The sequence below is a fragment of the Pholcus phalangioides genome, unplaced genomic scaffold, assembly GCF_987345545.1.
Source record: "Pholcus phalangioides strain wild (caught in Gottingen) unplaced genomic scaffold, Ppha-v1.0 ptg000012l_1, whole genome shotgun sequence".
Classification (NCBI taxonomy): Eukaryota; Metazoa; Arthropoda; class Arachnida; order Araneae; family Pholcidae; genus Pholcus; species Pholcus phalangioides.
The window spans coordinates 22,725,361-22,781,941 of record NW_028301605.1 but is presented as its reverse complement, the minus strand read 5'-3'; the positions used below and the strand labels follow the sequence as shown (position 1 = coordinate 22,781,941).

Below are 56,581 nucleotides of genomic sequence, written 5' to 3'. Positions count from 1 at the left end.
CAACAACAATTTAACTTTAAGAATTACAACAGATAGTTTTGTTTTAATTCACTAGATGGCAGCAGAGGCCCTAAGTTAACCCGTTTTCTCGTATTTCATAGAAAGGTATAAAAGTGAAATATAATCAGTTAGAAAGAGGTCAGGGAAAGTTTCTCCCCTTAAATATTTTTTCTTTCACCGATTCACCATTCGCCCCCCGTCCCTTTGTGCCGGTTTGCGAAAATTTTCACTTAATTTCAGCGGTCTGCAATGAGAAAAAAAGGTCTAAGAACAAAAACTAAGCCGTACAAGGTCCAGGCTTTTAGTGCTAATAGGTAACTTAAACCATTGCCTTACAATTCGACACTATGCCCTCCGAAATGTCCCGATTTTAATCAGTGAATTCCCGTTGTGTCTCCGTTTCTCAGTCCTATCCTAGGACCGCACTATCCTAGGACCGTGCCTGCCCAAAGTTCGGTCCCATACCGTAAATCGGCTCTGATTCTACAAGAGAGAGATTTTCCGGGCATGTAATATATTGATTCGGGCATCTGCTATTTTTAGCTGCGTGCCCGATCGAGCATGCAAATTTTTTGAAATTTGTACAGTCCTGGTCTGGGGATAATGTTTTTGTTTTTTGTTTTCTTCTTGTGGGCCCCCCCCCCACTCGTGGCCTGCTGGCGGTGTGCGTTTGTGCACCTGCCTTATGCATTCGCACCCATTTTGTGTACGATGGTTCGATTTCTACTCGTCGAGTACGGTTAGTGTTCTTCCACCTTGACCCCACGCTCTTGTGTGGCAAACCAGCTTATTTACCCCATGGGGACAGAGTGGGGAGGTCAAGATTGGTCCGGTGGGTGGTGGTGGCCTAGGGATAAGCGAACATACTACGCATTTCTAGCGATACACAAGCCTCTCACATATTTCTAGGCATACTCAAACCTCCTACGAATCCCTAGTACTACGGAAGCCTCTTCCGCATTTCTAGGTATTGTACACCCACGCTGAGTTGGCCTCTGGCTGCGTCACGATGGGCGATTCCATTTTTTTCCAGTAAAAAGGTCGCAGGCAAAAGAAGCAGGTTGGTATTTTCCGTTGGCGTCTTTTGCTCTATTTTAGCTAGTTTCCCTCCCCCTTTCCCCCCCCCCCCCTTGAAAATTGAACTCTCCCTTCACGCGTCAAAATCAGAGACCAGCTCAGTATGGGCATACAATACTGGATACGCAGGTCTCTCTCTCTTATGTGGGTTTCAAATATACTTTCCTTCTTTATTCTGCAGCCTACACATTTCTAGGTATAAGCTGGGATACTATTATCACATTCTAAAGGCGGGCTACTTATGTCCAAACGCTGGAGAACATTTCTAGAGACACGCGAGCTTCCTACGTGTTTCGAAGAGTACGCATACACCTACCGAGCATTCTCCTAGTCATTTTCTAGGAGATACGCATGCGCAGGGCATTCTTAACAACGCCATGGGTCCCCGGTCAACGTGATGTTCTGGGATCCCTACCTAACTGGAACAACCTCCCAATCGACTCACATACATACAATAGAAACTCATTATAACGGACTAATAGGGGGCTGAAGGTCGTCGGTTTCAATGAAAATCCAGTTAATAACTGTGGTCCAACAAAGAAAAAAACTGTGGTCAACCTTTTGGGGAGCGAGGGCGCGACTTAATTAGTTTGGAGACATGTCGCGGGCCCCTTGAGTTATCTGGAAATGCGCTTCGAGTCACTTAAATGATCCGGAAATTTGCTAAGAGCCAGTAAAATGATCTATAAAAATGCCGCGGGGCTTAAGTGAACTGCACATGTGGTACTAAAGTGATCTGTAAATGTGTCGCGTAGCACTTAAGTGATCTGTAAATGTGGTGGGAGCCACTAAAGTAATCTGGAAGCGTACCGCGGGCGACTCGAACGATCTGGAAATTTGTCGCGGGTCACTTGCCTCAGTGATATGATGATATTTTGTGGGCCACTTGAGTGGATTAATTATTTGTCGCTGGCCACGGCAGATGACTCTGAGGGGCCATATTTGACCTGAGGGTCATAGGTTGAGAATGTATGGCGTACATCAATGAAATTACATCGTTAGCTATATTCTTTATTTACATTATTCATCAAATAAAAAACAGCGTTCAATGTAGCCGCTGTGGTGGCCGCGTGGTCACATCGACAGACTCGCATCACGAGCACCCGGGTTCGAACCCCACAGTGGTGGTCGGCCAAAGTTCGTTATCTGTGGGTTTTCAACTTCGAGGCGTGAATGAGTCGATCTCCCCGTTGAAAAGTCTCGCAACAGAGAGCAACGGGCCTACAACGATACAAATAATCAATCCTATCATTACATTTCACTCATAGATGGCAGCAGTGAAAATTCAAACACGACACTAGACCGTTAGGTAGCTATACATACTTCCGGCACAACTCAATCGGTACTAAATTGCCCATGGGGATATACTAGAGTGGTGCTCGTGGTTTGAATGAATGAGCCTTCAATGTAGGTTGACTTTGAAAAAGATGTATACGCATACCAGGGCCGGAACTAGATGGAGTAGGGGGCAGCTGTTCCGGGCGGTAAAAACCCCAGTTACGGCCCTGACGTATATACTGCATTAATCTTAATTTTTTTGGCTGGCAAGCCGCTATAATCACATGCAACGCATCCGTAACACTCGTCGAGCACCCTGTATTATTATTATTACAATTTTCTCAACTGTCTGCTATAAGCGGCGTTCGTTGTAATACGGTACGTTATAATGAGTTTCCACAGTAGTTTCGAAAAAATCATAGCACCAAATCTCATTATCACGAGGCTTGGGTAGGCCCATGCCTTAAAGGCAGCACTACGCATGTCTCCTACGCATTTCAAGGGAGTACGGAATGAGCAATCATCGTGGGACAATGCCAGGATTACGCTATAAAAATTATATAAAAATTCTTTTACAAAACTGGAAAAATGCAACCAATGAGATCATCAGTTGCCTTTTATCGAATGTAACCGATATGGTTATTGGTTGGATTTCTCAAGTTTTATAAAAGAGCTTTTATATCAAACTTTCATAGTGTAATCCCGGGCTAAAAGCAAATAGGTATCGTACGCATGTCTAGTGATAAATCGGTTCCTACGCATTTCTATTGATGCACTACTGCGCATTTTTAGGGACACAGTCTTAAGGCCGCTACACACTACGCTTACGTGACGTCAGATTCAAGTCGAATTATGATTCGTGGAAATCACGTGGACATGTCATTCCAACGTCACAGAATTATCACAAATCAGATTTTGACGTCAATATGACGTGTTGTGGGACCACGTCACGTCAGCGTAGTGTGTAGCGGCCTTTACGGATTTCTAGGAATATGCAAGGGCCTTGGAAATGATATTTCATTATATTCCACCTTATATTCTTTATAGTTTCTCGAAGTCTTAGATCCAACTTCACTTAATGAATAGGTTCGGCATTGGTGTCCATTAATGACTCTTCCGCACGTAAGTTCGGATCATACCCGACATGGATCCCGCTGGTCGAATTAATCCGTGAAGGACGTGAGTGGGAAAAACTCCGATGCCCTTGACCACACGTCACGGGAAAGTGAAATAAGAAACCTTGATGTCTTTGAACTCACGGTGCCAGGGAGCGAGCGCTGCTCATTGTCTTGTAGGCTTTTAGCCATCGTGTGTGCTTTTTTCCATGAGTCCAGTATCGATTGGAAATTTCTTGGAAAAATAACGAAAGCTATAGATTCTGAACTCGTGGCGTGTCTGACTCCTTTCTTTTTGCCATCGCCATCACTCTCATAAGCACGAATAGAAATCTATCTTTGACTCTTTTTCCGCGAAATTTCCGGTCGATAATGGGATGGACACGGGAACGCACACACACACACACACACGAATAACGTCACACGCACTCACACATTCTCGTATGTCCGATGATGATGATGTGTCTCCGGGGGGACCTGGAAGAGGTTAGGAACGATGAAACTCGTCTCGCTGAGAGAAAAAATATTGATACAGTCAGGTCCAAAAGTATTGAAACACACACAGCAGTGGTTCCACCTAGGCACCATTTTTGTGACATCTTCTTTCAATCCTCTCTCTCTCTACCTAGAAGAGGGAATGTCTCACTTGAACCCAGTCATGGAAATTTAGATATAGCATGATTCATGATTCTTTTTAGCATTTAGAAACATTGGGCATCCCTATGCTGGTGGTTTCCACCGCGTGACGTTTAGGCACTTTTTTGCCGACGCGGGGTCTACATTTAAAGAAATCTCTCCACAGATAGCAACGGAATCCCTCCCCCAAAAACCTATACAAATTTTCTGTCGTTGCATTTAACTCCCAATTTAAAATATAGATGGCGACACCAATTTTACACACAATACTAGATATGCACGGACACTGTTAGGTACACACTTTCACCTTGAATTTGAGGACGGTTTCATGGGCGAGTCAGTTGTGCAGGGATTGTGTTTATGTGCGAAGAAAGTGCTTTCACACACATGTATACAGGGTGTTCTGTTAATGGACCGACAAACTCAGAGGGATGTTAGTACTCATCAAAAGGAACAAAAATTGCAATTGAACATGGCGTCGCAAACCACGTGGAGTGGGTGAAAATCGCGAAATGCAGGCTCTGAGTCCAGAGGAGACGAAAGGTGGATGTCAGGTGATAGCTGAATGCGTTCGTGGGTTCGCTCACCATATCTGACATAAGCAGCATCGCGAAACGCATGCTCTGGGGACTACTACTACTACTATACTACTCACTCACTAGGTCACTAATTATATCACTCACTCACTACTTCACTCATTATATCACTCACTCACTACTTCACTCATTATATCACTCACTCACTCACTAGGCCACTCATTATATCACTCACTCATTAGGCCACTCATTATATCACTCACTCACTAGGCCGCTCATTATATCACTCACTCATCACTAGGTTTTAGGTCACTTTAGGTCACTCACTTACTCCCTCGGTCCCTCACTTAATTCCTAGGTCACTCACTAACTCACTGGGTTGCTCACTAACTCACTAGGTCGCTCACTTTGTCATCAACTCACCAGGTCACTCATTCTACCATCAACTCACCAGGTCACTCATTCTATCATCAACTCACCAGGTCACTCATTCTATTATCAACTCATTAGGTTGATCACTCTGTAGCACACTTAATCACATGGCCACTCACTCTGTTATTCGCTCACTCACTAGTTTGCTCACCCCCCCCCCAACACTAATCACTCAGTCACTCACTATAACTACTGTATCATTTACTGACTCACTCACTCGGTCATTCCTCGCTCATTTGCTGGCTCACTGACTCGTGTCGAACTGTTGGCGGTGAATTTTCCGTAAGCCAGCGCTGACTCACCTTAACATGGGTTGCCGATCGAAATCAGTAGGCATAATGAAATGCTACGATCTACACTGCTGGCCACCCAAATTGCAACACCAAGAAAGACAAGAGATATCGCAACAATATTTATTTTGTAGATAACATGTTGGTTGACCAAGCATCAAATGATTAAATTTATAGACTTCTGTGAAGTTTGGTTCCTGCCAAAATCAGTAGCCAGAGTAGCCGCCATTGTTGGAAATCACCGCTGCCACACGCCTCGGCATTGATTCAAAGAGACTTTGGATGTGTTCTTGGGGTACAGCAGACCAAGCAGCTTCCACGCGTTTCCAAAGTTGATCTGGTGTGGCAGCTGGGGATGTAATCTGGGTCAATCGTTGAGCAACCATGGACCACATGTTTTCTATCGGCGAATTCAATCTGGCGATTGACGAAGAACCTTTGGACAATGCGTGCCACGTGTGGTCGCGCATTATCCTGTTGAAATATGGCTGTGGGCAAGCCCTGAAGGTAAGGAAGGACAATTGGCTCCAACACCTCGGAGATGTAGCGCTGGCTTTTTAAAGTACCGGCAATGCGTACTAGAGGAGTGCGAGAGTGATATACAATACCGCCCCATACCATAATACCCGGTGCAGGACCAGTGTGGCGGTGCATAACGCAGCTGTTCAGCATCCTCTCTCCACGGTGTCTCCAGACTCGAATCCGACCATCGTGGTGTTGCAGACAGAAGCGTGACTCGTCAGTAAAGACAATTTCATTCCATTGTGCCGTCCACATCCTTCTTTCATCGCACCATTGGCGGCGGCGACGTCTGTGGTTCTGCGTCAAGGGTAGACGAAGCAATGGACGTCTTGCGGACAGACCACTCTGCTGTAAATGGCGTCGAATGGTACGCGCAGACACTGGATGATGCGGTACAGACTAAATGTGCTGTGCTATGGTTCGTGATGTGGCTGAGCGATCCGTCACTGCCATACGCACAATACGCCTGTCATCACGTGAAGTGGTGCACTGAGGTGGATGCGATCGAACACGTCGGTCCGTCGTACCCTCCTGCATCCAACGATCACATATCCGCATTACAGTTGTTTGGTTTCGTCCAACACGACTACCGATTTCCCTGAAAGATAATCCACAATCTCGGTAGGCCACTATCCTTCCTCTGTCGAACTCGGATACTTGATCAAAAGATGATCGCTGTTTTCTACGAGGCATAATTGATCGCTTTTTTGAAAAAACCACAAGAAAAACACAATTGCCGTACTTCAAATCGTCGAAATCTCCAAGCCTTAAATAGCGCTTTGAAGTGGCGCCACAGGCGCGCGTGATGTGCGTCTGCGCTGAAATTCTAATCATTTGCATATCTCACCTCCGCTAATGCATGTTGTAAATTTCATATTATTTGCATGCTTCCTTCAGGGTGTTGCATTTACGGTGGCCAGCAGTGTATTATACTCCTGTGTCGTGACTTATTCAAAACGGGTTCGAGTTTTCGCTCTCGAAGACAAGATGGCGTGATGCCAGATATGATGGATCTTTCATGTAATGAGGGGAATTGTTTTCACATGTTTTCCTCTCAAATCTAATCACTGCTATCGTCCATTTTACCGTCAAACTCATGCGTGTTCAGAATTACAAAAAAAAACCTTCTTCAGTTTAATCTGAATCGTAACAGCGTACTCTGTCCCAGAACCGGGATCTCCAACTTAAAGTTTCCCACGGAACCCTTCGTAGTTACAAGGCTGTTCCGCGGAACCCCTTAATGATAACGAGGCTGTTCTACGGAACTAACTCACAAAATTTTTTGAATAGCTATCCCAAGAAAGGGTTGTTACTGCCGTCTCAAAAGCATCATAGCTCCAGGGCAAATGAAAGAGGAATATACGTATTTACAGTCATAAATCGTTGAGCCAAATTTTAGCGTGGAAGCCCCTACGCAACCGAGGGATCACCGCATGCTCCAGTCTGGGGCACCCGAGATGATTATCTTTTTTTTTAACACTATAAATTCATAACAGAGGGGCCAGTGAACAGACTGACCTGGGGATCGCCAAACATCCCAGCCTAGGGAGTCCTACTTGAATGACATCTGATGTAGTTTTAGAGCACTTAAGTGGCTCCCAGTGTGGTTCTACATCACTGAAGTTACCCGCGGCACATTCTCAGATTATTTAAGTCATCCGTGGCATATAATTACGGATCACTTGAGTGATGAGTGGCACAGTTCCAGAGCACTTAAGCGGCACGAACACATTTCCAGACCACTTGGATCCGCGAAACGTTTAGAGATCACTAAAGTGGCTCTGCCGGGCACTTATCAATAGGAGGGAATGTTACTTCATGTGCCCACAAACGATCGAAAGGTTTTTCTCTTTTTTGACGCACCAAGTAATATGCCATTAAAAATATTTCATATTTTCAAAAAGGGTGGTTGATGACGTAAGCATCATCCAAACCCCCCTCCCTTGTCATCAAAAGTCAGCAAATCAGAAACCCCCTCCCTCCCATCGATGCTGACGTAATACTTGAATGACCCCCCTATTAAATTCGCTACAGAGGAGGAGCACCAAATATCTCGGTCAAGGGAGTGTGGCTTCAGGTTGTGGGGCCCATGGGTGAGCACCGAGGTGCTCGCGGGGAAAGGAAAATTTTTATTTCTGGATGATACAAAAAAATACTGGTCATTACAAAAGCTTGTGCGAGTTGTTTATTATTTTACGGCAGATAGAGTGAGAAATCCTCATTTTTTTCTTATTATTTCTGAGCTAATTTACGCCGTATGATCTTCCTGGGCCGGATATGCTACCAATTATAACGTGAAACAAATTATTACCGTTGTGTTGACGCTTTCTACTTTTCTTGCAGGTCTGTATAATCAAATATTTCGTAATTATCCACGGGCTGTAGCAGTTCCAATTTGAGGAGAGAGTCGTCCACATTATTTCGTTTATTTACTTCAACCTGTTGTTGATATCCTGTTTCTTGTCAAGACAATTTCGGTTTTTTTTTATCCGTGCGTAGGTTGTGAGCCATGACCCCAACATCAAGCAGCAGGAGCCCCTGGACTGGGATCTTTAATAGGCCCCCCAGGCCAGGCTTTCTCACGGGATCTATAGTGTCTGTCATAATGAGGCTAATTGAATCAAAAATGAGCATTACTCTTTCGAGAACCAGATTTTTAAAACTTTGCCTTCATGTCTTCGTGATAATCCTCAGACTTTTTCGGCTCGTCGCTTTCGATGAAACCAATATTACTTCATCCCAACAAGCTGCTCAAGCAGAAGTGCGAATTCTTTGGAAATGCGTATATTCACCACGAACGATAAGTGACCCCCCCCCCCCATCCGTGTCCAAAGTAGATCAAAGCGTGTGGGTGAGAAAAGAAAATCTTGTTGACATCAACTTTGTTTATAGGAGTTCAGAGCAGCTGCAAAGAAATGAATTTTCAAATGGCTCTGCCAAACAAGATACACACGCATATTTCATTTTATTAATATCATACACAATTAATTTTCTCCATGCGACACATTACTCAAAAGTCGGTCATCAATTGCAATGGAAAAATCACGACAGTTGTATGTTTTATTATTTGATAGATGACAGCAGCAGTTGTTCCAGTTCAATAATGTTTGCACATGTAATATAATATACGGGGTGATTATAAAGAAACTATCCCGACGTATGGACCCCCTAACTATCATGCCATTCACAGAAACTGAATGAAATTTTGGCATAAGGTATTTTGAGGTATGCGCTCAAGAATGATATGGAAAACAACAGTGTCACTCTAACAGTTACGGTTACAGTGAGAAAATATCAAATAGCAACACCAAGTTTTTTGTATTGGAATGCGATCTCCATACTGAAAAACACTAAATAGTGTTGGAATGGCACCTGTAGCACGAAAATCCCCGGAGCTAGGCAAGGAAAAAGTAAAAAGGACTTTGCCGTGCACCAGAGCATTAATGTTCGTTTCATTCGTCACACCGTTTCTTCGGCTGAGATCCCAGCCTGATTAGTCCTCCACAAGGTCATGTGGAAACACAATAAAATGCTTTATTTTATGCTGCTTCTCTGTCCTTATTGGTTGTCCTCACTTTTAGCCTATCTACCGCCGGTGATTTTCATGCTACAGTTGCCGTTCGAACGCTATTTAGGGTTTTTCACAATGGAGATCACATTCCGATACAAAAAACTTGGTGTTGCCATTTGATATTTTCGAAATTTTCTCACTGTAACCGTAACTGTTAGAGTGACACTGTTCTTTTCCATATCATTCTTGAGCGCATACATCAAAATACCTTATGCCAAAATTTCATTCAGTTTCTGTGAATGGTATGATAGTTAGGGGCCCATATGTCGGGATAGTTTTTTTATAATCACCCTGTATACTGTAATGTATATACAGGGTGGGCAAAAAGTCCGTAGAAACTTCAAAAACTCATAAAAACCGGAAAAATAACCGAAAAAAAATCAGTTTGCAGGATTAGCATCGTTAGGTCACGGGAATTTTTTTAATGCAGGAAAAAAAAGCCGATAGGTGGCACTGACGTGCGCAAGTCAAAGAAAAGACAGATGCCTCCGAATCGTTTATTACAGTAGTATGTGTTCCGCATGACCACCACCACGGGGATAACACATCGCAGGCGAGTCACAAATCCAGAACCGGCAGAGTGCAGCAGGTCCACCATATACACGGTTTACAACGGTGAAGTGGTTGTGGATTAGGAGCGCAATTTCTTATAACCGGCTCATTTGCATACTTCCACCGAAACTACTCGTGCCAACACCACCTATCGGCTGTTTTTTTAGTTTTTTCCTGTCTTAAAAAAATTCCCGTGACCTAGCAATGCTAACCGTTTATTTGTTGTGGACCACAAGTAATAAAGAAAGGTATTATGTTGTTCATGGTGAATAAGTTTCCAAAATATGGCCGTTTAGAGTCTGCGCATGCTTCCTTCCCAGAGTCTTGCTGAGCAGAGAAAATTCTCCTATACTGTATAAGGTGACGTCACAAATATCGAAATTCTGTGTGAAGAGAAACAACAGGTGAAATATAAGAAAATGGTTCCTCTTATAGCACCGTTTGTTTTACACCACCGAAATATAAAAATCTTTGTTCGGCTCAGCCGGATTTTTAAGCAGGATTAGTATTCTTTTATATTTCATAGATGGCAGTAGGGGTTCCAATGTAAAACCATATTATTCATTATTTACTTACTCAATATGCGAGTGAAAACGTTGAAGTGGCTTTACGAGATATATTCCCGAAAAGAAATAATCTGAAAATAGGTGCAAGCCTCCAATAATTTAACGGTGAGTGCGTTGGCCTCCCGAAGCGCGGGACCCGGTGCGACCGCACCTGGCTCACAACCCCAAGGGCGACTCTGTCAGAGACCAATGATCAAGACGTAACTGCATTTCCTACAGTCATTGCCAATTTTTCATTTCCAATCGGGACTGCAGATGGCGGCACTAACTGTGAACTGTCAATATATATACAGTAGATATTATTAGGTTTTTCTCCTCTGACTAGGGTGACCATACGTCCCATTTTTCCCGGGACAGTACCGGTATTTTCTGTTTTTTTGGCTGTCCCGACTTTTTAGCACGACTTTTTTTCCCGTATTTTGCACGAAGCCTACTTGAATTTTTATTCTTTATTGAAGTCAAAGATTGAAATTATTTTCAACTTATTAATTATTTTATGATAATTACGACTATAAATGAGATTAATCTCCCACATTTGTCTTGGTGAACGTTTTTATTCGTGGAATTCATTTCAATCCACTGCAATTTGCAGTAATACTTCATTTCCCGCCATTGTGATCTTTCCGTAATTTCAGCAATATTTGGCAACTTTGGCGTCACTTTTGGCGATGTCCTGTATTTCCCCGTATGTGGAATCCCAATTTCCCGTATTTCTCTCGCGACAATATGGTCAGCCCATGACGAACACATCTTGCCAGGAGCAAAAAACGGTATGAAAAATAGTTTCAATGAGGACGGACAAGTCGTAAGCATCTGAGAAAAAGAAAGTGATTTTTTTTTTTTCCTTCCCCGCCATCTTTTCCTCAATAACCATTATAAGATCTCTTTCAGAGGTTTAATGTTGTCGGTACCAAATCCATAGACAAAAGATTGTTACCGATTATGATGGTGACGATGAATAATCACATCGACGTGAGGTGAAAATCAGACTAATCTGGTGATGGCCTACCTTGAACTCCCCCAGTTACGTGATTAAGCATATTATACGCACAACACAGACACGCAGAGAGAACTACCCCCCAATGGCCGTCCGTGTATGGCCTTGAGGAACAGGAAAATAAGATTGATTAGGCGAATGCGATTACATGAGAGCAGAACAAAAAAAAAACGGGAACATTTGTAAGCTTTTTTGGAGAGGAATTGTTTCGCGTTGGCCATTATACTGGTCAGTTGTGTACAGTGATTCAGGGTCACGGATTCCCTTCGGAGACTTGGCACTCTTTCTCTATTAGCCAAAGTATTGGCGATACCAGGGCTGCTGTAATGGCGATTATATATATATAAGATTAAATTCTCCGTAAAAATCTCCACCCAAATTAATGTATGAAAACACTTTAATATTTTCTTGATTTGAATGAAATATCGATCTCCATTGCTCATAAAGACATGCGCGGCTGAAAGTTACTTTGATCAAGTAATTCGAAGGTTTCCGGTTGACCATACGAAACTTTTTCCCGAGACTGTTTTTATATCCCCTTGAATTGAAATTACCATACGTCCCGTAGTTCCCGGGACCTAACGCGGATACACTCACTAGAGCAAAGGGAGCCATTGAAGAGCATGTGAGTGATCTAAAGAGAAAGCTACCAGGTTAGCGAGTCATCAATAGAGCGATCTAAAGAGTTAACAATCTTGTGAGTGACCAAAAGGGCGAATTATAGAGCGTGGGACAAGGTCAGTGAGTGATCGTGAGAGGGACCTGAAGCGTCTACAAGCATATGATTGACGAAAACAGTGTGCAAGCATGTGAATGACCAAAAAAAAACCAGTGTGCAAACATCATCGATCAAAAATGACCTACTGAGCAATGGACCAAGTCAGTGAACGAAACGACCAAATTATTTGTCGTTATACACCTATTTAATAGGTGACCTTCAGAGTCTGTTAAGCATAGGAGCGACCTAGAGGGCGAAGCACCAGGTGAGTGAACGGGCAAAAGATTGACCAAGAAATTATGCAAGCATATGAGTGACGAAAACACTGACTTCGAGACAGATGCGTATTTACAGAGGCAGAGGGGGGGAGGATGGGGGGGGCAAGCTTTGGAGTGACAAATTCGAGAACTGAGTGGTCAAGAAAATTAGACAAGACTAGAAGGGCGGCTAAATTTGAGTAGCCTACAGGTGTCAAAGCCTCTGTCAAATTTGCCTCTGCCCGTATATCGATATCCCAATTTATATACGAAATAGATACACGGAAGAAGGGAAAAATCTTATGCATTAGATTGTCATATTGCAAAGCATATAAAGTGTCTGAAAGTGATAGAAATTCTACAATTGATTCTAAAATTGCAAGAAACATTTATGCCACATTTCTCTTCGGCCGGGATTGCACTATAAAAGTTTTATGAAAGTCCTTTTATAAAACATGAAAAATTCAACCAATAAGCAACTTTTATAGTGTAATACCGGCCTTCTACACAAAAATATAGGTAAAAAATATCCATCGCCAAATTTGGGGCTTCTGCTGCCACCTATCAAATAAAATCTAAACTATCTGTCATAATCTTTTAAGTAAAGTTAGTTGTTGGTTTTTAAACCGGTATGCGCAGAATGAAAACGAACGAAATATTAATGATGCCAAAAATATTATTTGCTTTTAATGCCACATAGCGGTATAAATTTTATGCGCCAAAATACATATATATATATGTATGCATTGTATGGGGGGGGGGTCACTAAACAAAAGGAAGAACAGGGAAGAAAAAATATGATGACTTCCTTTCATAGAGTTACAATGAAGCTTCGCGATTATGAGAAAAGAAGTGAGAAGAAACAGGGATAGCTGGAATGTGTATTTCTTCTATTTGCGTCGGGACGAGATATCTATTTTTCATCAATGATCGTTGTGGGAGTTGAACCATTGCGACTTTCAGTAGAAACCATTGGCGATTTCCACGTAAAACCATTGGCGATTATTCAGCAATTTGAGTGAGAGTTGGCAAATGGACAAATTTTTTGACAGTAAATTGGCAAATAACCTTTGACAACTTTTTTGACAGTAATTAGCAATTTATCTTTGGCAATTTTCTGACGATAACGGATCTTTCTTATGGATCCCGATTTCCCGTATTGTTATCAAAGAAAATATGGTCGGCATTATACTACTGATATTTTTCTACCGGCATACCTTACGCAGGCCAGATGGAACCCCCTTGGCGGGCCACAATTGGTCCGCGGCCAGAGGTTGCGCACCCCTCGCTCCCCCCCCCCCTTCACCAATATCCCTTCTATTTAGACTTATTCTGACCATAATTTCTGAATCACCCTGTATACGTACATTAACAATATCATTGTATTGCATGGCATGTAATAACATGAGTTTGTAATTGCATCTTTCTTTTACAGATATATTAGATGCACCACCGCCGTGGATCATAATTTTGATATATAGCATCAATTTGGCATCCAAGGACGACTACATTCCCATCGAATCTCAATGACTGGAACCGGGTAATTCCTATATACACGATCCGTCCGCATTATAGGAGGTAAAGAGGGCCCTCCACTTCTCAACCTAATCATTACCATAATTCATATCAATGTGATTCTTTCAAAATTCATGTGATCATCCACTTTATTCACGTAAGTAGAAAAAATAAAATAAAATGGTAAAACAATAATAGATACGTTTCTCCTCGTGGAGTTCGCGGTAGCCACTGGCCAGCCAACCGGTCGTTTTTCGGGCAATGGTCACTCAGGAAGAGAAGGACCTGCTGGAACCAATAGGGTTTATATCTATTCAAGTTGGCATGAAAATACTGTTATTACACGGGCTGATGGATGTTTTTAATGCTTTGTATTTATGACGGGTTGAAGAGAACAAGTAGTTTTTTTTATCTACGGTCACGGTCTGGTAGAAGGAATACCGAAATGGTAGAAAATGTGTCTTATTCTGAGAGGATGGGGGGAAAAAAAACAACTTTTGACACTTTTGTCGTCATCCCCGACATTTCGGACAATAAGACATTTTCCCCTCTTTATTTTTCACGTCAACGAGGTGATGGATAAAATGTAGTTTTTCGGGGCTGTCCAGACCAGAATGACAAACTTCAGAAGGGAAAAAATTCAGCAACTTTCTTACGAAAATCCGGCAATTAACTTAAGAATCTGGAAACCGTACCTGTGAACGTTTAAAATTTCTTATGGGCTTAATAAGAATCAAATACACGGCGGGCGAAAAGTCCGTGGAAACTTTAAAAAGTCGCAAAAACCGGAAAAATTACTGAAATAAAAAACGGTTTGCAGGGTTAGCGCATCGCTAGGTCACGAGAATTTTTTTAAGACGGGGGAAAAAATAACTAAAAAAACAGCCGATAGGTAGCGCTGAAATATTTTTTCATCCTTTTCCTAGTTCTTTGATTGATTTCTTTGAAATAAACTATGACTTCTATTTTGCAATGTAAAACTTTGCTTTTGGACATTTTTCACAAAAAAAAAAAAAAAAAAATACACTACATGGGAAAGGAAAAATTACGATAATAATCCTCACACTCAAACACATGGAGCTACGAATGACTATTTTTCTTCCCTCCATAGAGTCTTCTTGCATTTACTTTCCGTTATCTCTCATTTTTGTATTCATTTTGTCAAGGTTTCCCCCTTTTAAATCCCTCGTTAACCCTTACACCGGCAATGGCGAGGTATCTCATCTAACTTGACGCCTTTCATTTCGGCAATCCCCTAACCCAGCTAACACTGTACATAGAGCTTTGCCTGGTAACATGTTTTTCTTCCCCCCCCCCCCACCCTTTCCTATCACGCAACTGCCAGTGGGTGGAGAGAGAGAATTAGCTTTATCCTAAGTCGGATAACAAGACAGAGATTGTGTATTTATCCCATCTTTTCGGAATAGTACAGGAATATGCGAATTATTTATCTTTCTTGCTTTTTTTATCATTATTATTCTCGGTGTCGGGGGGATTTACCACTGCAGAAGATCTGGGGGGGGGGGAGGATTCCTGAAAATAGGTGGCAATTTCTAGGTTTAGTGATTTCCACTGTCGAAATTATAATGTGGATCAGGGAAATTTAAAAAAAAAGCTCTTAAAAAGTTAAGGCAACGCCATCTGTAGCAGAAGGCCTCCACACGAAGCTCGTGACGTCACTGAAAAAGGCCCTCTCACTTATAGCCCTTGGATATACTGTAGCAGGCCGACGAATGCGCCCTCTTTACCCTTTTTTGCTGTGTAACAAATGGCTATAGGTGAGATGACCTTCTTCAGTGACGTCACGAGCTTCGTACGGGAGCCATCTGTTATAGATGGTGTGTTGGGTATAAGGACATATTATTTGTAATATGAGCTACCGTAAAAAAGGCACCGGCTCGCTAAAAGCGACTAAATCGCAGTACAATTAGCATTGCACCAAACCAAATGCTTTAATTTGCTCGTTAAACCCAGACCCTGGATAAAAGTGGGCTCGTTATAAGCGGGGTCCGTCTGAGGTCGTCTGGCAGCAATACTCCCCTCCACTTCCGATTCTGGTGTAAATCCCCCGTGTCGTCGTGACCAAAAGAGTGACCTAGATCCCCGTGCTCTACGTCACTCTTGATCATTCACATGCTTGCATACACTTTAGATCACTCTTCTTGTCAGTTCCATGCTCATACACTCTCTAGTTCACTTACTGACCTGGCCCTGTCACGTTCGTGGCATGACTGGATATTACTAGAATCCGCAATCTAGTTGCGGCCCTGCAGAGGCATATTCACGCACGCCCCCCCCCTCCTGTAAATTAGCCAGTCTCAAAGTCACTCTTTTGGTCGGTCAATCACATGATTGCGCACTATTCTCGGCACTCTCATGTTTGCACACGCTCTCTAGGTCATTCTTTTGATTCATTCTTCATTCACATGCTTGCACACGCTTTGGGTGAATTTTAGAGGCATTAACGCTCTAGATCACTCTTTTTGGCCATTCACATACTTGCACACAGTCTAAGTCACTCTTTTTGGTCAGTTCCGTGCTCATACTCTCTAGGTCACTCACTGACCTGGTCCATCGCTTTGTGAGTCACTCTTTCGATCATTCACACGCTGTTGGTCACTCTTTTGCTGCAATTTCTACTACCCGTACATAACACACGCATCGCAATTTCTTCCGTTTTTGTCCACTAATTTTCAAATCCTAGTAAATTCAAATTGAATGAACACAAATGAAAATAACTTTTAGAAAATTTGAATCAATAATTTCATCTAGAAATTGCGGAAAAAAAGGATAATCTCTCGGAAACTGAAACGAGAGCCATTTAAATACGATGACATTGATTGACGGGTCATTCTAATTTCCTAAACATGGCTGATCGCATCAAGGATTTCTCCTCTCCCGTGGTGACCAATTTTCATAATTGCATCCTACAAAACGCTTCCTATACTAAATACCTCCCTCCCCCCGGGGGAAACCTAAATTTCCACAAAAAAACCCGTTGCCACATACCGTGTACGAGGCGTTAAAACTGCGAAAACGGGAGTCCGGATGAAAAAAAGTGGGCGGACGTCATCCTTTTCCAGCCATCATTCACGAACCCGACGGCTGGAACGAGTTTGAACACGCGGCATCACAAAGTTCTCGATTTAGTGGAAAATTTCTGTGGTAACACGTCGTCTCTCGGCCGCTATCCACGCCTGTAAGTTGAATATTTGATGGTTTACATCCTCATAAAGCTGAAAATCTACCGCTTTTCAAGAAAATATACGTGTGTACATAAAAAATACACACAATACAGGGCGAGCCGAACGTGGATGGATACTTTTTGACACCGTGTTGTCCATACATCATATAATGATGGCATCAAGTCTGCAAGAATTGACGCGTGTTTAAGCGAGTATCGTAGACCTTTTTTCAGACCGTGAAGATCTTACGCTCGAATTTAGTTGATCGTGAATGGCAAGTTTCATCACATCAGAGTGGCCTTTCTCTGGAGAATTGTACGACAAATCAACAGACGGAGATCAGGGCAGAGGCACAGGGCCACAACTGGGGGGGGGGGGGGGGGTGCAAATTTCACCTATCCTTCAACATTACGAGGGGCACCAAAACGCGTGCGTGCCCCAGCTGACCAAGCATCCAGTTGCGGCCCTGCATATCCCCCCCCCCCCGCTCTTGTAAATGTGCCAGTCTCAAAGTCACGCTTTTGGTCAATCACATGATTGCACACTATTTTCGTCACTCACATGCTTGCACACGCTCTAGGTCAATTTTAAAAACATTCACGCTCTAGATCACTCTTTTTGTCATTCACATGCTGACACACGCTATAGGTCATTCTTTCGGCCATTCACATGCTTTCACACGCAATAGGTAACTCTTGTGACCTTTCATTCACATGATTGCACATGCTCTATAGGTCACTCTTTTGCTCACACTTAAGTGTTTGTACACACTTTTTTGCTCATTTACATGCTTGCAAATGCTCTAATGCACTTATTGACTTAGTCCCTCGCTCAACAGTGTGCCAACAACCCCAAACAATATGCACGCAAGCAGATGACCAAAAAGAGTGAACTAAAGAGCGAAGGACCAGGTCAGTGAATGACAAAAGAGTGACCTAGAGTTTATAAGCATCAAGTAACCAAAAAAAGATGACCTAGAGAGTAATGGACCTAGTCGATGAATGACCATAAGAATGCGACCAAGAAAATCTGCAAGTTTGCGAGTGACCTATAGAGCAAAATGGCAAGGACAAGGAGCGATAAAAAAGTGACGTAAGAGTTTTTGAGAATATGAGTGACCTAGAGTTCTTAAGAATATGAGTGGTCTAGAGTTCTTAAGAATGTGAGTGACCCAGAATTTTCGAGAATGTGTGACCTAGACAATGAGTGAGCATGGGAGTGACCAAAAGAGTACCCAGTGAGGGAAGCACTCTTCTGATCAAAGCTCAGTGATCAAAAGTGTGACAAACAAAATGTGCAAGCATGTGAGCGACCAAAAGAGTGACCTAGAGAGTTGCAAGAATATAAGTGACCTAGAGAGTTGCAAGAATATAAGTGACCTAGAGTGTTTGTAAGCGTGTGGATAACCAAACAGTGTGCAAGTATGCGGATGACGAAAAGAGTGACCTAGAGAGTAACGAACCAGGTCGAACGACCAGGTTTTAACGATAAAAAGGGTAACCAAGAAAGTGTGCAAGCATGTGAGTTGCCAAAAGAGTAACATAAAGACAGAGGCAAATTCACTGGGGTAGGGGGCGGTTAACAGGGCTATAGCCGTGCCGCTGTGCCGTCACTCACATAGTGACGGACTCGCATCGTGAGGACCCGGGTTCGAACCCCACCGTTGCCTCAGTAGTGCTCGGATGAAGTTGGTTTTCCGTGGTTCAACTTCGAGGCGAGAATGCGAGCCGATCTCCCGGTTGAAAAGTCTTACTCATAGACAGAAACAGACCTACAACGATACAACTATTCAATCATTACATAGTTGGAAAAATCGAAGGCAGGTGGCAGCACTACGCAAAAACAGACTTCACGTTATTTTCACAACACATGCACGCACAGCTTCCAGCATGGCCTATGTCAGAGGTCTTCCTACTTTTTTCTAGTCGCGAGCACTGCCTGCACCCATCATCATAAGAAGAGCACCCTCACGGCAAGTGTGGCATACCAATGCGTGAAATCAGGATGATTTCAATCCGTCAATGCGATTTGTACAAGGTGGTTTACTTGGGACGTTGATCAAGTGCTCGCGAGCACAAAATCGGACACTAGCATCGAGCACTCTGGGTGCTCGCGAGCAACGGGTTGAAGAAGCCTGGTCTAGGTCTTCTTCGATCACCTGCTAAAATCTCTTCATTGAGACAGAGCTGCGGGCCATGATGCGGTTAGGAGGAGAGTTATAGCCCTGGGCGGGAAATTTAAGGAACGAGTTGTCAAGAAAATTAGACTAGAAATGGGAAAAAGCGACAAAATTTGTGTAGCTTACGGGCGCCAAAACCATAAAGCTGACTCTGGGTTAGGGTTGGAATTAAACCGTCTCGATCACTACCTGTACCGCACATGCGCGTACCGCCATTGGCGGATGTGATGCACAGAGGGATACCATATGATTGAAGTCACCGCTATATTCAAGGATCTTTACTCTATGCTCGCATCCTCGGTATATGCACAGTCTAAGAGGATTCGCCATATCCCTCCATACTCTTTAGCAGGACAATGCACAGCGTCACCAGAGGCAGATTCAAGGTTTTGCCGCCTGTGAGCTACACAAATTTGGCCGCTCTTCTTCTACTCCATAAATTTTTTTGACCACTCGTTCCTCAAATTTCCTGCCCCTCCAAACTTGCTCTGTGAGTCACTCTTTTTTGGCCCCCTCGCTGACCGTGTCCCTTGTTCTCTAGGTCACTCACATGCTTGCACACTTTCTTGGTCACTTTTTAATCCCTCCTTAGGCCGTTCACTAACCTGTTTCTTCAGGTTCACTGACCTGATCCTCACCCTTTAGGTCGCTCTTTTGTTCATTCACATGTTTGCACACGCTCTATGTCACTCTTGTGATCTTTAGCTCTCTAGGTCACTCACTGACCTGGTACCTGGCTCTCTGTGTCACGCTTTTGGCATTTCTTGTGCCTGCAAACTCTGTAGGTTATCCGTTTGTTCATGCGCTAACTTAGTCCCTCACTCTTCAGGCAGAGGTGGATTTATGGTGTTACTTCCTTTCTTCCATTCTACTAATCGATTGCCGCCCTGGGCTATAGCCAGTTAAGACGCCCCCGTAAATAGCTTCTGAGCATAACTGTCCCCACCGTGCATTCAATCTGTGATATTTACCATCGTCCAGACCTGCAACATTGGAATTGGAGAGTTGCGTGCAGTTGCACACGCTTTTTTGGCCAACTCTGTTAGGTTTACCGGAATAGCTCTTTAAAAAAAAAAAATCACGTTTTTTTTCTTTTTAAATTTCAAATTTTAAAATTCTGGATAGAAAACTGGGAAAAAAAGCCTTTTAATTTTCGAATTCCTCGCTACATTTTGCTGAGTAATAGACATTAAACCAAAATGCATTATAATCACGTGGCTTTCATGATAAAAATTTTGCGGCAACCAAAAAAACAGAGCGTACAAAAAGTCTCTACCGGAAGCTGGAGTCGGTTCATGTTGTCTCAAGTTGAGATTTCTTTTTTACCAATGCCACAACTTGCATACCAACGTCAATGTATGCTTTTGGTGCGAGTCGTAGCATTAAACCTCGGGAAAAGATAATGCATAGTGACTGATCGAGAGTGAATTTCTCTTGTAAAGCTTTACTCAAAAGAAATGTGAAATTTTTAGTTGTTTTTGATTGTAAATGTCATGCTCGAAAAGGCTTTGCGACGACGTAGATCTTCTTGAGGTGTTTCAGGTTCGATCTTAACTGTGAAGATTTCGCATGTACAGAGTTTCTTTAACAAAGGGGATCCTTTACTGAATCACCAAAGTACTCCTCTATGGAAATGTTATGATATTCACATAAGCATGCTTTCTCCTCTGATATGGATATTTCTGTGGTGTCTTAAGCGAGATCTTGCCGTAAATTTTTCATCACAAACATTAGATACGGTTTCTCACCAGTGTGAATTGTTTCGTGACTGTTTAAGTTACTCTTCTGAGAAAATCTTTTGTCGCAATATTCACATCCATATGGTTTTTCGCCAGTATGAATCCTTTTATGAATTTTCAGGCCATATCTAGATGACAATTTTTTTGCGCAAATGTCGCAATCGAAAAGTTTTTTGTCAGTGTGAATTGTTCTGTGCCTTTTCAAACTACTCTTCCGTGAGGTTTCCTTGCAAATGTTACGTCCGTACGGTTTTTCACCTTCGTGAATTTTTTCATGAATTCGAAGGAGATACAGATGCAAAAGTTTTTACGCAACCGTTGCATTCGTATGTTTTTTTACGAGTGTGAATAATTGTGTGGCTGTTCAAGTTGTTTCTATGGGAAAATGTTTTGTCACATAATTCGCATGCATAGGGTTTTTCACCGGTATGAATTCTTTTGTGTCTCATCAGGTTACATCTATGGGAAAACTTTCTGTCACATAATTCACATCCGTATGGTTTTTCACCAGTGTGAATTCTTTTGTGACTGTTTACGGTAGTCTTCCGAGAAAATCTTTTGTTGCAATATTCACATTCATAGGGTTTTTCGCCAGTGTGAATTATCTGGTGATTATTCAAACAACTTTTTTGTGAAAATGTTTTATTACAATGTCCACATTCATATGGTTTTTCGCCAGTGTGAATCCTTTCATGAATTCTCAGGCTAGATCTAGATGCCAATGTTTTTGCACAAATTTTGCATTCAAAAGATTTTTCACAAGAATGAATTTTTTTGTGACTGTTTAATTCACTTTTACAGGAAAATGTTTTATTGCAATATTCACATTCATAGAGTTTTTCAGCAGCAGTGTGAACTGTTTTATGACTATTTAAAGTACTCTTCTGTGAAAATGTTTTTCCACAAAATTCACAATCGTAAGGCTTTTCTCCAGTGTGAATCCTTCTGTGGCGGATCAAGTTACTCTTTGTTGAAAATGCTTTGTTGCAACATTCACATTCATAGGGTTTTTCGCCAGTGTGAATTTTCTGGTGATTATTCAAACAACTTTTTTCGCCAGTGTGAATCCTTTTATGAATTTTCAGGTTATATTTAGATGAAAATTTTGTTGTGCAAATGTCGCACTCAAAAAGTTCTTTGGCAGTGTGATTTGTTCTGTGTTCGTTCAAGCTACTCTCCCACGAGAAGCTTTTCTTGCAAATGTCACATCCGTACGGTTTTTCCCCTGTGTGAATCCTTTTATGAATTCCCATGCTGTATCCAGATGCGAATTTTTCCATACAAACGCTACATTTGAAAGGTTTTCCACTCGTATGAATTGTTTTGTGGCTATTCAAAAAACTTTTCTGTAAAAATGTCTGCTTACAAACTTTACACCCGAACCGTATTTTACGACAGTGATTTATTTTGTGACTGTTCCAGGCACTTTTTTGAAAAAATGTTTTATTACAATGTTCACATTCATAAGATTTTTTGCCAGTGTGAATCCTTGCATGATTTCCCAGGTTAGATTCAGATGCGAATGTTTTTGCATAAATGTTGCGTTCAAAAGATTTATCATCACTGTAAAGTGTTCTGGGACGGCTCAAAATACTCTTCTGTGAGATTTTCTTGTAAATTTGACATCCGTACGGCTTTTCACCTGTGTGAATCCTTTTATGAATCCCCTTATGAATCCCCAGGAGAGATTTAGATGCAAATGTTCTGGCACAAACGTTGCATCTATATGTTTTTTTAAGAGTGTTAATAAATTCGTGGCTGATCAAGTTATTTCTCTGGGAAAATTTTTTGTCACATAATTCGCATCCATAGGGTTTTTCACCGGTATGAACTCTTTTGTGTCTCCTGAAGTTACCGCTATGGCAAATTTTTCTGTCACATAATCTACGTCCGTACGGTTTTTCACCAGTGTGAATTCTTTTGTGACTGATCAAGGCGCTTTTCTGAGAGAAGTTATTGCCGCAAAATTCGCGTTTGTAAAGTTTTCGTCCTCTGTGAATTCTTTCGTGGATGATCAATTCATTCATCTGCGAAAACTTTTTGTTGCAAAATCCACATCCATACGATTTTTCACCGGTGTGAATGCTTTTATGAATCCATAGGCAAGATCTAGACGCAAATGTTTTGTCACAAAATTCAGACCCAAAGGGTTCTTCACTAATGCAAATTGCTTTGTGTTTGTTTAAAGCATCCTTCCGCGAAAATCTTTTGTTGCATAATTCACATTCATATCGTTTTTCGCCAGTGTGGATTGCTTCATGACGGTTCAAGCCACTCCTATCTGAAAATGCTTTGTTGCAAAATGAACATCCGTAAGGTTTTTCCCCGGTGTGAACCCTTCTGTGGATGACCAAGCCACTCTGTGAAAATGTTTTGCCGCATAATTCGCATTCGTAGGACTTTTTCCTCCCGTGAGTCCTTTTATGATTTTTCAGGTGGAATTCAAATGCAAAGGTTTTAGAGCAAACGTCACATTCAAATATGTTTTCCCCAGTGTGAACTCTTTCGTGATTGACGAAGTTATTCTTCCGTGAAAACAGTTTGTTGCAAAAATCGCATTTGAACTGTTTCCGACCCGTGTGCACACTTCTGCGATGGGAAAGAGATGATTCAACGCCAAAAGTTTTAGAGGAGACTTCACTCTCGCATTTATTTCTCTCGGTGTGGACTCTCGAGTGTTGCTTCAGAGAAAACTTGTAATAAAATGCCTCACGGCAAACAGCACATTTATAGGGCTTTCCTTTAGTGTACATAGAACTTTTACTTCCGGTTGATTTCAGATGTTTTGAGTTGCCCTTCTCCATTCGTATTTCCTGAGTTTTCTCTATAATAAAGGGTTCACTCTCTACGCCTCGCTCATCCGGTAGGCTATTCATATCTGATTCGCTGGAAGACCATAAAAATCACTCGCGTCCAAACAAGTCGGAAGAACGGTTTCCATCGTGTTGAGAGGTTTGTTCAGTTTTCGCATTAGCGCGGAACAGTCAATTCAATTTTTTAGAATTAACGGGACTTCTCAAAAAGTCGGGATGGAAAAAGTTCAATTTTGAAACTTTCTGATCGCTATTCTTTCGTTCCTTCTGTATGCAGCTGGATCGTCTTCTTACGGGCAGTCTAAATGAAATACCTGCGAAAATGAAAAGAAAACATTCATAAACCAAATAATATTTGTGTGGAATGTGCGTGTACGTGTAGTGAAACCTGACGTGAAGTTTTTTGTTTCTCTGTAATGCTTGTTATGTGTAGTGCTGCCATCTGCCACCAGTTTTTCTAACTATGAGTGAAGTGTTATGATTGAATGATTTATCGTTGTAGGAACTGTTGTCCTCTGTGGCGAGACTTTTTAACGGGGAGATCGGCTCGCATTAGCGCCTTGAAGTTGGGAACCACAGAAAACCAACTTCAGCCGACCACCACTGTGGGGTTCGAACCCGGATCCTCGTATCGCGAGTCCGTCACTATAACCACTCGACCACCACAGCGGCAAATATATATAGATATAACTAAAGATACGTCGTATATCCTTATAGACTAAAGATACTACTATTATTACTCTATGGATTTTCTCCTGTTCCCCCTCCCCGTCCCCCACATCATCAGTACCACAAGTGGACCATAATTCCCATGATTAAGGAACACTGAGCCACGCGGAATGGAATCAGTGAAGACATTGATATAGTACTCTGCTGGCCTCGTTTTTACTCTTCCAAATGTCATTCGAAGAGCGAAAATACTCCTTCAAATTTTAAGTTTTTCTTTCAATATAGAGTTACTTCTCTTTTTTTCCTTTTTAAACAAATGTCCTTTTTTCAAGCAGAACTGCCCCCTTGAAATTTTAGAGAAGAGTGAAATTATTCTTCAAAATTATTTTAGTGTAATATAATATAACATGTGAGAAACATCATTGGAGCTTCTGCTGCCACCTATCATATAAAAATACAAGTGTTACAATACCTCGATTGAAATCACCGACCGGTTTTTTATTAATGTTGTTGCGTAAGAAAACAATATGGTGCGGATACGTGTCAAGAAAACAGTTATCGGATATTGACCAGGGTCATAACTAGGATTTTTTCGGGGGGGGGCAGCAAAATTACGTTCCCTTTTAATGGTTTTCTTTGTTTTCTCTAAAATTTGCCATCGTTTCGCCCCCATCCAAAATTGTCACCCGTGGCAACTACCCCTACCCCGTCTAGTTCCGGACCTGTTCTTGACCACCTGATCCCCGCAAGATGCCTGTACAACAGATAACTCGGGATATCTAGTCACCCTAACAAACAATTCCAACATGGCAATTCACAGCTAGGCAAATTCACCGACAAAATGATATAGCAAGTAAAAAGAGTAAGTGAGGGAGTTAATGAGTGAGCAGGTGAGCAAACCATTGAGTGAAGTGAGCAGGTGGGTGAATCACTTACGTGGTCAGTTACTCAATCGCTTACTCACTCTGTCATTCACCGGTTCACTCATATGGTCACTCACTCGCTCTTCATGCTGTCACTCATTCACTCACTCGGTCATTCATACGATTATTCACTCACATCCACGACCACTCACTTGGTCACTCGCTATGTCACTCATCCACTTAGTTGGTCATTCATATGGTCACTCAATTGCTCAAGCACCGATCACTCACCCATTCACCGATTCATTCATACGTTAAATTAATTTTCTCATCCACTCATTCGGTCAGATCATTGACTCGGTAATTTCCCCACTCGATCACTCACGCGGTTATTCAATTTCTCTCATCCACTCATTCAATCACTCAATTATGGAGCTCTTGGCAGATACTCCACTTCACCCCAGGGGCGTACGCAGGATCGATCTTTAAAGACGACACCCCGGGTGTTGAGGGTTTTGGGGAGCACAAGGGATCTCTTAAAAAGGAATTTCTTGGTCACTAAAACAACCTCAAAGGTGCTTTTTATCGATGCCTTCCTTTTTTAAATTAAAATATTCAAAAATATTTTCAATTTTAGGTCTTCTTGGGAGGGGCAATGGGAGCCCATGCCCCCCCCCCCTGCGTAAGCCCCTGACTATTCCCCCCCTTCCCATGTAAAAATCAAAGCCTGGGCGACAGGAGAAGAACCAGTGATTCGTTGTACATGTATATAATGAAATTCAGCCGTGCTAATTGTCGTACAGTAGAACCTCCCATAACGGCACTCTCCCGTTTGCGGTCACCTCTCGTTCAATGGACACTTTTGAAATCAGTGGAGCTGAGTTTCAAAGCATTTCGCTGTATTATCAAGACACTCCTCGTTAGCGGACAAAACTTTCGATTCCATGCGAATCCGTTATCGAGAGGTTCCACTGTATTTGAAGAAACTTGCTTATTCTTCCCCGGTTTAGTTTTCATCTAAATCACATCACCCTCGCAAAACAAATAAGGAAGTATCTGGAGCTTCCACGTATTTCAAATCAAAAACGAAGTGTGACCTACCATAACGGACAATCCCCGTTAGTGAACACCTCCTCTCTCTTAACGGTCACTTTTCAACGTGGATCTGGGCTTCAATGTGTGTGAATAGTATTTCACTTACTATCAGAATACTTTCAGTTAGTGGGCAAAATTTCCCGTTCCCTCGACTGTTCCGTTATCAAGAGGTTTCACTGTACTTGGAGTGGATTGGGTAGTCGAAGTAAGAGTGAGAGTTGCTCATACGGTCACTCACTCGGTAATTTGCTCAGTCGCTCGGTCTCATTATTACTGTCACTCACTCACTCATACGGTCACTGACTCGATCACTCATACCATCACTGGCTAGCTCACTCACTCACTTGGTCACTTACTTGGTCATTATTTACCCAATCATTTGATCACTCACTCAATTGCTCACTCGCTCGGTCACTCATACAGTTACTCACTCACCCACTAACGTTTTCGCTAGCTCATTCACGAACTCATTCGGTCACTCCCTCACTGGTGAAGAACTGCTGTCGGTGCATTTTTCGCGAATCTCATGTAATAGGGCTTTGAAATGCAATGTATCACTATCGATGGTAACTATCCGTTAGCGAATAAAATTTCGGGATCCCGTGGTATCCGTTATTGAGAGGTTCCGCTGTTTCATATTCGGTTTCGTTTCGATTTCCATCACGTTACCCACGCGTAAGAGATTCACAAATATTAGAAACTTACATGCAACATTATAAACGCTGCTCAGCAACCCCTCATAACGGGCAATCCCCCCATTAACGGACGAATCCTCTCCCTCAACGGTTACTTAACAATGTGGATCTGGGCTTTTCGACGTACTGTATTTCACCAACAGACGCTCCCTGGGGATCCGGAACTTTCGCCCCCGACATCTCGCCCCGGAACGTTTCGTCCCCGTTACATTTATCCCCCGTAAATTTCGCCCCGGTACATTTGACCCCTGGTGCGTTTGGCCCCCGAAAAATTCGCACCTGACATTTCATTAGCCCTGAACGTATGAGTGATTCACTGTATAAGTGACCGTGTGAGTGATCGAGTGACCAAGTGAGTGTGAAATGGACTGTAGGAGTGCGTTAGTGACCGTACAAATGACTAAGCGAGTGGCAGAATGACTCACCACGTGAGTGACCGTATCAACTAGTGTGCAATTGACTTTATGAGTGAATGGCCGTATGAGTGACCACGTGACTGAACGAATGGCCGTATGAGTGACCGCATGAGCGACCAAGTGATTAACTGTATGAGCGATCAAGTGAGTGATCGAGGGATTGACCATGTGAGTGACCAATAGCGATGAAACGTTTGAGTGAATGATCGATTAAATCTTGTGTAATTTTCCAAGTGAGTGAATGAGTGATTGAGTATATGAGTGACCAAAGGAGAGACTGAGTAATTAACCGTATGAGTGACAGAGTGACTGACTGAATGGATGTATGCGTGACCAAGTGAATGACCGCATGAGTGACCAAGTGAGTGACCGAGTGGTGAACTGTATGAGTGACCGAGTGGTGAACTGTACGAGTGACCGAGTGATGAACTGTACGAGTGACCAAGTGAGTGACTGTATATGTGACCAGGTGAGTGACGGTACGAGTGTCCAAGTGAGTGATCAAGGGACTGACCGTGTAAGTGACCAAGGGAGTTACTGAGTAATGGAACGCATAAATGAATGTGTGACCAAGTGAGTGACCAATTGAGTGGCTGCATGGGTGACCGAAAGATTGATAAAGTGAATGACCGTATGATTGACCCAGTGAGTGATTGACAAAGTGAGCGATTGAGTAATTGACAAAGTGCGAGGGTGGAGTGTCTGCAAAGATGATCCTCCTCATCCCCCCCCCTTTTTATATGTGGTTACGTAGCACTGAATGACCAAGTGACCGCTTGCACTTGGTCACTCAGTGCTACGTAACTGAATGACCAAGTGACTCACACTTTAATGGATCCTAAGAATTTAGAATTTCCAGTTGAAGTATAAGAAGAGGCACTACCGTCCTGTAAATGCCCCAAGGTACCTTTTCCCTCCCCTCCCGGTTCCTGGATAAGATGGGTTCAAATAAAAACCTTCATACTTAGTTAGGTTCACCATGCATCATCGAGGAGAATGCGGGAAATTGCAATGCTGAATACGGCTTATCACTAAATTTTGCAAAAAATTGCAATTTACTGCACTTATTTGATCACTCGCTGGGTCAGGGCAGGTGAAATGTCCTTGGGGGGGGGGGGGTAAATTTTCATTAAATTTATTTAATTTCATTTCTTAACTCGATCAATCATGTGGTCACTCACTTGGTCACTTGTACCATCATTCATATGTTCACTCATATGGTCACGCGTACGGTTAAGGTAGGCAAAATGACAGGGGGGTCAATTTCCAATTCACTTGATTACTGACTGGGTCACTCACTTGGTCACTCGTACCATCATTCATATGGTCACGCGTACGATCAGGGCAGGCGAAATGTCAGGGGGTAAATTTCTGATTCACTTGATTACTGACTGTGTCACTCATATGGTCACTCACTTGGTCACTCGTACCATCATTCGTACGTTCACTCATAACGTCACGCGTACGGTAAGGGCAGGTTAAATGTCTGGGGGTAAATTTCTATTTACTTGATTACTCATTGAGTCACTCATATGTTCACTCACTGAGTTCCTCATACGGTCACTCACTGGGTCACAGATATGGTCAGGGCAGGCGAAATGTCAGGGCAAAATTTCCGGCGGCCAAATGTAAATCCGACGAAACGTCGGAGGCGAAATATCGGGGGCAAAGGTTCCGTGAACCCGCTCCCTGTTAGTGGACAGAGTTTCTGGTGCCGTGGGTGTCCGTTATCGAGAGGTTCCACTCACTGGAAATCGACTGACTATTCGTACTGGTTTCGTTCCATCCCACCAAACAAAAAACAAACTCACAAATACTTGGAACTTCAACGAATATAATTAACGTCATAAACACAGTGGAACCTCCCATAATGGACACTACCCATTAGCGCGGACACCTTCCCGTTTACGGTCACTTTTTGAATCCCGTGAAATAGGACAACAAAAAAATGCAATGTACAGTAAAAGAACCTCTTTTGCGGTCACCGTCAGGACAAAAAATAAAAATTGTTCGTAAAAGAGGGGTGGCCGTTAATCAGGGGTTTGAAATGGATACGTTTATTATACAGGGGAAAATTATTTGGCCGCATCCGACGGGTGCCCGTTAAAAGGGATTTTTAGTGTATTATTATTCTCGGACACTCCCCGTTAGCGAATAAAATTTTAGGTTATCGTTAGGGTGACCGCTATCGAGAGGTTCCACTGCAAATTAACAATTTCAGTTTCATAATCGGTTCATCTTCGGTTTCATTTAAATCAGGTCGCTCACACACGGAACTTTCACACGTGCATGTAACATTACATAAGCAGTGGCACCTCCCATAACGGCCACCCTCCCCTTAACGGTCAATTTCGAATCCCGTGGATCAGTGCCTCAATGTGCACTATTTCACTTACTAAGAGCCACGTTCCCCTTAGCGGACAAGTTTTTCGGTCCCAAGAGTGTCCGTTATCGAGAGATTCCGCTGTAGTTGGCCATTTTTTTTTTCATACCGGTTTCATTTAAATCAGTTTCCCCAACCCTTTTTGTCCCATCGCCCCCTTCTTCAAAATTTTTTTCTCCCATCGCCCCCAACGCAATCCAACCCATAGCATCCTATGTTATAACCGTAGCTTCTACCGCCCCCACGGGGGCGTTAACGCCCACGTTGGGAATCAATCACTGATTTAAATCGTCACCCAGACACAATACATATCAAGTACCATCATAAACGCAGTTTGACCTCCCATAACGGACACTACCTATTAACGGTCGCAAATAGGTCTTCGGAAAAAAATGTAACGAATTATTATCTACGGACACCCCCCCCCCCGCGCCGTTAGCGAATAAAATTATAAGATGTCGTGAGTGTCCGTTATCGAGAGGTTCCGCTGTAGAGCACGTAGCTGTTTAATATTATTCATATATAAACTGGGAAAAAATACATCATTAATTCCGATTTAAAAATGGAAACCACATTCAAGGACAAGCCCTATTTTGTTACTTGGGCCCCAATAATTGTTTTTTGAGCACTGAATCTAGGGGCCCTTTTTTGACCCGTGGGGGGGCCCCGTTAAAACGCATGTAAATAACGGTCGTTTAAAATGTTTCGATTTCAATACACAGTTCTTGAGACGATCATTTTGACAAATACGGGAAAAATACAAAATTTGACACATATTTTAATTTTTTTTAATGCAATCACTTGTCAAAATATATATATATATTTTCCCGCGTAAAACGGACAATTTCGAAATACACAAGCATAATCACGTTTCATATCTCAACTCACCTAAAGAGCCTTTGAAACGCACGAAGCTTACCCAATCCGGAAACGATTATTAATTAATTAATTAATTAAGAACTTCGCGGGAGACATAATAACGCGCAAACACATAAATAACGGGAGAGAGACACCAAAGGAGTGTCCTGGACACGATGCCACCGCCAAAATTCGCAAATAGCGAGGCCATCCTCGTATTAGTAGTGGTTGTTTCGGAAAAGTGCCATCGAGCTTATATTACTGGAGGGAGTATGACGTCAGTGGTCTTCGCCTTAAGCCGGGTTTTCCTAGGAATAGGTTTGTTGCGCAGCGTGAACCGAATTAGACTATTTCGCGCTGACAGAAACGAGTTACATAATCACGCAACGCGTTTGTGTTTTCCTAGCGAGGCGCATCAGATCAGGGTGGCTATATAAAGTATATGGCTTTGGCATCAGCTACTCTGTCGTCTGCATGCTCCGGTTTGAAGGGAAGGGAAATAAAATACGCAAGAGTGAAGAGAATATCGGCAAAACCGCGGCGCACGACGCATTTGACTCCTCCAGAAGCAGTCGGCCAATCACACTCGACGTAAAGCGCTGCCGTGAGGCGTATTGCGCTCTGTAGGAAAACAGTCGTGCTTCTTTTCTTATTGGTGAGTGGACGGCGTGTCGCGCTGGGTGAATCACGTTGCACGCGGCAAACGAAACCTGCTCCTAGGAAAACCCGGCTTTAGCAGTGCTGAGAGAACGTTGTCGGCAACATCATTCGTCAGGAGATTACGTGACTCGGTGAATTATCTCGGCGCGATCCCCGTTAGTTTTTTATGGCAAAGATAGAAGTTTAAAACAATAAATGTGAAGGCAATAATTTCAGCATCGATGAGATAATTCCAGCATTAATGAACAATAACTCAAAATTAATAATAGCGCTAATTCCAGCATTAATAAAAGAGATAATTTCAGCATTAATGAAAGAGATAATTTCATTATTAATGAAAGAGATAATTTCATTATTAATGAAAGAGATAATTTCATTATTAATGAAAGAGATAATGTCAGCATTAATGAGAGATAATGTCAGCATTAATGAAAGATATTGCAGAATTAGGGAAAGAGATAATTCATAAATTAAGAAAAGAGATAATTCATAAATTAAGAAAAGATATAATTCATAAATTAAGAAAAGAGATAATTCATAAATTAAGAAAAGAGATAATTCATAAATTAAGAAAAGAGATAATTCTTAAATTAAGAGAAGAGATAATTCCAAAATTTATGAAAGAGATAATTTCGGCATTGGTGAAGACAATTACAGCATTCACGAAAGGCAATTCCAGCATTCATGAAAGATAATTCCAAAATTAAGGAAAGAGATGATTCCAAAATTAAGGAAAGAGATGATTCCAAAATTAGTGATAATTCCAAAATTAAGGAAAAAGTTAATTCCAAAATTAGTGATAATTCCAAAATTAAGGAAAAAGTTAATTCCAAAATTAGTGATAATTCCAAAATTAAGGAAAAAGTTAATTCCAAAATTAGTGATAATTCCAAAATTAAGGAAAAAGTTAATTCCAAAATTAGTGATAATTCCAAAATTAAGGAAAAAGTTAATTCCAAGATTAGTGAAAAGGACAATTCCAGCATTAACGAAAGATAATTCCAGAATTAATGAATGAGATAATTCAGCATTGATGAAAGTGAGTGTATTTTTGAAATATATGACATCCATATTTTTATGGGCATCTTTTTCTCAGCCACCTGGTTGGGCATTTTGCCTGTTGTGGCCTTGTATTTGTATTTGTATAAGTCCAAAATAAATGAAAGTGATAATTCCAGCATTAATGAAAGTGATAATTCCAGCATTAATGAAAGTGATAATTCCAGCATTAATGAAAGTGATAATTCCAGCATTAATGAAAGTGATAATTCCAGCATTAATGAAAGTGATAATTCCAGCATTAATGAAAGTGATAATTCCAGCATTAATGAAAGTGATAATTCCAGCATTAATGAAAGTGATAATTCCAGCATTAATGAAAGTGATAATTCCAGCATTAATGAAAGTGATAATTCCAGCATTAATGAAAGTGATAATTCCAGCATTAATGAAAGTGATAATTCCAGCATTAATGAAAGATAATTCTGGAGTTAATGAAAGATAATTCCAGAATCAATGAAAGAAATAATTCCAGCATTAATAAAAGAAATAATAATTAATATAGGAAATAATTCCAGAATTATTGAAAGAAATAATTCCAGAATTATTGAAAGAAATAATTCCAGAATTGATGAAAGAAATAATTCCAGAATTATTGAAATAAATAATTTAATCTTTTTTTACCTTTAGATGAGTTCTCTGTCCTTTTTTTTAATCTTTAAAACGCAATTTTTAGAGACCGAACTGTACATTTCAATGGGCAAATTGTCAGGCGGGAACTTTGTTTTCACGGAGTCACGTGATTTCCTTGCATTTCATGGCGCTGCCGTCGCGCCGGATGGATGCTCCCTCCAGTAATATAAGCTTGACGAATATCTCTGTCGTCTGCTTCTCTCCAGCTGGTTACTTGTTTTGGACTTCTCCTTGTGTCCTGAAAAAATAACCGAACTGGGAGTTCGAACTTCCAGTTCTGTTTGTGAGCTTATCTTGTAGGGAACTGAACAAACCGTCTGTCGTCTGCTCATTAAGAGGTGCTTTGTTTTGGACGTCTCCTTATGCTTAAATAAAATAACCGAACTTTCAGTTTGAATTCCCAGTTCAGTTTATGAGCTTTGTTTATAAGGAACTGAGCGGAATGAAGAATATATTTTTTTTTACTTTAAACTTCATCATCACCACATGAGTCACTTTTAAATTTGAGATCAGATGGCAGCACATTACTATAAAGTGGAATGTGGAAAAATTCACTTGTTACAATACCTGGCGTTTGCTGTTGTGGAAAGTTGTTTTTCCTTTGTTTTGGATGTCTCCTTGGGTCTTGAAAAAATTACTGAACTGGAAGTTTGATGTTTCAGGCCAGTTTATAAAGAACAAAGCTGAATGAGAAGAATTTAGTTTTTTATACATGAGCTTCGTCATCACCACATAAGGCCAACGTGATTTCCTTGCATTCGATGTGGCTGGATGCTGCTCCCTCCAGTAATATAAGCGCGATGGGAAAAGCCGTCTGCTACGATAACAAAACAAGCTCAAGCCTGTCTTTTGGTTTTGTCGTCTGCTTTTTTCGGTGATTTTAGAGCGGGAAATTTCAAAGCGTTTCTCTCTCCTGATTATAATATCAAGGAGTTTTAAGTTTATTTAGTATCAAGTTTTTTTGCTGACCATATTTCGTAGAGGAAAATGAGGGAAATCATAAATAACTCTTGATCAACGTCAAATATCACCGAAAAAAAGTATTCAATTGCCAACAGAATTTCCAATTACGGCTGACGTCACTACTGAACGGAAATATAGAGCCGCAATAAATCAGAATGAATTAAAATATACAGGGTGTCCTGTAAGAGCCAGCACGGCGCTCTCATCAGCCATCCGTCATACAGGTACGATTCCAGTTCAAAAAAATTCTCAAAAGGCGTTCAAAAATCGTAGTCAAGTTACCAGTTTTGAGAGTGAACATACAGTGTGTGTCACAAAATAGAAAATACATTAAAAAAATGTTATCGGTGCCCCTGTGCTCTAACTTCCAATTAGAAAGTTGTTGCCCTGTATCTCCTGAGCAAAACAGAAAAAAATTCCATGTTTCTAAGTGCGATATTCACAGACATAATCGAATTCGAAGATTGGAGGAAATTTATAAAAGAATGGAATTGAATGCGGAATTTCTGTGACTGTATATAAGTTAGTATTATAATACAAGATATACAGAAGACTGGATGTTGTGAAGATATTTAGTATTTGAGATGTTAATTTTTTAAGGAAGGAAAAAACTCATCTCTGCCTCTACCGGGAGCTTAGTGGTCAGAGCACTCGTCCGGCAATCGAGGGACCCGGTTTCGATTCCCGGTAGAGGCAGAGATGAGTTTTTTCCTTCCTTAAAAAATTAACATCTCAAATAATAAATATCTTCACAACATCCAGTCTTCTGTATATCATGTATTAACAAGTGGAGAGCGACATCCATGTCATAGTATTATAATATTTTTGCTTATTTATAATGCTTTTGTGCGATCATTCGACTACAAGTTTTTCTGACTATAGTTGTTTTGACTACGATATTTTGCTTAAAAACAAAATCCTCGTAACCTCTATTGTGCGTGGTATATCACACTTTATCTATCACGTGTCAACGGGCAGACTTCGGATTTTTAACATGAAGCATTTATACCCAACTTTTTCGCATCAAAACGCTAGATTTGGCCGATCGCGTAATCGTTCTTCACTTGCTGGGGGCGACTCTAGGGCCGTACGACCCATGCTGCTCCGTGGAGTGCCAATGTCGGTAAGGGTGCCAAATCGGGGGGGGGGGGAGGGTAAGGGAAAAATAAACGCAAAAAATTCTAATCAAACTATGAATGCATCGGATGGAGTAATTTGTACAGAAAACTAATTTCTGAGATGCGTACGCATGGCGCTTATGAAAATACTGGTGTGGTTTATACGCCAGAGGGGTGTCAGAAAAAAAGCTCGCAGGGAGGAAACTTTTGTCTCGTGCCGTCCCTTTTCCCTTGGTACTATGAAATAAGATGTAATTGGAAATTTGATATTTCCGTTTTTGTTCGTTATGCATGCATTTCAAACCGAAACTAGCGGTAGTACCATATCATGACCGATCTTTAGTGACCAATTTTCATTCATTATTGAGGTATGAGTTAATGGTCGAAACTCGCTGACCTTGCAGCGGTAGTCTCAACGAAAAACTCTTCCTTTATTTCACTAATTTACAGAACCTATTGCCAAAGTTGAGAATGGCAATTCCTCGTTTTCCTAAGCAATAATTCCCATTTCTAACTCAATTCGTGCGTGGAGTTACGGTTAAATATGAGAGAGAGAGAGAGAGAGAGAAAATGAGGCAAAACAGTCCGAAGTCCCAAAAAAGTTTCAATTCCAACTAACAAAGAGGGTGGATGAATAATATTCTGCTCCTGATGTCTCTTTTTTAATATTTTAAATTGCCCAGCAAAGAAGCAATTTGGATAATGAAAACCCAAGGAATTCCTATTACTCCAGATTCTGGTGGGGGAGGAAAGCGGACTTCTACCACCGAACCCACGCCAGTTTTCGTGACTTCATTTTGACACTTCTTCGTCACTCTTGAGACATGACACAGAAATTCACGGGAACAAAAATATAGGAGTAAAAAGAATTAAAGACTCCACCAAAGGAGAGAGAGAGACAGAGACACAACACACTAATGAAGAGAGCTCACTGAAAGGGACAGGGAAGGGGGGTTGCAAACGGGGGTAAAAGGAGGTGGGGAGAAGTGGGGGGGGAATGGTCAGCGGTGGTCATTTCGTTGCTATTAGTTACAAGCACAGGGATATGAGGCCACTAACGAGCAGGCTATTGGCCAGTCCCATGGGAGCACGGTCAAGCCCGAATGCATTCTTTTGTAGGATGCCTATTGCATCGGTATAGCCTATTATGAGTTTGTGCGCGTATGTAACCCCATATTACAATAGATATGAATTTATTCGGAAATTTTTGAAATTCAAATGCGCGTGTTGACGCGTATTTTCAAATTGAGGAATCGGAATTTTCTCCAAGACTAAAATTAAATTCACTCATTGGGAATAATGTTCTGACACGAGTTCCTATCGTAGTCTTGGAAAGACTATATCATGGGCATTGAACAGGTAAGAGATGAACATTTTATGTGTGGGTGTGCTGTTATAACCGTGCCAGATACATTCAGACTTCGGTATAACGTCTATCACTTTCAACGTCGTTCTGCTTATAAAGTCAGTTTTTAAAAGTCCTTGCCTTCATATTAAGAAGATTGGACTTACTCCTAAGAAATCACCCTCACTTTTATTCTGTGTGCAAGGATGACGTTATACTGAGGTCTCACTGTATTTGAAATCAATGCATTTTTCATAGTATAAAATAAGTTTTTAAATTTAAAAAAAAAATCATGTGTGCTTTGAAACTGTATATTAATGTTTTAAATTGTATCAATTATGAACAACATGTGATAAATGTATTTTGAAACATTACAGAATAGCGAATTTTCTGACTTTCAGGTGATACTTGGAACGTGTTTTTCCTGTATTTGAAATATTTTTCTTATGGTTGTGATTTTATTAAGCATCACAAGATATTTATGAAATTTTATTCTGGTGTATAAATGAATTCTTAATTTGATCTCTTCTTCATAAGAATTTTCATCTCGTCAAAATTTGGTGTTAATTATACCCAGACATTAGGTCAAGCTTTCCTAAACCTCTCACTAAAGTTTGTTCTCGGGCGATTATAGAGTGTGTTTATAGATATTCTACAACCTAATTATGGTTCAAGCATCCCTATATACCTTTGATGAAGTATTCTGAAACATTTCTCAAGTATTCTGAAAACGTTTCTCCCTCTCTAGTATTCCCACATGTTCTTCAAGAATGGGTTCCTAAAACTTCTTCAGCAGTCACCCCATGAAGTTCTTATATATATAAAAAAAACCTTTCAAATATCTTCAAGCATTTAGTTAAATATTCTTAAGTTTTTTTACAAGTATCCTTCCTGTAAGTTCAGTCAAGTATCTTCACACTTTTTCCAAAGTGTCCGCACACGCGAACATTTTTGAGTCAGTCGAGCATTTCTATGCGTTTAATAAAGAAGGTGTCATAAAAGATTCTTTCGCTCTCTCTAATCGCTAAAAAGTTTAGCAAGTGTCCCTTACATATCTTCGAGTGTCTGTCTGAAGATGTCAATTAATGAAGGTGTCTAGTTCAGTTCAACTCATAGTTTGTTTCACTTCAAGTGTCTGAGACATCTTGATAAAGATGGAGATATTTTTTTCAAGCATCTTTAGACATTTTCCAAGCATTTTTAGACATTTTCCAAGCATCTTTAAACATTTTCCAAGGATCTTTAAACATTTTGAAAGCATCCTTAGACATATTCCAAGCATTCTTAGAATTTTTTTCAAGCATTCTTAAATATTTTTAAGCATTCTTAGAAACTTTCAAGCATTCTTAGAAACTTTCAAGCATTCTTAGAAACTTTCAAGCATTCTTAAACCTATTTCAAGCATTCTTATACATTTTTCAAGCATTCTTAGACATTTTCCAGCATTTTTAGACCTATTTCAAGCATTCTTAGACCTATTTCAAGCATTCTTAGACCTATTTCAAGCATTCTTAGACCTATTTCAAGCATTCTTACACATTTTTCAAGCATTCTTACACATTTTTCAAGAATTCTAAGACCCATTTTTCAAGCATTCTTACACATTTTTCAAGAATTCTAAGACACATTTTTTAAGAATTCTAAGACACATTTCAATCATCCTTGAATATATTTCTAGCGTCCTTAGACATATTTTTAGTATCCTTAGACATATTTTTAGTATCCTTAGACATTTTTCAGGCATCGTTAGACATTTTTCAGGCATCGTTAGAGCTTTAAAGTACATTTACCCATTTCCAAAATGTTCTTAGATACTTATCAACGGCGCTGATCTTTCTTATCCTCTCATGTTCGGATGTTTCTCAAGCGCTACTTGCAAGTTAAGTAAAGTATCTAAGTACATTTAGGGAAATTTCGTTCTTTAAACACGTGTGTGTGTCTAGTTCTGTTCTTTCGTTGGGAAGTGTTTTAAAACAAAATCATGTGGAGGGAGAGAGAGGACCGAGATACACACTACACTGACGTGAAGTGATTTCACATCATGTCAGAGACGTTGTGAATTCTAATTCATGGAAATTCGGTGACGTGAAAATTTCATGTCACATAATTTCCAAGAATCAGAATTAACAACTTCTCTGACCTGATGTGATAATCACATCACGTCAGTGTGGTGTTTTCCGGCCTAGAGAGGGAGTTTACCACCCATGTTGAGCAGCGAGCATCAACAGATATCATTCTCATACATCCCAAAATAATGTCGGAAAGTGGTACATTTTTATTGTTACATTAATCACTGACAAGTATCCTTATTTAAGTTTTGCTTTTAAATTTTGTCATTGGTTGACGCATTAAGCGCTAAATACATTTTATCTTTATAATATGGAACATAAACGTATTTATTACAGAACCATTGCTGATGGCTCAGTTGTGATCCATTTACGACGGTATATGACGACTATCAATACTTAGTGTCAAAAAGTTTACTAGTGATATTCATACTGTTGCTGACGTGCAGAGTAGTTTGTAATTTGAGCCGCGTAATTTCAAATCCAGATTGATCCTTTTTTTCGATTTTCAGATTATGGCATTTGTTTTACAGATCTATCTATCAGTAGGCGAAGTCATAACATTAAAAATGTCGCTGTATGTTATTCATCTTGCGATGTGGAAGTAGCGGTTGGTTGCAAAACCAGAGAAGTAAAGAAATCAGTTTCAAAAAAAGCAGATAGATCAAGATGCACGTAGGCATAGACAGATCCCATAGCTTGGTTGCAAAACCAGATAGATCCCATAGCTTGGTTGCAAAACCAGATAGATCCCATAGCTTGGTTGCAAAACCAGATAGATCCCATAGCTTGGTTGCAAAACTAGATAGATCTCGTTGCTTGGTTGCAAAACCAGGCAGATCCCATAGCTTAGTTGCAAAACTAGATCTCATAGCTTGGTTGCAAAACTAGATCTCATAGCTTGGTTGCAAAACTAGATCTCATAGCTTGGTTGCAAAACCAGATAGATCTCGTTGCTTGGTTGCAAAACCAGGCAGATCCCATAGCTTAGTTGCAAAACTAGATCTCATAGCTTGGTTGCAAAACTAGATCCCATAGCTTGGTTGCAAAACTAGATCCCATAGCTTGGTTGCAAAACTAGATAGATCTCGTTGCTTGGTTGCAAAACCAGGCAGATCCCATAGCTTAGTTGCAAAACTAGATCTCATAGCTTGGTTGCAAAACTAGATCTCATAGCTTGGTTGCAAAACTAGATCTCATAGCTTGGTTGCAAAACCAGACAGGTCCCATAGCTTGGTTGCAAAACTAGATAGATCTCATAGCTTGGTTTTGGTTGCAAAACCAGATAGATCCAAAAGATTTTGTTTCTCTCAAAGTAATATTTATACAGAGCTAAAATTCGGTCAAGACCTAAATCTATCTGATACCAATTCGTAAAATAAATAATGCAATTAATTTGTTTTTTGTTTCTCCTGAAAATTTTGCCAAAAGTCTGGTTTTGAAATTAGACGGTTCATTTAAGGATAACGATTTATTAATGCCGAATTTCACTGAGAAAAATTTGAAATTAATTTCATAAAAATTTATGTGCTCATTACATGTGTATCATGATTGACGTATATAAATTGATAAGATTCTTCTTGTCACGCATAGGACGCCAAATGTTCCATATCTGGTTAATATTTTGACACCTTTGGTGATAACGGGCCAAATTAAATTTATGAGTCCCTTTGTTTGTTTTGAAATATGTTTTATTACATAAAAAACGATTTATTTATATTTCAGTATCACCAGCCAAGTTTAATCACTCAAAATTTTCCAAATTGAACTTGTTAACTGACACCTGGATGTTGAATAATTTTCTTTTTAACATTTTTGCGAACTGGACCTGTATAAATACAGTCGAATCCCGTTATAACGAACTCCAAGAGACCGAAGAAATCACTTCGTTGAAAAGGAATTCCAGGTTTTTGCATTGTTCCTATGTAAACTTATCTGAGGGATTAGAAAAGTGTTGGTTATAAAACGAGATTTTTTTCCCAATAACGGTATTCGTTAAAACGGGATTCGACTGTATTTGAGAAAAATCATTGATAAATTGACTGAATAACTGCTGGAAAAACACCATAACTGTGTTCGATTTAATTTGGTCTGGATTTTCCATGAGATTTCGATCTCAATGAATGCATTGGAAACAACGGAACAATCGAAATTCATTTCAGGTTGAAATGCTTTGATGAAATCAATAATAACACTAACCGTCTTGTTGGAATTACGTTCATTTTATAAACGGGAGCATGAATAAGTAGAGAAAAACGACTTCGAAACCACTTAACATCTTTAACCTTATCTATTTACTAACTATTTTTTCATCGAGTAAAACATGCCATCTATAATTTTAAAAACGTTTAAGCTGTTACTTCCAGCTAAGTTCAGAACATCACTTCTCCCTGAGGACCATGCAAGACATCCCTGTGAAGAACTAGGCATAGATGCAGAGGGGGCGATGGGGGCGATCACCCCCTCCCAAGAGCCCCATAACCCTTTTAGACCCTTAAATTTTTGGGTTCCTTTCCCGCTGTAGAATTTTTTTGTCTCGACCTCAGGGGAGTTATAAGCTCTGACTTAATATTAATATTATTTGGGGAGCTTCCATCAGAGGGCAGCTCTTAATGTTGAACTTTTAGGGAGTTTTTAAGATGGCTACCATGAGAAAGCTCCGGAAGAAATGCGATTCATTACATACATCATACATGCGAAAATTCATTAACTTTGTAAAAACATCTGAAAATTCCAAAAAAAACGAATGCTCGGATCTGAAACGGGTAGTATGGGAAATACTGACCAGTCTTGTTAAAATATACCGGATGTTTCTACGGATCTCTTCAATAAATCGTCCCTCCTGACGCATCGCCCTGGATCCGCGCCTGTGCAGAATCTCCCCCCCCCCCCCTCCGTAAGAAGCTCACTGAAGTCTAGCCCAGGGGATTGTTATTTAAAATTTTTTTGTTCACTATAACTAGAGCTCAGAAGTTCAGGCAAAATGCCATAAATGCCCTTTTTTGCCTATTTTCAAACTTTTTTTTTTGGTAAAAATGCCTTATTTAAAGTTTTCCTGGCCTATTTTAACATATTTTCAAGTTTATTAGTGAATTTCAGTGTCCATAATCTATTGATTTTGAGCACTGGGAACAAAAAGAATTGCTTGTTTTTCAAATTTCCCAACTGTCTCGGTACGAATTATCATCAGAAAGCCACATCCCCATCCTTTGCAGCACCATTTTACACGCGAATAAGTGATCTGAGAGATAGAGAAGTTGGTGTCGCCGTGCATTAACTTTGCTTCGACCCTGGGCCGCAACTGGGGGGGGGGGGGCAGGCGGGTCTCGTGCCCCGGGCGCTGGACCCGAATGGCCGCAAATTTTATTCTGAAACCTCTCCGTCAACATTACAAGGGGGCGCCAAAATGCGCACTTGCCCCGGGTGACCAAACATCTAGTTGCGGCCCAGCTTTGGCCGGATGGTGTTAGACGTGAATGATTTCGTTTCAGATTAACGCAGCCCATGTTAAACAAGCCGAGGGAAATTAGAAATTTTTGTTTCTCCACATGCTTCACATAAACATGTCTCGCTCAGGCATTGGACCTCACCGGCGCCACAGTGGTGGTCGGCTGAAGTTGGTTTTCTGTGGTTTCCAACTTCAAGGCGCAAATGCGAGCCGATTTCCCAGTTAAAAAGTCTCGTCACTGAGAGCAACAGGCCTAACGTAACAAATATTCAATCATTGCACTTCACTCACAATATGAAGTATAGATGGCAGCACTGAAATATCAAACACAACACTAGCTACACACTCAGGCTGTTAGGTGCACTCACTTTATTCCAGACTCTGCCACGGAGCCGGACTGGAAGAGCTCTCGGCAACGGGATAAGTCCAGTGGCAGAGTCCCCCCCCCCCCGCCGGCGTTCATTCAGGCATTGGACTGCATTGTATATATATAGCTGACTGTGACTGTCCCAAGAGGTCATCAATTGACGTCATCATGGCTCACACAAAAGCGGAGTAGGAGAAAACAGGACTGTGGGTGTTCCACGTTGTTCCGCTGATTTTGTTTTTTATACCATAATGCACTGCAAAAAAAAAAAAACCGAGGCTTTTTATTTTACATACACATTTAGTATTCGATTAAATTTACCAGTCGCCCACAGGGGGTGTGCGACAGATACGGCCACACAGGGAACCCGCGTATGAAGGAGTCCCTCATACGCGGTAATATTAAAAGGTAACTGTGTTTCAACTATAGAAATGATAATGATCATTCCAAATAATACAACAAATAAACGAGAATTATTCGCAACTTGAAGGAGTCCCACAGGTTATTTTCTCTCCGCGTCTAGTGATTGGGGTCCTGGAATTGGCCTAATAATGAGGGTCTACTGACATTTTCTTTTGAGCTTGAAATTAGTTCAACTTGCGTTATAACGCAGTTATTATAAATCTTAATTAAAGAAGTAAATGGGATTGAATGCAATCAATTTTTAGGTAGTCTTTAGACCCCTTAAACACCTTAGCTTTAGTAATTTTTGCTTTTTTACATAAATTATAAAAAAAATGCCTTTTTAGTGCCTAAACTTCCGGGCTCTAACAATAACCATAGGTGCTCAAAAAATCCATTCAATACGTAGGAAAAGGTCTTGCTCTTGCGATTGAGGGGGGGCTCTGGATAAGATACGGGTGTCGCGAGAAAATGCGGTTCAAAGGACAATGGGCAAAAAGAAGGTTAAGAAACAACGGTCTTCACGATCATTTGTAAAAAAAAAAAAATTGAATGAAGAGTGTGAGAGTTTGTATATATATATTCTCGTCAATAAATGGTCTGGTGAATGTATTTCATAATTCAGTGGTGTCCTAGGATTCATGAGACACATCCTAACCTGTAGAGTCCTTGAAGAATTACTTCATTGTAATGCCTTCATAAGTGACAAGTAATAGAATTAAAGGAGGGAAGTCAAAAAGAGCCATTTTGTTTGTTTTGCATTTTTCTGGTTATGTTGGTGATGTATTGACGTCCTCATTAGCCCATTTTCCAGCTAATTCGGGGGGGGGGGAGGGGGGGGGAGGTTTTCACTAGAGACCAACGAGATGAATGTAACGTGCCTTGAATTCGTAATGAAGTTGGTTCTGTCTCATTCGAAACGAATTCAAACTTTGCCCTCGATATCTCTCATAATAATAATCCGTTTTATTTGAGATTGAGGCTTGAATACAAAACGGTACCGATTGAATACAAATACGCATGTAATGAAGCTGAATTATTACTATACCGTGTGTCCTATATATAATTAATCCTCTGTGTGTTTATAGAAGGGGGGTTTTTTTTTCGGGATTAGTTCAGCGGAGAAGAATGTGCCTTATATAAAGGGTGGATACTATCGGCCGCCCAATAGTTACACACGTGATTTCTTGTGAAAAACTAATATAGAAAAGTGTTTTTTTTGTCCATTTTAGGATCGAAAGTTATAACGGTTTGAAATTTTGTGACGTGTCAGTTATGTAAAGGTTAGTTGCGCGCCAAACACAAAAAACGAAACCCCCCCCCCCTTGCAGTTTCTTTCACGATTGGCGCTTTTTCCTATTCGTGTAGAGCAAGCATCTTCAACCCGTTGCTCGCGAGCACCTCGGTGCTCCCCTGAAGTACGTAGAGTGCTCGAGATGCTCGTGTCCGATTTCGTGCTCGCGAGCACTTGATCAACGTTCCAATTAATCACTTTGAAGGAATCGCATTTAAGGATGGGAATCGTCGTCATTTCATGCATTCGTATGTTAAACTTGCCGTAAGGATGCTCTTCTTATAATGATAGGTACAGGCAATGCTCGCTACTGTTGAAGACCTCTGGTGTAGAGTGATGAGTTAACCGTTATTACGTGTTAGTTTCGCCCCACTAAATTGGCAAATTTACCACCAGATTTGTGAAGTGTAGTATGTAGATTTGTGTATGTAGAAAATCCTAGCGCGTATGCTTGAATTTTTTCCTGCCCGCAGAAGCTGCCAAATCACCGATGAGTGAGAAAGCGCGAGTGTCGTCAAACTTTTGATTTTTGACAAAATCATAGTAAAAAAACGTGAACAACGCTATTGCATTGATCGTGATGGAGCTACCAAATGTGACGCAGAACCTCCTGGTAGTACTCCTTGGGGATGGTTGTGCGGGGTGGGGCTTAATTTGGGATGTCCTGTCCGAACGGAGTTGCTCGTGCTCGATCGCTAGCAGCTTTGGCACGAACTTCGCTGAAATTCTTCTCCTCAAGCCCAAATCGCCAGTCTGTTGGATATAGGATTGACTACATACCTCCACGCCTCCCTATCTTCGTTGATTTACGCCCAAAATTTGTGGTCGGATACTTTTTGAACAAACCTCGTTTGAGAATTTTTGATTGTACAAAATGAAATCAAAAAGTAATATTAAAATTATAATAAATAGGGTTTCTCAACCTTTTGTGCTCCCCTGAATCCTTTGCGTCAACAATGCGAAGGCCAAGGACCCAGTTTTAGAACAATATGCAGGTCATAATGTAAAAAACAATAAGTCAATTGTTTTTTCATTTACGCTCAAGGACCCCTTGCAACCTCTCCAAGGGACACTAAGAGCCACTGTACTAAACTGCTTGTAAACAATCGTCGCTTGTGCAAGTGATTGTGCAATTTCTACATATTGCTGAATACTGCCGATAGCAGACATAACCTATCCACACCCTCGCCTTCCATATAGGACAGCTACTGGCTGGGTGAACTTTGCTCTCAAAAGTAGGGTTTTTGTGCAATTCAAAATTCAATGTTGGAATCAACTACCGTTTTCTGTTATTAATGCTGTAATCTTGTACTACCTGGAGGGCAAAGGAAAAAAAGCACATCCTTTCTTCCCCACCTCTGTTATCAAACTTTGAACAAAAGCTGACTCCGCCCACTGACAGCTCATTGATAGAACACGGGGGAAACAGGAAAGCATGTTATCAGGCAAAGCTCTCTATACAGAGCTAGCTGTGCTCGCGATTGCCGAAATTAGAGGGTTTCACGAAGACAATATATATCAGTGTTGCCGAAATGAGAGGGGTTTAAGAAGACGAGGTATCTCTCTCTCTCTCTCTCTCTCGGGATTGCCACTGTAAGGATTAATTCTGAAATTACTTTAAGGGTTAAAGGCTATGACACCCATAGACTTTAACCCTTTGAGGGGCGGTAGTTTAGGGGTGGTCGATTTGGGAAAATATGTTTTCTTCTCAAAATAAAGCTGTTACATAGCAGCACCAAATACTGTAGTTTCTCTTCTTTTTAGCTACAGGAAGAGAAAAAAGAAATTTGACTTTTCTCTTTGATCTCAAAAACACTCTACCAATAACCTGGACAAAACATAAATTTCTCAGCTTCACACTCTTTCATTTGCCAAAATCATAAAACCAAAAAATCATTGGTTATTTTTGATTGGTAAGTTTTTAGGGATTTCATGGGATGAACGAATAATATTTTTTTTTCAATTCTAAATTTTGATTAATTCTGAATTTTTCTCTTTCTTCAATTCTGAGTTATTTCTTTATTTAAGGTGTTTGTCAGAAGTTCTGTATATTCTGTAATTATGTATGCCTTTTTAGATGTCGAGTCCCTCCTCCACCCCCAACCAAAAAAAAATACGAAACCAGAATCCTCAAAATGTATTTGCGCTCCTGGGCCTTCCCCAACTTGTTAAGAGGACTCTAGTACTGTACCAAGTGCCCAGCGTTACTTGCGAAGCATCTTACAATTCTGAACACCACGGAACAGGGCTCGGCGGGCTTTGTAAAAAAAAATAAAAAGATGTTCAATCATCTTCTAAATAATTTGTAAAGGTTTATTTTTTTTCTAAAAGTTATTGGCGGGGCCACGGAAAAAAGCTCTGTGGCCCTCAGTGTTGCCCCAACATGTTGAGTATAAAAACAGTGTTTTCTGATGCAAGCTCGCGAAATCCCTGAAATTTCTTCAGGAACCCCAAAGAGTCCGTGGACCTCTCCGTGGGAAGAGAGATCGTGGGTTAGAACTTTGTCAACCTCCCTCATGAATGGGACATGTGAAGTTGCCAAATGACGTCCCGTATCTGCGCCCTGATAGTTCATTCAAAATTACTTAGGAAAACTTTCATGTGAAAAACTGACCAATGCCCATTATTCAAATATCTTTTTTTGTCTGGTGTTACAAAACATCATTAAAAAAAAATGTTGCGAAAGAGGAAGCATGAAGGAAAAAAACTATCTACAACATTGATGTGAAACCACACCTTCCAGAACTTCCAAACATTGAATCATATCCAGTTTAATCAGCCAAATTGGCGATAAATGGACAAAGAGAAAATTACACGTTATTACCCGTTCTTTTCGGCGTGAAATTGACGCCACGAAAGAGAAAAAAAAAATCCATTATGATAACAATAATAATTATCATTATTGTAGAACACAAAACAAATGATAGTGAACGTATTTCTTAGAAAACGCGTATTTGCGGCCATTCTTTTAAATGATTTTCCTTGATGTACGAAAAAAAAAACGGTGGAATTATATATGATTTAATTTTTTTCCCCCAAGAATCTAGGTCTTAATGTTGTTATGTCTGTTGTTTCCCTAGGAGTTGTCCGACAACCGTGGTCTGACACCATCGACGACACCTTTCCACCAGACCAAACACCAGATAGCACAGGCACTTGATAGCAACAAGAAGAAAGCTTTTTCGGATATAACGTTCATAGTAGGCCCGAACTCTTTCTCGAAGAAGTATACGGGACACCGAGTTGTCCTTGCTATGACAAGCCCCGTTTTCGAGGCTATGTTCCAGAGTGACAACATGGCCAACAAATCCAGAGTTGTCCGTGTTTCCGATATCTCTCCGAGTGGATTCGAGAACCTCCTAAGGTAAGATCCAATTTCCACATCCTATGGTATCTAATGAGTCACTGAATACTGGGTGTTGGTACAGGCTGCTTCTAAACCTGGTGGGAACTTATTTAAGGGTTCGTGGTCTAATAGAAGAGGGCAGATATCGGCGTCATGGACTTGATTTTAAGCTGGGAAAAGATTCGTGTCTCTCTTCAACGTGAATAATTTCCCCACTTAACGATCGGACATCTGTGGTTCTCAACCTTTGGAAGCTAGAAAGAGAAGAGGCCGCGGGCTTCCGCGGCCCGGTAAATTTCCTTTGTGAAAGCGGAAGGCCCGGCCATGCACACAACTAACGAGGAAATAATGGGAAAATGAAACTTAGAATCACTCACGGCGGGCCCGATGTGACTAGTGTTAGGGCCCGGCGGTTGAGAAACACTTTTTCGTTATGGGCATCTTTTTTGTCAGCCACCTCGTTGGGCATTTTGCCTGTTGTGGCCTTGTATTTGTATCTGTGAGATCGATATAATGGATATGTATTATCTACATATTACACGGTTGAGCGATAAACCTGCCCACAGCATGCAGTAGTTGTAGTCAATAGTGAAATCGGTAGCAAAACACTGTACACATTCCATCAAAAATATATGAGCAACAATGTGGCGATTTAAAAAAAAAAAGTTGCAAAATATCTCGGTAGAGGGCGGTTTCCTAATCTTTCACGTCGAGATTTGAAATGATACCGGAATGAACTCAACGAATTAACCCCTTCATGATCGCGGACGTGATATTGCGTCTAAACTCCAGTGGAATGAATTCGAACGAATTCTCTGTGGTTTTCTTTCTTCTCTCCTCACAATCGCGAAGCTTTCAGTCCCACCTTTCTTTTTATACTCCTATTAATGATATTTACCAGCACAAATAATGTATCTTTCTACTATATACATATTAGAGCGAAAGAGAACACGTAGGATGAGGGTGAAAATAGACTAAAAAGCTCGCCTACCTTTATCTATTATACTTTTTCCTTTTATATTTGTTTCCTTTCCCCTACCTTTTTCTAACTTGAGGTTAGGTTGGGATGAGTTTACTAGATTTATCTCCGATTCGTTCATATGGAGATAATCCAAATTCGTTGCCAAATGCTTGTACGTGAAGGGGTTAAAATCGAGCTTCATGTCTGAAACAGCACAAGTTGCCTGACGGTTTTTTTTTTTTTTGGCTTTTATTTTGACATTAGTGTCGATATTGAGCAGACGTTACCATTATTCTGCCGGCTAAATCTTAGAGCAGTGGCGTCGGAGCCGGGGGTGCTCGAGCACCCACGGAAGTTTGTAAAACGGGTTCGAGCACCCACAGAATTGATTCAGAAATCAAAATTTCCTACATGGGACTCAAGACGAGCACCCACAAGTTCGAAACACTTCCGACGCCCCTGTCTTAGAGAGAAGATTCAAGCTAGTCCTGATGAGCACCTTATCAGACGTGGTTATCACTTCGACTTCAGCATCCGATTCGTTCAGACGTGTTATCATTCTATCCCTGACGAGGACCTTATCAGGTATGATTATCATTAGCTACGACTTGAGCAGACTTGTTTTTATTGCGTCTGGAGACGCAAGCCCTGTCGAGAGCATCATCTTTAGAAGATTGTCCTTCCGGTCTCAGCATCTGACTCGTTCAGACGTGCTATCATTCGGTCCGCTGAATAAACTCTTGAGAAGATTCCTTACCAGACGGGATTATCACTTCGACTTCAGCGTCTGACTTGATACGTGTTATCATTCTGTCCACTGAACAAAGTTTGAAGCAGTATCAGGCTACCCCTGGTGAAGACCTTATCAGACATGATAATCATATCGGCTTTCGCGTCAGACTTCATCAGGCTAGCCCTGACGAGGACCTTATCGAGCATGATAATCATATCGGCTTTTGCGTAAGACTTCATCGGGCTAGCCCTGACGAGGACCTTATCGAGCATGATAATCATATCGGCTTTTGCGTCAGACTTCATTGGGCTAGCCCTGACGAGGACCTTATCAGGCATGATTATCATTAGCTAGGACTTGAGCAGACTTGTTTTTATTGCGTCTGGAGAAGTATCAGACTAGCCCTGACGAGAGCATCATCTTTACAGGATTGGCCTTCCGGTCTCAGCATCTGACTTGTTCAGACGTGTTATCATTCGGTCCGCTGAATAAACTCTTGAGAAGATTCAAGCAAGTCCTGATGAGCACCTTACCGTTTCGACTTCAGCGTGCGACTCGATCGGGTGTGTTATCATTCTGTTCACTGAACAACCTGTTGATAATCACCAGTCTAGTTCGAACGAGGACCTTGCCAGATAGAATTATCTTTTCCTCTTCAACGTCTGACTTGATCGGATTTGTTATCATTCCGTCCGATGAGAAGCCTATAGAGAATTATGAGGATAGTTACCAAACATGATTATCATTTCGACATTACCGGCCGACTGTATTATGCGTGCTATCTATCATTCTGTAGTCTGAGCAATCTTTGGAGTATTGCCAGGCAAGTTCTGAAGAGGGCTTTATCATTTCGCCCTTTCTGTATGAATTCATCAAGCGCGTTAACGTTTTATCGACTGATCAGTGTGGAGAGGTATCAGGCTAGCCCTGAGGAGGTCCTAAACAGTCATTATTATAATAACGACCTTTGCGTCTCTGACTCTATCAGGCTATTCCTGGACAAGGACCTCACCTGATTATCATTTCTGCCTCAGTGTCTGCGCTCGCTCAGACGAGTTATCGTTCTCTTCGCTGAACAACCTCTGAAGAAGTGTCAGGTTAGACCTGACGAGGACTTTATCGGACGTGATCATTGCTTCACCCTCGCTGTCTGACTTTATCAAAGGTGTTGTCATTCTGCCCATTAAGTAACGTGTGAAAACGTAGAGAAGTATCAAGCCTAGCCCAGTCGAGGACCTTATGAGACATGATTACCATTAGCGTCTGACTAGAACAGACGCGTTATCATTACGTTTGGAGAAATGTCAGGCCAGCCTGGCGGAGATTTTATGTTGGCATAACTATCGTATTTCAGCCTCACCGTCTGACTCGTTCAGATATTTTGTCATTATATTCATAGACAAGTGTTTCTATTCTGAAATCATCATCATCAATCATTTTCAATTCACTGCTGGATGAAGGCATCCTCTAAATTTTGCCATGTTATTCTGTCTGATGCTTCAGCCATCCGGTTGACTCCAGATTCTATTTTGATTAGTCTCCACTCTCCAATATCAGTCTTCTTCATGTTTGTGTTCGAATCGAAAAATTTGCGAGCACCCTAAATTACGTGTCAACACATTCAGGTTCACCAGATTCCAAAATTAAAATACGGAACGCGTTATTCTGTGCGAGCAAACCTGAAAGGTAGATGGCAGCACCTACCGTCATAAATATCCGTACAAACGAGTCGGAACATTAGTCGAATATTTATGAGCTCTACCAGCAACAGCTTTCGCTACCGCAACTGTCATACATTTGTGATGCATTTGTGATAACAGAATCATACGTATTTAGTCGCCGCAGTAGGCAAATTTTGATGGTAGTGGTGGAAATACGGATCGTAATTGAAAGGATATAAGTCACACTCGGAACAAGAATGCGCGTATTGATTTAACGTATCACCGATGCTATCGGTTGAGATTATCAGGAGATATTAAATTATAGTGAGGGAAAGTCACGCTGCTATTTACGGTCTGGAATCGGTGGTCGTTTACCGTGCGTTTAAAGCTTAATCGGACTTGAAGCTTACTTCAGTAATTCTGTCTTTCAAAATTGAAATACGGGATGTCTGGCAGCTTGAGATCAATTATCACGGGAACACAGTTGCCAACTGATAATATAATCGTCATAAGCACTCATGGTAATTTTCAGCGCTTGATTTTAAGGTCATGCCCCGAAAAAGCAACGTGCCCTTAAAGGGCCAACACCAATTGTATATTATTTGTTCCAAAAAAGAAAAAGCATTTTTCTATTATATGACTTTTGATTGTGTGCTCCTGACTCCACAGGTACGCTGACAATGAAACTATCGTAAAGTATTTGAGATGGGAAGATGCTCTGCGAAGGGCCTCCAAAACCCCAAGGTTAGATTTCTTACGTCACCACCTTAACAAAAAAAAAAGGGACGAGTGGGGCACCTTGGTGAGGGGTGCCTTTCATCAAGGTTCCTACCATGCAATTACTTTACCATAGGACCATCATATTATTTATTCACTATATCCAACCCAGAAGAAGCACAATGTTCCTTTGCACATCCTGCCGTAGTCACCAAGAACCACTTGTAGACGATATGAGTGTATCGAAGCCCTAGAAATAAAATTCCTCACAATATCCTCACGTCCTTATGCACTGAAATGCCACAATATTAGAGATACTTAGTGTGGCGCTGCGATCGTCACGAGAAAGCGCGCGCGTCCGTGGAGGAAGAAAAGAAATTATTGGTTCTTCTTCCCGCGCTCGACAAGGTTGTAACACCTCTGTGTGAATAAATTTCTCTTTATCTATTTTGTTGTTTTGTGAAGCAACACTAGTGCCTTGTAGGGCCGCATCTAGGCATAAGTTATGGTTGCCACCCAGCAAGGATACAACCAGGCAGAATGCGAAAATGTGCAGGTGGTTATCGCTTGACACTATCAGCTATGGGTGTCTATTAATTCAGACAGGGTTGTTTGATGCATTTGATCTACCCCCCACAGTGATGCAAACGTGCTTAACAGAATTTGCAAAATTACAAGCTTTAATTGCAAATTTGTAAATAAGCTAAATTCTATTCCCGACTTCCTGATAGCCAATCCATTGCAGAGAAACCCACGCGGAATTCCTCGAACCAATCTCCGAAGGTACCTGCTGCAAATGTGGATGAAACGTCAGGAAGGAAATTTCTCGGAATATATGGCCTGACAGCACGGAAGCTGCATATGTTTCACTGAGAGTAATTGGTACAAGCACCAAGCATTCTTAAAACATTTCCAAGAGGAACCCTTCCTAAAAAACATTATCAAGCCGTCTTAACCTTGTACGGGTTCAACAAAGCATGCAGGATCTACTGCAGGGCCGCAGTGTGCCTTCTCAGGGCCTCTAGGCAGATTTCTTCCCCCCCCCCCCCGAAAGGGTTTATTTGTTCAGAAAAAGAGGATTTGGTGCACCCCATTCATTTCGTGTCCCCGTGGCATTGCCCCGGTTGCCCCGGTTGCCCCAGCCTAGTTACGGATCTGATTCATATAACTGTCCTCATATAACTGTCAGTCACCCTATTCTCAGCTCCTGAGCAGCATGTCGTGGTTTGAAGAAGGACTTGTCATCCCATTCCAGTTGCCTCCAATCGTCGATGGTCCGTTTGCTGTGTCCGCTGATCCAGGCACGACGTTGAGCTCGATTTAGGGCAGCCTTTCCAAGCCCGCTGCCCGGTTTCATTTAGTTTTGTGAGTCGAAGGCACACGACCAACGGAAAATGAATGAGGAGAAACTCGCGGCCCGGTATGAATGATATCATTGCCCGGTGGTTGAGATACACTGATTTAGGGCGTTAAGCAATGGTATTCTAGTAGGTCTTTGGCTCCAGAAGCTCCATACGGCAAATTTTGCCATGCATAGCCCCTCATATGACCGCCCAACTGGACTTATTCATTGAATTTAGTGAACTAATATCTGTTATCGATCTTAGAATACTATATGGCTGAATCGTCTCCAACCGTCACTGAAGCCTGACTTTTTCTCTTTTCTCCGCTATTTCTGCAATTCGCTGTCATCATCCGTTCATTCTCGTCAAATATTGCCACTATCGAAATCTGAATGTCCAGTGCTTCAATGATTTCTGATGTTGAATGGCTTATACGCGCCGGTCTGTGCATTTCTATACCATGATCAGAGGCTTCAAAGTCTCGAGATTTACTCTGCTAGTTGCAGTGCCTTCATATGTCCGACGTGAGTGAAATAACGTGATGAGATGTGCATACCGCTCCTTGTCCCTAATTCTGTGGCACTTCAGTGTGTATTTCCTCACAAAATCACATTTCATTGCAATTCTGGTGGTGGTCATAATGTGACTTGTGTGTCAGTTAAGACGCTATGATTATGCATTCTCTGTATTTTGTTTTTTTTCATCCGTTTCTCTGTAGGTACGCATACAGCGATGCCCTGAGGATACAGAGCGTCGAGGACGCCATGATGACGGCTTTCGCAGCCAAGAAGTACGCCTTGCCGCATCTCTTGGACCAGTGCCTCTCGTACCTCGAGAGCAACGTCAACGCCAAGAACGTCTGCCAGGTCTACGAATTCGCGCAGTCCGTGGACGCCCCACTCCTGATATTCCTGTGCCTGAACATCATGGACAGACAGACGTTCCACGTACTGACATCTTCGACGTTTACACACGTGCTGCCCAGTACCGCCGAACTGATCGCCAGTCGGAACTACCTGAACCTCTACTCTGAGTACACGGTCTACACTGCCTTAGTACAGTGGGCGGAAGAGGAATGCCGACGTCGTAAGATGGATCCAGATGACGTGGAAAACGTTCGAAACGTCTTGGACGTCATGATCCCATACATAAGGTTCTTGGCAATGTCCGCCGAAGAGTTTGCCAAGGGACCCGCCAAGAGCGGTCTTCTGTCGCTGGACGAGTGCTTCAGCATTTTCATGAACCTGTCGATACCGGATTGCGTGTCACTGCCGCCGGCTTTCAACCCGGAATACAACAAACGCACCGCGCCGCCGGACTACTTCGTGTGCAGCAGATACAGGGGCCTGTCGTACTCCCCGCCGGGTCGCCCGCTGCGCGTTTTCGGCATCCGCTTCTCGACCATCAACAAGAACGTTTTCCTGGTCGGCGCGGCGTTCCCCGTCAGGCTCGACAACACCTACTATTCCGTCAGGCTTCCCAAATACAGCGGCGTCGTGAGGATCGCCCGCAGGACTCTGGAAGGCAAGATCGAGAGGCAAGAGAGCGAAGTCACCTTCCAGCTGGCCAAAGGCAAAGACACCGTCATCAGCCTCCGGAAGCCTTACTACATAAGGCGAACGGAGAAGTACGAAGTGGAGTTGCAGTCGCACGCCTTGATCAACGAGGACGTTATCGTTCCTTTGCTCAGGAACAAGAAGCGCGAAGACGTCGTCGAGGGCGTCACTTTTCAGTTCATGCCATTTACAAGGGTGAAGCTTTCGAGTGTCTTGGACATAACGGAGTTTTCCGAAATACACTTTTACTGTTGAAGTTTAATAGAACGAGAGAGAGTGCCACGCAAAACCACACACACCCACATCAACCACAACTTTCTGTCACCATCTTCCTGTAATCACCACAACACCATTAATACAAAATTTCGTTTCAATTGAATTACGAGTGTAAATAAACATAACATCTCAAACATTTAACTCAACATCGAACAGTTGACACCAGGATTGTGTGTTATTCGCCACCACAAGAAACAAATGATCGAAATCACTTTGTCACTGATTCGTTCAATTAAAATGGGTCCGTTTAGTCATGCCGCCATCTGCAATCTCTACCATGAGTACTGATGGGGAAGGTGGATTCTTATACACTTATACAGACGATTATGCTGATTTTCTAAGAATGTAATGTGTGAAAACTAAAGAGTATTGATCCAAGTGTTTGCAGGAAATCTATCGGTGTGTTTCAAAATGCTAAGCAAACATCAAGTGAAGGTAGAGAGCATGCATATACAGTATATGAAACAGGGCTGGACAAATCTTGAAAAATGCCGGAAAAATATTATCCCTGGATTTACTTCAGGAAAAAGTTCAAAACGAATTTATTTATTTGTATAAAAAATATCAAAAGTGATATACAGTCGAATCCCGTTACAACAAACTCCAAGAAACTGAAGAAATTACTTCGTTATAAAGGAATTCGAGGTTTTTGCATTGTTCCCATGTGTAAACTTTTCTTTGGAGGGTTAGAAAAGTGTTCGTTAAAATGAGGTTTTCGCTATAATGGTATTCGTTAAAACGGGATTCGACTGTAATTTTTTTTTAATGATCCCAATTTTGAAAAAAAATACGAAAATTCAAAAGGAATGTGTCGTCACCAATGATATAAAATCTAAAATTAGCCAAACCACTAATCATAATTTTCCGCACTGTTGGCACACTAAAGCCTGGGCCTTATGTATTACTTACTTACTTTTACGGTTTACTTCAGCGTTCTTCAACCTTTTTCTCATTGCTGACCAAAAATTAAGTGAAAATTTTCGCGAACCGGCATAAGTACGAAAAAATAATTGGCTAATAAAATTTCATATTTATAACTTTACTTTTATAAAAAGGAGGAAAACGCGTTAAATCGCGACTGCTGCTGCCATCTATTATATAAAAACAAAGCTATCTGTTACAGTTCTTAAAATTAAACCACTTATGAAAGTATAAATTCAGTGTCATAATAATGCTATACAAAGGCTGTGAAATAATTAGCTGTAATGCCAAATGAGCATTAATTAATATAACCAAAAATTAATATCTGCAGCAAACATAAACACATAGTAACCGATATTTTGCGTATATAATTTATACCGTTATGCATCATAAGATAACAAAAATATATAAATTCATGCCACATATTGTTCATTCTAATACTGCATGTCTGTTTAAAATCACAACCGTCTTATTTTAAGAATTATTATAACAGTATTTGTGTTTTTATCTGTTGAATTACGATATCTCGCCAACCTTGGCGGTGACTTGGCGACCGAAACATGTGGTACCGCCAAGTCAGTTCGTTTGTCGTTAGTCGAGATCTGTACTCGCGGAGACTGGGTTTTGTTTTGTGTATGTGCTAAGCTCTTGCGATTTCTACAGACGCAAGGTGTAGCAGAGTAGATAACGGAGATTGCAAAGTAATACGGAGTGCTTCCGTGGATCGAAACCACGCTCTGCTACCATCTTGCGAT

The 56,581-nt window shown here is 41.2% G+C and overlaps 1 protein-coding gene across 1 annotated transcript; it reads left to right on the top strand.

Moving 5' to 3' along the window:
- Nucleotides 1-14,146: 14,146 nt before the first annotated feature.
- LOC149079876 (BTB/POZ domain-containing protein 6-like) lies at nucleotides 14,147-56,313 on the top strand. Its single transcript, XM_089239986.1, has 3 exons — nucleotides 14,147-14,219; nucleotides 47,393-47,676; nucleotides 53,792-56,313. Exons 2-3 carry the CDS (start codon nucleotides 47,567-47,569, stop codon nucleotides 54,882-54,884), a joined length of 1,203 nt encoding a protein of 400 aa, XP_089096112.1. The 5' UTR covers nucleotides 14,147-14,219; nucleotides 47,393-47,566; the 3' UTR covers nucleotides 54,885-56,313.
- Nucleotides 56,314-56,581: the final 268 nt, after the last annotated feature.

Excerpts from the sequence above, each read along its gene's own strand:
- LOC149079876 (XM_089239986.1), top strand. The coding sequence starts at position 47,567 with ATGACAAGCCCCGTTTTCGAGGCTATGTTCCAGAGTGACAACATGGCC. Across the intron at positions 47,677-53,791 it reads GGATTCGAGAACCTCCTAAG|GTACGCATACAGCGATGCCC; the intron begins GTAAGATCCAAT and ends GTTTCTCTGTAG.